We start from the raw sequence: 69,864 nt of genomic DNA, 5'->3' as shown, positions 1-69,864 counted from the left end.
TGCCACCTGGCTCGGTCTGGGCTGCCAGCCGGTGTAGCAGAGCCCCTTTCGTTATCCCCACCTCCCATTCCCACTGCCATGGCTGGCTCCTGGCTGGCTCCTGGCTGCTGTGAGTGCAGGGCAGGGTTTTAGGCAGAGGCCTCATGTCTGAGCTTGTGGCAGCGGCCTCTCAGAGGAGTCCCCCTGGCTCCATCCCATGCTCTACACTCTCAGTCCATTAGAGGACGTGAAGGGTCTGCAAAGCTGCCGTCTCCCTTCTTGCTCTCCGGGCTTAGGGGCAAGTCTAGAGCTGTAGGCTCAACCTACAGGGGGTTGGACGCAGGGAGGTGAGCATCCTGTCCTTCACTGTTTTCCCTGCAGGATGGGGACCTTGCTGGGGACACTGTGACCCTAGAAATGGGTGTGACCTGACTGATGGTCATAGGACAGTGGGTGGCAGGAAAGGCCACTCTGTGTCCTCCTGGCCTGGTGGGCCACAGGGCTGCTTGGGGCTTCTGAGGTGCACTCCCTACTGAAGGAGCTACCCACCTGTTGACTCCCCTGTGCAGGAGAGGTGTCCATTTAGGTAATCATCACCCCTGCCTGGTTCTTCCCTGAGTATCGGCCCTCCTTGGCCTCACAGGACCCTGAACTCCCCCTGTGGGCCAGCTAGTGTCTGGGATGCCTATCCAGTACTGTCCTTCAGTGGGTTCCCCACTGGTGCCTGTGGTGAAGTCTGGGATCATGGTGGTGTAAGGATGACCATGTACCCTCATCCCTGTGCTGTGCTAGGGGACCAAGTACAGCTTTTGCTGTGACTGGTCCAATTTCAGCAGGTGCCCCACCCCCGCCCCACCCCCCATCCTTTGCTCTAAGCCCCCAGGGCTAGCGTCTTCGGGTTGCACTGGTCAGAAGACCCCTGCACAGCCCTGAGACTTGGAGCCCTGAAGGCCACTTAGGTTGGCCAATGCCCTATGACCTACTCATGAAAACCTGGGGCTCCTACTCTTATTTGTGGGGTTTTTAGATCCTCACAACTGTCAGAGGGAGAAAGAAAGACAAAGAGAGTGTTGAAGGCACGGGGTCTGCGAGCTTACCTTGGGCATCCTTGTGTGGTTTTCTGTTCTGTGTATTTTTTTCTAGATTTTTCTATAGTGGTAGTGATGCTGATCTTTCTTGTACATATTTATCTAGGGCAGTTGAAGTAGCTCACTGTTCAGCCAAGTAGTGGAGGCCTCAGTGTTTTGACGCTGAGTATGGGCTATACGGGAAAAGGCTAGGAACATGGCTGGTGTATGCTGGTGAGTGGCAGGCGCGTGTGCAGTGGGCTTTGGGGAAAGTGGGTACTGGCACCTGAAGGGAGCTCTGTTGCTAGATGGGCCAGGTGACCGTAGGAGAGAGAAGACGCCGGGCAGGGCCCGTGTCTCTGGTGAGGTAATGTCAGTAGCCCTTTCTGGGTCGACTACCTTACTGCAAGTAGGAGCAGCTCCTTGAAGCACAGCTTCAGTGCCTTTGCAGCTACAGAAACTGAGGCCCAGACCGGGCAGGCTGAGGCCTCCCTGGAGCTCTGCTTTGCCTGCCTGGCCGTATTTCCTGCAGAGTCTCTGGATCCCTTCCTGTTGGAGGTTTGGAACAGACCTAGCCTGCCCGCTCACACCCAGGGCAGGGCCTCTGTATGATGGCATCTATAGGTTGAAGCAGGCAGCACAGCCCCCTAGAATTGGCGGTGGAGGAGGAGAGTCTCGCTGCTCAGGCTGACCTCTACCCTGACTGTGGCCTTGGCTCAGGGATCACTATACAGGGTCACCAGACCCTTCAGCTGGAGGAGATTACTATACACCGTCCAAGGTGAGAAGGGAGCAGGCCCACAGGAGCAGGGCGAAGTGTGAATCAAGAGGCAAGGCAGCCCACTGGGTGTTCTGTCAGGGGTCAGGGTTCAGAGGGCGTAACCCTCCATGCTCGTCTTTCAGAACTGTGCAGGGAGGGTAGGTGTTAATCTGCCAACTGCTCCCATCCCTCTCTTCTTGGGGGTCAGGGTCAGCATTTGATTAGCATCTCTGAGGCCATCGCAGTGCCTCAGCATGGACCCAGGGAGTCCATGGAGAGTTCCTGGAGACAGGCTTCAGGGCCCCTCCAGGCTTGTTTGCCCTGGGCCCAAAGGTAGTGTCCAGACATAGTATTGCTGAGGAGAAGAGGGGGAGGGGCACCTTTTCCTTTGCTGCTGCTTGCTGATGCTTCCCCTCCCCCCCAATCTATCAGACCTTGGCGTGATTCCAGGAATGGCATGTGATTGGCTCTTCCAAGTTTCCTCCAAATGGTGCTTGTTGCTCCTGCCCCAACCCATCTGGAATGAGTAACATAGGGTGTTAGCTGTAGAGTGGTCCTGTCATGGCATGAGCAGACTCCCCCAAGCCCCCCATCCTTGCTCAGCACCACTAGAAGCCACGCCCTGGGCTGCACTCCAGGTGAGCAGCTAGCAGAGCTAGCATGGCAGGGTACGGAGGGGTGGGGTAGAGGAAGCTCTGGGGCTCCTCAGGATGGGGCTGCCTGCTTCCAGAGCTAGCGATGTAAAGGCGGTATGGCGGTATGGCGTAGGAAGGGCCTCACGGGCTGCCCACAGACTCCTTTCCTTTTCCATCTGCTGAGGTGGTTGAAAGGAACCTCCAGAGCCCCACATGGCAGACGCTGGGACATAGGCTATGTCAATGGTAATTCAGAGGCCACCAGCCAAGACCTTTAGGTTTTTTTGTTTTCCCTTGGAGGGAGGAGCTTTGGGAGTCCCTCTGGGGGTCCTCTGGTACTCAAACCTGTCCTGACTGTTTGCTGACCTTGTAGATCCTGCTCACCAAGCCAGCTCCCAAAGCTCTAGGGGTGCCTGTGGTGGCTGCCGTGCTGGGTGTCTGGAGGAGTCTGCCTGCATGGCCAAGCCTGCTGGCTTGGCCAGCCTGCAAAGGGCACCAGGGTTCCAGAGCCATAGATCCCATCCTCTGTGAGCGGGGCCTGGACTCTCCTTAGCTACCCGAGGATGAATTCTAATGGGATAAGGTTTCCCCAGTGACCCATTAGCCATGCATTCTCTATGGTGTCCCGTTCCTGCTCCCTGTGAAGTGGTTTTGCAGTGAGGAAAGTTAGGTCTGCCTGTGCCCCTATGATTTCCTTGGTGGCTACCACCAGGTCCCCTTGAGGAGTGAGTGCCAGCTATCTGGACCTGCTATCTCCTTTTAGGACTAAGGTGAAGGTGGTGAGCCTGGAGAGCTTCTGCCCTGCTCTTTGTGAGAAACCAGGCATGTGGTTTTGTGTGAGTGTGCCTACAAGATTATATGTGTGCTTGTGAGAGTGGTATATATGTGTGTGTGTGTGTGTGTGTGTGTGCGCGTGCGTGCGGGTATATACATGCAATATATATGTTGAAACGTAATGTATATGAGCATATAACTATGTATATGAACACGTAACTATGTATATGAGCATGTAACTATGTATACAAGCATGTAACTATGTATATGCGTATGTAACTATGTATATGAGCATGTAACTATGTTGCACGTTGGTCTCTCTGCTTGGGAGAGCCTCTTGTGCCTAGCATCCTGTTCAGTTCCCTAGAACCCTGCACCTTCTGTCTCCTCCATCATCAAGGTCTCCCTGGGTTCCAGGCTAGTGCTGGGGCAGCTGGTTCTCCTCTGGACAGGTGACCAGGAGACATAGTTCCTACCTTCCTCAGGACATCTGCCCCAAAGCTTTTTGGTTCCCCTACTTTCTGTGCCATTTTTTGGAGGTGTAAGAGGAATGGCTGGGTGGGGACATGGCTCTGCTGGTTCAAGGCCTGACTTAACCTAAAGCTTTAAGGATGTCCTTTACTTGTCTTGATGCGGGGATGTGTACTTACCCGTGTGAACTTGATGAGATCCCAGCGCTCTATATACCAGGCAAACATAAGGCTGTATTTTTCCCCATTGTGGGGATCCCTAGGGTGCCTGAGCAAGGCCAGGGTTTGGAGAGAGTACCTGGTTGCATTTCTTGGGACACCGCAGGGTGCGGTCTCCATGGAAAGAGGTTCTGGGGGAACCCAGAGGGGTCTGTAGGGTAGCAGCCACAATCTTCTGGGGTAGCTTATACTTTGCTATCTTCCTGAGATGAGTTCTGCTCCACCTCCAGCTGCTGTGGGGCCACGTCGGTCGAGGAGAGCACCATGAGGTTGGCAGACTCTGTACCTGCAGAGAACTTCATGCAGCTGGGAGAAAACTGGCAGTTCTTACTCTCTAGGTCCCAGCCAGGTCTTTTCTGGCCTCAGGGTCCAGATCGAACCTCCTTTTCTGATCCTCATATCCCCAGCTCTCCTCTTACATGCTGGCCCCTCACTGCTCTCTTTCTTTCCTGGTGGCACTTCACTTCCATAGGGCAAGATATGAATGAGGCTTCTCAGATCTCCACCGTGCCTCCAGGTCCACATGTGACAGGGGCTGGTCGTGTCCTTGTGTGAGATTCTGTATCTCTTGGTATTTACAGCCTGGCTGTGCAGAGACCCTCAGGGAGCTGAGAGGAGTTGATTACCTCATTACCTCCCAAGATTTATCCCTGTGTTTGTTGGATGCTGGAATGAGAGACACCTGGACAGAAGTGCGTGCATGTGGAACCTATTGTGGTGCAGGGCCTGGGCCAAGCAGAGACTGTAGCATGCTCTCACTGGGCCGTAGACATAGCTGCATTGGGGCCTCAGAGGCCGGGTGGGTGGCACTGTGGACACGGTGGCTCTAGGTGCCCCATTATAGAGTGCTGCTGCCATCTGGGTTGGGGGTTTGGCAGTAGGAGAGACACCACCTCTAACTCAGGCTATCAGAAGGTGGCTGGTCTGGAAACCCGTCAGACTTTCAGACTGGGATGCCAGTCCTGGAGTTGAAAATGGAACATGGGTGAGGTTGGCTACCATAGCGTTTCAGTTGTTGGTGGGGCCTCAAGACTGTTGAATTCTCTAGCAAGAGACTTGGGTCCAATGTCAGTCATCTAACGCCCACCCCATTAAAAGTCTTCCCTCCTTTTGGGTGTCAGGCTCAGCTCCTCTCAGGTTTGCGACCTGGGGAAAGTTCATCCAACTCACTGGACCTCAGTTTCCCTTGTTGTCTGATGGGGTATTAGTTTGGACTCAAGTGGTGACCTTGAGTGGCTCCTGCTGTCTTCAGGGGTCTGCGACTTTGTTTAAAATTCAGCTAAGGCCTCCAGGCTCCCAGAGTCACTGCACGTACAGGGAAAGGTCTCTCCGGCTTCGGTACTGGATGCTCTGGGTATTCAAGCTGGGGGCCACAAGGGTTGTTCTTTCTAGATTGTGATCTTTTGAAGCTTCGCCCTTGGCAGATTGCAGGGTCTGGTTCCCATTTCTGGACAGGACATCTGAGGCATAGGGTAGGACAGAGAGCCTGGGGCCTGTAGCTGGGTGCTGGGGTATGGGCTGTGGGGGGGAGTGCAGCCTTGCTCCTTGGGGATGGCCTTCTCATGTCTTTGCCTGCCCCTCTGTTGGGCTGTCCTGGGGAGCACAGTCTTCCCTGTATGTTGAGCAGGCAAACAGGCCGAGATGGCCACCGTCCTTCCTGGGTGCTGTGCATGTTGAAACCCATCTCTGACGTGGTCAAGATGTTGAAATAAGTTCTTGTGAGTTTCCCAATATCCTGCCAGCCTGTCACAGGACTGGGTGTCAGGTGCCTGGTGCCAGGCCTGGCCTGGCCTGCATCTCCCTCATGGGGTGCCCAGGCCTCATTTTCCTCCTGAGAGGAAAGGCCACACTCCCCCCACCACTGCAGAGAACACCAGTCAAGGTCGTGATATCAGGGCAGGGTGACAATACTCCAGACTCAAGAAGTCCTAATAACAGCTCAGTTTTATGGAGGGGGAAACTGAGGAAAAGCAGAACTGTGGGATTTGATGCCAGGCCCTTGAGCCTGTGCCAGAACAGAGCAGCCTGTATGAGTGAGTGGATGGCAGAATGAGGTGGGGTGCTCCTGTGTGCTGGCTAGAGAGGTGAGGGCAAGAGGACAAGAGGCTGAGCACAGTGTGTACTCCTGAGGGAAGCCTGGACGGACTCTGTGGACTCCCTTCTGTGTTAATGGATGTCCTAGGTTGTGGGATGTAGGGAGCCTATGGCAGCACCCAGTGGTGTCCCTCCGTCCCTGTGGCCAGGGCCAGGCAGGCCGGAAAACCCATCGATCACCACTAGGTTGCAGGCCCTTGACCTGGAAAGTCTTCTCACCTCACAGGAGGTTCCTGTGCTATGTTTAGAGAGAAAATAGCTCAGGGAGGCCCTGTGGCCATCCTGGTGTACACACAGCCCTGTGACCAGATGACCGATGACCAGATGTCCAGGGGCTGGGGCATGAAGATGTGGTCATTAATTTGGGGACGGCTCACACACCCTTGGGGCAGATACTAGCTCTGCCCTGGTGGTCTGGCCCCAGACCTATGGCTTTTGTTGGATCTGGCCAGGGTTGAAGACTGACTGTACTCTGGCTCTGTGAGTGAAGGGGTAGGGTACAGGAAGGCTTGAGACCATCCTCCTAGCTGGCATAGTGTGACCCAGTGACGCCATCAGGGGTGTGTGTGTGTGTGTGTGTGTGTGTGTGTGTGTGTGTGTAGCCTTGGTTCTAGGAATCTCATGGTTGAACCATGTGGTGCCTGCCCTGTGTTCATCAGGAAGGAGGGACCCCGCAGATGAGGAAGCAGATGCTCTGAGAGGGCAAAGGGCCTAGGCATGGCAGTTGTATCACCAGGGTCAGAGTAGAGGCAAGTCTGAAGCTTGCTTCCTGGAAAGTGGAATTTTTGATGCTCAAGACTGGGAAGATATGTTCAGTTGGCAGACGTGAGAGCTGGGCAGAGCAGTGACCACAGAGGTCGCCTTAGTTGCAGGTTACGAGCTATTGTGTATGGGAATCTGTGCCTTGTGCTATGGTATTTCAGCTCAGCACACCTCCTCATGTCCTGTAGCTGTAAATACCAGACTTTTCTGGTCACCCTTCCAGTGAGAATATGACAGTCCAGAGAGGTGACATCACTTTCTGGCCCTTGGACTGAGGCCTTCTGTGTCCTGTTGCTGGGACTCCTAACATCTGTCTGCTGGCCCTAGGACTGTGTTGGGGTGACTTTTCATAGTGACATGCGTACAGGTTTGTCCTGACCACCCTGCCAGCTGTGCAGACGGCCTAGGGCAGCCTTGGGAATGTGGGAGCCTGCTGAACTGTAGCTAGAGGGAGAAGAGCCGTGCTTCTGTCAGGAAGCCCTCTCTGCTGTCTGCTTCCGGCCGCCACCCTACTAGATGGGTTGGGACTCTAGACAAGGTTGTCTCTCTAACTGGATGGAAGTCACTAACAGTGACTTGCCATTCTGTTTCTGGCATGGGCAGTTGGGGATGAAGATGTCCTCTTACCAAGTCCTCTCTGGTGTCCATCTGCGTATGGGGCGCATGCTCCTGGCGGTACCTACGTTCCTGAGGATCAGGACCCGATGACACACAGAGTTGAGTGAGAACTCTAGTTAGCTGTGTGGGTCCCGGTCAGACTTGCTGATGCTAGGGGCCCTGACGGTGGCCACCAGTTGGTTCTCAGCACTTGTGTGGTAGACTCAGCAAAGTCAGTTTTGCAGTGGCCACAAGTCCACTTCCCTCCCGTGGCTCCAGGCTGTCTGCTAGAGAGTGGCTCTGGCCCCCAGCGGGCCAGAGAGCACATGACTGGCAGGCTACCCTCCTGTGGGCGGGCAGGCCCTAGCGTTTCTGTCCTCCTGAGGATGAGCTTGAGGAAAGTCCTGTGCGTGGTGACGGAGTGTGCTTTGCTTCCTTTGGCCTCACATATTTAGCCGTAGGAGCAGGTCCAGAGGGGACAGCAGCTGCCGCTGAAGCTCTGCAGATGGGGGTATAGGAGAGAGACATGATAGTCAGGCCACTTCCTTAGCCTGCAGCTCTTTGCAGAAGAGGAAATAAGTCCCGGAGGGGTTGTTTGGTCAGCCTGTGTCAGTCCGGGCCTTGTTTGGAACTTAGAGTCTGCTCGCCTGGTTCCTAAGCTTCTGACGGGTCTGCAGCTGGCACTGACCAGTGTGCCTGGCTCCCTTATCCCGTCCTTCAGCAAATGTCTGTTTGGCAGCTTCTCTGGGCCAGGCCTGATGACCTGACCAGAGCTGTGGGTGAGCTGGCTGATCACTGCTCCTCCAGCAAATGTTTTTGAGGGGTGGGGCAGGGAAGGGCTTCTTGTAGGGGGCGCTGTGTTGTTAGAAGAAAGCCATCCAGGGCCAGTTTCAGGCCCAAGGAACAGCATATTCAAGGCTAGAGTAGGAGTCCAGTGGTACTAGCATGTCCCTGGGCTGTGTAGATTGGGTGTTGATTGATTGATTGATTGATGATTGATTGTGTGTAGGGTGTGTGTGTGTGTACATACAGAGGTGGATCTGCCCTCCTGTGTGGTGGTCATTGTTGACTGGCTCCTGGGGAAACCTCATTCCAGACCCACAGTCAGAGATCATGAATCTTGGAGAGGGCACTGTGTGCTGAGCTCTTTCTTGGCGCTTGGTTGGCATCCCCAAACACACACACACACACACACACACACACACACACACACACACACACACACACACACACACACACACACATACCATGGACCAAGAAGGCTGGCTCTAGGCAGATGTTGGCCCCAACACACACACACACACACACACACACACACACACACACACACACACACACACACACACCATGGACCAAGAAGGCTGGCTCTAGGCAGATGTTGGCCCAGAAGACGAGAAGACGGTACATCCCAGGGTCATCTCAGTGATGGGCCCAGCTTAAAGCTAGGGTTGAAACAGACTTGGGGCAGGTGGTGCTCAGATGCCCAGGGTGAGTCCTGGAGGTGGGATGCCATCCTGGGTCTGTGGGACCGGGGAGCTTTAGAGTGGCTAAGGACAGCTAGGGTCCCCGTGGTATAAGAGTATGTGTTAGATGTCTTTGTTCAGCTACCTTGAGACTGTCATAGAAGCCAGAGGGCAAACATGTGCCCTCTTCCCCCAGCCCCAGGGCAGAGCTACTTAGTGGCTTTGGCTCAGCCTGTGAGCAGTGGCTTGCCTGGTATGTTCAGGGCTAAAACGCTAGAGGAGCTCAGCATGGCTTCTAGCAGTGCTGGGTGCTTCAGTGGGAGGCAGCCCCTACCAGTATTGGCTGCGGAGTAAGAAGGGGTCCCAGGTCCCAAATGGGTGCCCTCTGATTTGGGGGGGGGGTCCTTATCTACATAGCTACCCAATGTGGGTGTCCTCTTGTGTGGACTTCTAGGAGCTCTGGATTCCTAGGAGGTCAGTGTGATTTGTATCCTCTTCGTTCATCCCCCTGGGGCCAGGGCCTGCCAGTGCCCCTGGCTTAGCTCTGCTGTGTCCCTACTGTCCAGAGGCCTTCCTCTGCCTGGGTCCCTTCCACAGCTGCCTGTCTCTCCCTCTGTCGCTCTTCCACCCCCAATAGTACCTCTCCCCTTTCCTGCATCCTCTACTCCCTCCCTCCCTCTTCACACCCACTCCGATCCCCTTGCCTTTTGTGCTCAGGTGGCCTTGGGCTCCTGACCAGCTAGCCTCTGGCCAGCAGACTGGCCTTGGGCAGTGTCTTCATCCCTCCTGCAAAAAGAAGTCAGGCTGGATGGAAGTTTGAGAGAATCGGAGAGGGAGGCCCAGGTTGTCAGCTGCTGTGCATGGAGCATGCTGGACAATCAGGAAGTATGGGCAACAGTCTTTTCCGGTTCCTATCTGCAGGTAGAAGGTGGGTGTTGGGCATGTCCACCCGTGGATACCAGGAGTTGGGGGTTCTTCCTGGCTCCTTGTAACTGAGTCTAGTGAGGAGTCTAGGCTCTGAAAAACTAGTCTGGTGCGGCTCAGGTGAACACAGGGTCTGGGGAAGGAAGCATCATTTACTTCTCTGGGCAGCTGGCCAAGTGGGTAGGCCAGGAGGAGGGCTGGGCAGTGTGTCATCAAACCTTCCTTTGTCCTGGCCCCATGCCCCCTCTGCAGGCATTCTCTCTGCTCTATGACTGACTCCTACCGAGGCTGGCCTCAAGGCTGCCACAGGGGTACAGAGACTCCAAATGGTTGCTCAGCCTCAGGAGGAGGCTCAGATGTTGGGACCTTCATGGGGACAGAGCTCCAGCTTCCTTGTTTCAGAGATAGGTAACCAGGGTGAGCCTTGACTTCATTAGTCCTTACCTTCTGCTTCAGAGAACTCTGGGCAGTATCGGGGGTGACTGTGTTGAACAGGCTAGGCTGGATGCCTTCCCCACATCTCACCGTACTGTCCCGCAGGTGGAGGTGACGATAGTCCTGTCATCCCTCCTGATAAGTGGCACTTATCAGAGTAGGCAGTACTAGGGCAGCACGTGTCTAGTGCACGGTTACAGCAAGAGGTGGAACCTGAGGGGTGTCCTGACTGGGTCTGAGTCCTTAATGTGTGCTAGGTTAAGTGAGTGTGCATGGGCTGCGAGGTGTTGAGCAAGCCTGGGGCTGATCTGTGCTCAGGAGCCTGGCGGGAGGAACCACCTGATTCCCGTGAGACGTGCACACCTTTCCCACACAGCTTGACGTTTTCACCAGTGAGGCTACCAGAGGCTCCTCTAAGTCCTTCATCAACCCCCACAGGAGCCCCTTCCCCACACTGATGTTAGGATCGTTGCTTGCAGTGGGTTTTTTAGTCCCATTGTGACTGGAAGGGAAACTGCTGAAGTTCAAGATGGAACTCCATTCTTGTTTCTCGTGTGAATGTGTTTCTGGTCCTGGCAGCTGCAGTTGGCCATGGGCTGTCAGGACCAATGCCATGATGACTGCTCTCTGAATACGTGACTTCTGGGTTATGTTTGTTCCCAATGTGTTTGCTGCTAACAGTGTTCCCTGGAGGTGACAGGTCACCCCCTTGGGCATGATGTTCCTGTGTCCATTGATGAAATCCCAGACAGCGGGTGCCACCAATTTTAGAGCTGGGACCAGGATCTTAGCTGCTGAACAGCAAATCTTTGTGACGTAGGCAACACACTGTTGGATTTTAGAGAGTGAGGGGATCCAGAAACTCTATCCACGTCTGACTCTCCACCTTTGCCCTCTGTGTTGCCATTGGCTGGACTGTCCTTCTACCCAGGAGCCTGTCCTGCCCTCCCAGATGGAACAGGTTATCAGTGAAGTGTCAGGGTGTTTCACAGACGAGCTTCACTTGGTCAGATTCCCCAGCAGAGAGCCTTCCCATATGGGAGGAAGGTCTGGTGCTGGTTTGAGTTGAGCTGGAGGTGGCCACCCAGGTAGGCTGAAGCTCTGGTGTACAGCTTGGCATTGGTGCAGGCTAGGCCTGTGTAAGCTGCTACCCTCCGGAGAGGTGGCAGCACGGGCCAGGGCGGGGCTGAGGGCGGGAAGCAGGCTTTCAATGACTTTGATGGGATTAGAAGCAAGCCCAGCATGAAGCCTGGTTCAGGGCCAGGCCAGGGAGGAGAGCTGTGAGGCCCTGAGCTCCTGGGGTGTCTGGCTGTCCCAGGGAGCACTTGAGGACCTGTCACCTCAGGGTGAGTGGCACATCCTTTCCCATGAGACCAGCATCTGGAAGTCCAGACAGCTGTGGTGTGATATGTGCAGGACCCTGCTCCAGGATTCTCCACCCACACTTCCTGTGTTCAGAAGTGGAACAGGGAGAAGTGGTCTGGCCCTTGTGGCCCTGTGGCCCTGTGGCCCTGTGGGTTTTAGGGACGTGAATGCTTGCTAGCTTTATTAAGAGCTAAATTCCAATGTGCCCAGAGCACAGGCCTTGTCCCCCATTTCCAGGGAATGGGTTCACCGTTCCTGTGGATCAGTCTTGTGACAAGAACCACTGGAGCAGCTCTTAGCATTCTAGTCGGCCGCCATGTCCAGGACGGCTGGGCACAGAGAGGGGGCATTGGCTCTGAGCAGCATTTGATAACCCTGCTTCCAGAGTCCTCCCAGCCTGGCTGTGGCCTTCTGGAGGGATCCTGGGCCTGTGACTTTGTTTTGTTTCCTCAAGTTAGATTGTCCTGCTCTACCCACGTCCTGGCCAGAGAGAGGCCCTGCTTTGTGTCCAGGTGAGGACAGTGTCTCGTTTGCCCTCATTTTTCTTCTCTGCATCTGTCCACTGCTTAGCAGATGCAACTCGGCCAGGTCACCTGCCTGCTGGCTTAGTTCTGTGGCTTCCATCCAGATTCCTCAGCCCAGCCCGGGGCCCTTCCACCTTGGCCACGCCTCTGCACAGCAGGACTGATGTCATGTTGTCCCTGGTTGGGCCTGCTTGTCTTTGCTTGGTTGTGTCCCGTCTGACTCCTTCCCTTTGATTTCCCACCCTAAGTTCATTCATAGACATTGAATGAGAGTTCCTCTCTCACCTCAGGAGTGTGTCCCATGTCCTGGAGATTCCCAGAGCTGCAGAAACCTGAGCCCGCCCCTGTAATTGTACCTCTGGCTCTGGGCAGAGAAGTACAGTTGCCTTACGTGGTACTGGAGGGTAGATCAGACTGTGAGCAGTGCCCAGTGTGAGAGGAGGCGGCTGCTCAGAGGGTGCTCAGGCCAGGGCTGAGGTACTGTGGGGTCTTGTGAGAGGGCGTGTTTCACTCTGCCGTCTGTGGGTCTATGTCTGGGCCCTGGGTTGGGAGCAGTGAGTTGGTCTGAGCCAGTGTCTGGTTCTGAGTTTCAGATGATGCTTGTATGACTCCTGGCAGTTCTAGGGCTCACTGTGTCCCTAGACTCCCTTATTCCTGGAGAAACACAGGACATCTTGGTTTCTCAATGGAAGGACACCAGGCCCTGGCTGGGCAAAAGTGGAACTCTGGCCCGGCCCTCCTTCCCTGTGGCCTATGCTAGACTTCAGGCCAGCCTTGACCTAGTGTGGAAATCAATATGAGCTTCCTCAGGCTTAAAACTTGCAGACTCTCACAGGGGGAGGGCCGGCATCCCCCTTGATCTAGGTTGGAGGTTTCCTTAGGCTCAGAGGCATGCAGAGCAGACGCCGTCTGACCTCAGGGCCAAGTCCTCTGGGGACAAGAAGGTAGGCGGTTCTCATAGGCTGTTCAGCCTCAGAGTCGGGACTACACCTCTGCTGGTCTGTCCACGGGTGTGTAGTGTCGTGTCGTGTGGTCGTCTGTTGTGTTGTCCCCCTTGCCCCCAGCCTACCGGAGCATGACCTTCAGGAATCCTTTTCTGAAGCCGCTCTCTGTCTGTGTGAGGGGATGGCCTGCTGGAGTTCAGGACAGCCTGGTTCCCATCTCCTATTTTGCCTCTCAGTGGACCAAGCTCGGCTTTGGCACTGCTGCTGCCTACCAGCAGCAAGCCTGGGCAGGTGAGTGCTCCATGAATACCTCCGGTGTGGGCCGGAGGTGGTATGCTGGCCCTGTGAGTCACTTGGATCCCAGAGTGGGGGTGGCAGGGTTGGCTGCAGCTGAGCGGCTCAGGCTGACAGGCCAAGGCTTGCCTGTAGCTACTTGATGGAGCCAGGTAGGGGCCTGCTTGAGACGTTGTTGGATAGGGCTGTGTGGTCACAGGAAGTAAGGAGCCTCCTTTGGGGCAGTGTCCATGAAGCCAGACCTTAGTGGCCACTGATGACTGGGCCCAGTTTGCCAAATGGTTTTCAATCTCAAGGCTAGCTGGGTCTTCTAAGAGGAGCAGGGAGGGCTTCTTGGACGAGGTACCCTTGGTGGGAAAACCCAGAGAAAATGACCATGCAGGATCAACTAGGCGGGACCAGATGGTCCCCGATGGCTAGCAGTCATGTGGCCTTCTGTATGTGGGGCTCACAGAGACATTGACTCTACTCCTTCCTTAGGTAGGCGCTGTCCAGGTAGAGGTAAGTCTACTGGGGAGCCAGGGAAAAAGTGTCTGATATCAGATGTTGTACTTGGTGAGTGCTCTGAAGGTCCTCCTCTCCTTTCTGCCCTGTGGCTCAGACTAGGCCTTATGATGGCCTTTAGTCACTGCTGAAGGCCCAGCCGTCAGTACCTCAGGAGGAGGGAGAGGGACAGTGACTACATTGTCATGGCTAAATTTAGCCTGGAGGAGCTAGGTCTGTCCCTCTTACCACTCTGCCAGCCCATTGTGCTCAGCCTGGCTGCCTGGGGTAGGGCGGAAGTTGAGGTCTGGGTGGCAGTGTTTGCTCTGACTAGGCACAGAGGCTCTGGCTGCCTTTGTCCAGACTAAGAGGAGTGAAGCCATAAGTCGGCCCCTGCTTCCCTGGACAGTGGGTTTGCTGAGGGGTAACAGGTGGGATCTTTAGGTCACACGTTTACCCCCCTTACGAGGGATCTGTTATGCCAGTCGATGTGTAGCAGCCTACCTAGGTGGCGATGGGTGTTCATTTCAGCCATTTAGTTCTCTTGGTGTGAATACCGCCATGGCTGACCCGAAGCCACCTATGCGATGTTATGTCACCGTGTTAAAAAGAACTGACCGCAGAAGAACTGGTCCTGCTGTTGTGCCTCCTCAGAGTGGCCACAGTATCCACAGGTCTTCCAGTACTGCACTGCTAAGCGTCAGAGGACCTATGGCTGGGCTCAGCCTGGGCACACCTGACAGATAAGACCCTGACTAAGGGGCCTGGTAGGGCTGTGCTTCCCTGGCTATGTCATGAATGTAGGCACTGGTCAGATCTCAGGCCATGTATGATCTACACAGACATGGCTGTGTTCATCGCAGAGGTGAGAACGCATCTTAGCAGCTATTCCTGTTAGAGGCTTCTCCAGCACTTGACACACTCAGGTGGGCTGTGGTAAGGCCTGTGTCTCACAAGAGGACCCTCAGTGATTGAGCAGTGGCCTGTGACTAGTCATCTGGACTCCGCATTCTCAGTGAGCTCCGTCAGCCCAGAAGACAGTAAATGGGGTTGTGTGTGGTTGAGATGTCTTCAGAGCTTAGCGTGGACCCACACTGAGGCTTTGAGAGGTGACCCTGCAGTTCTAGAGTCCCCTGCTGTGGGGCCAAGGTTGAGCCCTGGACAGGTAGAAAAGGTGATACTGAGCACGGCCATCATGGCTGCTAAGATGGCAAGATTCAGCTTTCTGAGGTTTGGTGGGTACAGAGGGCCGCCAGATGATCCTGTGAAGGGCCTACCCCCCTCATCCTACCCTCGCCTGGGGTACAGGCCCTCGCCAGGGGTCGTAACTGTTTGCCAGACACAGCCATGGTGGCATGGCTCACCTCTTGTGATAAAGCCTTGGTCAGGGCAGGATAGGGATCAGACAGTGGCTATGGTGGTCCCTCCAGCTGTGGGCTGTGGGCTGCTCTGGAGTCTGGAGCCTCCAAAGCAGATAGAATAAGCGGTCCTGGCTACCGTACAGGAGGCAGTAGCCTGGGATTGTCTGTCTGGGTGTTGTGTCATTATGAAAATAACACAAAACCCAAGCCAAATAAAAGCACAGAAATATGCTGTGTTCTCTCTGACTTAGAGCCAGGATCCCAGGAACCCTCTATTGGAAAGGGCAAACCCTGGGGATGTCTCTCGTGGTCTCCCGCCTCATCCTGAGGTGGTGTGCATGGGGCTCCTGATCCAGGTAGCTGGGTCTGGGAACAGGGCAAAGGGATATCTTAGTGGGGTTCTCACATGCTCAGTGGCCAGTTCTCACTTTCTGTCCCTGGCCAGCCCCTCCTCCAGCCCCAGATCCCATTGGAAGAGTTTTCAGATGGGTGCGTGTACCCGAGTGTCTTGTGAAAGACTTCTGGCATCCCTCCAGCCTTGACAACCTCTTGGTAGTCCCTGGTGGGGACAAGTGTATGTGCCACCCACGAGTCCTTGCTACTCAGAGCTGCCCCTGACAGCGGGACTGTACTGCGGGCCCCTTCACTTGAGCAGGACAAGCCCAGTGTGACAGAGCCTATGGAGTCTTAGACTTGTTTGAGGGGTCGGGTGGAAGATTGTGCTGTGTCCCCATGCTCAGCCCTCATCACTGGGCCTGGGTTTGGCCCTTGACTGGAAGGCCATAGAAAGTGCCCTATACCCTGAAGAATGGGCCATGAGTAGATAGAAGGTACTTGGGGGTACAAAAGCCTTTTTCCTGCCATGTTGTTGAAGCACCCTCATGCTACTTCTTCCACAGATGCGGCTGTTCAGACCTAGTCTTTCCAGCGGTTGGCCATGCTGCGTCTCAGGCCAGTTCCCAGCACTGGCATTCGCAGGCCTCCAGGCCTAGCCTTGCTTCTGCTCTGTAGGACTTTCCTAGGACTTGAATGCCTGGCTTGCTCTCGAGTATGCTGTTTGCTGGGGAGGGGAGGCATAGTGCAGTGTGAGGGTATAGCAAGGAGCAGGTCTCCTGCAGGGCCTGGGCCGGGACGAGGATGGGCACATTGTCAGACCATGAAGCATACCTGAGTGCCAGCTGGCACTGGGCTCTGCTGTCCCACCAGCGTGCAGATGGGGAGCAGGCCCAGCCAGATAACCTGACCTGCTTCTAGTCGGGTGTCTGGCTGGAGGTGGCGGTAGATTTGAACCTGGATCAGCGCATCTGGGCCCTGGTCAGGTGGGGGTCTGTTTGCACCGAGCACTGTCTGTTTTGGTTTGAGGAAATGAGGCTGGTTCCCAGTCTTCTTCCAAGAAGCCCGTGGTTTCGGCCATCGGGAGCTGCCTGTGGTCACAGGTGTCTGGCTGAGGGTGGAGGGCCGGGCGGGTCCTGGGAAAGGGGAACTGGGCTATAGGGCCAGTGCCAATGCCACTTGTTCCTGAGAGCCCAGCTGCCTCCAGAGGCTCACCGGGCTTGCTGCCTTTCCCTCCTAGGCTCCTGCTCACTGACCAAGCTGCATCGCCTGAGGCTCTGGGACCCCGAGCCGGCAGGCCGGGGACTGATGGGGCCCCCACTGTGGTGGGACCTCTCGCCTGCCCTCACCATGAGGCTGCGCCTTCTTGCCTCTCTCTCAGGAGGGGGCCTGGCCTGGCGGGCAGGGGACCACAGGTGGCTGGCAGGTGAGGGTAGGGTTTGCTGTGGTATAGGGGATCTTGCTGCACGGTGTAAGAGTTTTGGGGAGAGAGAAGGCCTGGGGACCACAGGGAAGAGAGTCTGGGTACAGACATTTTTATGGCATATATGTGCAGCCTGTCGTGGCTGGGCCAATCCAGGCTGCACAGCTCAGCCTGTGATGAACAGACTGCGGCCTGCCCCAAGAGAGTGCCCACATAACGGTGCCTCACCTGGGTATCGGGGCCAGGAAGGTTTTAGGGAAAAGGTCCAGGCTTTAGGCTGTTGCTAAGTCAGGGGGTTTGCTTAGGGCTCCAGGCAGGATCTGTCTGTCTGTCTCTCTCTCTGTCTGTCTCTCTCTCTCTCTCTCTCTCTCTCTCTCTCTCTCTCTCTCTTTCTCCTGGGTCCGGCTTATTCTCATTCTTACAGGTGAACAGTGTGGATGTGGAGGACGGGGCCTCTCTTCCTGGGCCTGGCATTAATATACCTTTGAGGGGGCACTGGAGCGCTGCCCTGCCTGCTGCTGTGAGACGTGGCTACCTGTGGCCACTTGAGGTGATGGAAATGGGAGTCTTCTGGTGCTCCGAGGGGCAGAGTGGCTGCCATAAGTCTCCATAGCTACTGTCTTGGCAGTGGGTCGGCTGGCTTTGGCTCTTTCCTCTTTCCAGTAGCAATGACATCCTTCGTGTAGTGTGCCCTGGACCGTGCTTTGTGTTTACGTGTCTTTATAGGTATCCTGGGGACACTCTTCTGCCCACGTTTGAGGGGAAACTGAGACTCAGAGAGGGGAAGTCACCTTCCCAAAGCCACTCGGAGGCTCAGATGTGGGCCCTAGAGTTCTCGCTGAACCTTGTGTTTCTGGGCCTTTGCAGAGTCTCCTTTGTGGTTTGTAATGTGTGGCCGAGACAGCTCAGCAACATGCTGGGGGCCACACGCAGGGACGAGCCCAGAGCGCTTGGATCCCTCTGTCAGCTGCCCTGGCCTGCTGGAAGTTTGAGTTCCAGTCAACTCTTTTCCCATTCCCTGCTGCCTTTGCTTTTAAAAGACTTCTTTGATTTTATGTGTATGCACGTTTTTGCCTGAGTGTATATTAACTATTCCACGTGCATTCCCAGGGCCTGCAGGGGCCAGAAGAGGCCAGTTCTTCTAGAACTGGATGTGTAGATGGTTATGTCACCATGTGGGTGCTGGGAACCAAACCTGGGTTACTGTGTGCACGGGAGTACCCACAGAGGCAAGAAGAAGGCATGGGATCCCCTGAAGCTGAAGTTCATGGCGTGTGAGCCACTCACGTGGCGTGGGTGAGTGCTGGGAACCGAACCCTGGTCCTCTACAGAGCAGTACGCATGTGAACTGCTGAGCTGTCTCAGCCCTCGTGAGTCTTTCTGGCATGTTCTTCCCTCTTCCCAGTAGTTTGTTTTCTAGGAAGGAGACCCCTGTGGCACATTAACATCCTGTATGCAGGGAAGTCGATAGGCTCTGAGCCCCAAGTATCTTAACTAGGCCTAGTATGTGCAATCACTCAGAGTCGAGCATTTCTCACTCATTTGTGTTGTTCTCGTGCTTCTGGGTAGGTGAGAGGGTCCAGCTTTTCCCCTCTAACACTGTTCTTTGTCACATTCACCAGAGGATGCTGAGGACTTATGAGGGGCGGGTGGACTGTGATCTCAGACAGAGTGGAGCTCCGGACCATGTGGATTTGGGGGATGAATGGGCTTGAAGCCTCGGAAGGCAGCTTCCAGGACCCTTTTCCTCCCTGCTAAGCGCCAAAGTAGGATTCCCTGTTCTGCCCAAGGTAGGGCCTTGGTGGTGCCGCCTGCCTGGCCTTCTGGCTCCTGGGCTTGACTTGACCTCTCTTCCCATCCCACAAACTAGGATTTCCTTATTGAGCTCAGTCCCCAGGACACTTGCTCATCCATTTGTCTTTTGCGTGGCCCCATCCTTGAGCGTGTCGTGCCAGTACCCTGGCTGGCTCCATTGAGGATGGTTCAGCCTGTTCCCCTCCCTTTCCCTCTGGGTACTCTCACTGCATGGTATCCATGCTTCAGTGGAAGTGCCTTTTCTTCTGGTAGCCCTTCCCTGTCACTGGCTTTGGCCTCAGTCACTGTGAGGGTTGCTTGGGTAGCACACTAGGAAGGAGGTTAGGCAAGGCTATCATAGAAGATGAGGCAAGCTCAGGACCCCTTTCTCAGAGAGGCCAAGGCTTTGGTGCTAAGGGTTTGTGGAGCATCATGGTTGGCTCTGGTGGCAGCAGAGTAGACCGTCACCTCCTGCCTAGTAACCAGTGGTGGAGATGGCAGTGGAGAAGGTGTGCTTAACCTGGCTAGGGCTGAGTCTCTGGCCGTTGCTGCCTCTCGCCTGTACAGAGGGATAGAAAGCTTATCCAAGCGCCATCTGGATGGAGGTTTTGGTGCCCAGAGTGTGCGGAGAGGCTGTCCTGCAGCTTGTCCTTTATTCTGTCCCCTGTCCCCGAGGCCCTTCTCTGCTGGTGGCTGACTGCACACCTCTCTCAGGTTTTGGTGCATGGGCTGCAGCACACATTGCTGCCCGTCTCCTGTCCATCCTGGGCTGCTGCAGCCCTGAGTTGCAGTGGGCAGGGTTGGAGTGGGAGGCTGCGAAGGTGATGACCAGTGGGACATCCTGTCCCCTGCTTGCTGTTGTCACCTAGGCAGCAGTCTCTCCCACTTGCTGGGGGTTGAGGAGGAGGTGTAGAGAGCCTGACCATACAGCCTGGGTGCAGAGATCGCTGGGGTGACATTCTTGACGGGGGTTCAGCCTTATGAGCATTATAGACCACGGCCAAGCCAGACAAGGGTTCTCGGAGGCTAAGGAGCTGTCTGGGGCTTAGCCTGGGGCTCCAGGCTATGAGTGGCATAAACCTCTTCACATTCCTCACGTGGTAGTGGGCAGTGGGAGGGATGGAAGGTTGAGTGCCGTGGAGACAGCCCTATCATCCTGTGGGTGATCATGGTGAGTGGGGGCTGGCGGTTTCCACGATCTGCAGTGCCGATTCTGTCCATGCGGAGTTAGGGATGGTGACGGTACCTGGGCTGTGGGTCGTGATTGGGAAGTCATTCCCACCCTCACAGATGAAATCCTGTCCCACTGGCAAGAGGCTCTGACAGCCAGGCCCTTGTATTTGTTGGGTGTTTGCGTTGTATGCTCCCGCAGTCACGAGGGCATGGGCAAGCCCCTGTCAAGGGGAAGATAATGTGCTGTCCTGGTATGATGAGGAGTCACGAGGCCATGGGTGAGCCCCTGCTGAGGGGAGGGTGCGTGCGCTGGGTCTGGGGCTTCTGGAGAGACTGTGGGGGTTGGGGAGAGCTTGGTTTCTGAGCCTTGCGCCCATCAGATGCTCCGCCTTCCAGACTCAGCCCTGTTTCTGTGTCATGAGGCTCTGGATGCTACCCAGTATACTATATCACACTTATGTATGGAAAATATCAGTGCTCAGTGGGCGTGGGAGGATTCGGGGATGTCCCCACAGGGACACTCTTTGTCTGGGAGTATCCCTCTGTCCTGACTGTTCCAGAGTCCCCAGCATCTGTGTCCCATGAAGCCACTTCACTCCGTGGTAGGTGGGTGGGACCTGGGTGGCTGTGGCCCAGATCCCCTCCAGGTGTGATTTGAGACCAGTCAGGAATGCAAAATGAAGGTGAGGACTGTGAGGGAGGGCAGGAAGCTCAGCCGGGGTTCCGTGGGTTCCACGACAGAGCTGCGGGCAGGTGGGTGGTGGGACCTCTGAGCCACCAAGAGCGATGTGGCTCAAATTGAAACAATCATTTCTCTTCCTGTTAGATAGAAACTGCCTTCGAGAGTCTATCGCCTCAGGGCCCCCTCGTCCCACCATTGGGGTTTTTCTTGAAGTCTCCCCTCCTCCTCTCCTGCCTACTTACTCTCCTCCAAAGTCTGGGCAGGCACCGTAGAGTGTTGGGGACAGACAGACAGCTCAAGGGGACAGCCTGGAAGGGAGGCTTCAAGTGTCCAGAAAGAAGCCCCGCCTGGCCTTAGAGAGGTAAGCATCCTTCCAGGTTTCCAGGATGGAATGTTGTCACCCCTGTCCCCAAGCCTGGGACATCATGACTGGGATTTTCAGGGCCCAAGCTTAGGGTTGTTTCTGTAGGGCTGAGCCGTGGTAGGGACAGGGTTTGCAGAAAGCTGAGCATAGGCTGGCTGGCAGTTCCTCCGGGTTCAGGAGGCCCCTGCTCTCCCCGAGTTGAGGCCTTGCTGCAGGACAGATAGGCAGGTTCTTCCTGTGGTGTTTCCGCTAGCCCTTGTTGGCACCATGCCAGCTTAGAGAGGACGCAGGACGGGGACCTGAGCTGCAGCCGCTGTCGCCAAATGTGTCTCTGTCACCTGCTCTGTGTGAGTGTGAAGTGATTCCTGTTATCAGTGTCTCGCCTGGTACAGAGTGGGGAGGGCTGGTACATAGCTGCTCCTCGGTGGCCCTGTCCCTCTGGTCACGCCCTCTGTGGCTTTTTTCCCATTCAGGCAGCCTGAGGACAAGTGGGTGTGACTCCTACCCTTTGCCTGCTCCTGCCTCTGGCAGTACCTCCCAGGCTATAGGGCAGGAGGCTTCGTGTGGATGTTGGGCAGCAAGCTGGGGGTAGACTGCCTTCCGTGCTCAGAGAATGGCTGGCCATGTGTGGGTCTCTTGCTTGGGGTTGGAAGCCAGTTCACAGGGCTTTCTATAGTCCTGGAGTTGAGTGTTACCTGTTCCCCTGCTCTCCTGACTTTGAGCAATGGCTGGGCGATGACTGTTGCCTCGTAACCATCCCTGCAGTAGACAAAGAAAGTGCTTTTCAGTACAGTTAGATGCTTCAGAGCTATCTGAGAGGACCCCAGACTCGAACTTGGGTCCTCTCAGACAGCTCTGAAGCACTTAGTTGTACTGAAAAGCACCCGTCTTTCTCTTCTGCAGGGATGGCTTTGTGGCCCGTGGGGACAAGCATCCATTAAGCCTTCTCCTCCCCTGGGTAAGGCAGAGAACCATACCCAGGCCAGGGAGTCTGGTGCCAGACAGAGCACTCTGGAATGATACTCTCCCCCCATAGCTTGCTGCAAGCCCTGTAGCACCCCACTGCAGGCCTCCAAGGACAAGCCTACCTAAAGGACTTTACTAGAGTCCACCTCCACAGGTGCTCATTTACCTTTGCCAAAGAAAGAACCTTGCTCCCGACAGACAGAGACACCTTGAACTCACAGGAGGCAGTAAGAGCAAAGGGCCTGAAATTAGGCGTATCTGTATGGCATGCTCAGGTGAGAGCCAGGCAGGGGGTGTCAGCAGCCGCTGGCCCCTGATGAGTCTGAGGCTTTGAGCAGCTGGGAGACTTCTCTCTGCTGCCCCCTAGTTGTATGGAGGCAAAGGAAAGGTGCCCTACGGGGAGTCCTGCTGGAACCACCCAGCTCCCGGCCAGAGTGTGCCCTCTCTGTAGATGCCCTCTATGGATGGCATGCAGGCGCATCGCTAACCATTGAAGAGTTTGGGAATGGGGATGGCCTGGTGATTTAGGCAGGACTGCCCTGGGTCATGAGCACCTCAGCAATCAGATGTCCCAGATAGTGACCACCGTGGTTGGTCCAGAGGGTAAGGGGTGAGGTGAAGGCCTTGTGCAACAGCCTGTGTGAACTGCAAGCTTCAGGAAGAGTTGACATGGTGGGTAGCCACCTGTCAGCACCTTGGCTCTCACGCCTGAATATACTGGTATCTTTACTTCTCAACTCTTAACTGAATGCTGCCTGGCAAGGCCATAGGCTGGGCATGGGGACCTCCTCCTTGCCTCCGTTGTCCTGGCTATGCCTCCCGCTTCTTTTATTGTGGATTGGTTCTAGCCATACCTGTCACCACCAGGCCCAATGCACCAGTCACGGCTGTGTGGGAGGTAGCTGCTAGACTAGGTACTATTTCCTGTTTCTCCTGGTGCCCCTCCCTGGACAGCCCCAAACTCACTGAGTATGATCAAGAGGACACAAAGTACCGCCTCTTCGCCACCTGCAGAACTCATCAGCCTCTTTGGGCTCCAGCCTCCATTTGCACAGTGGAGTAGAGCAAAGTGTTCTTCAGGTGACGGTGGTGACGTCGCTGCTGCTGCTGCTGCTGGTGCTGCTGGTGCTGCTGCTGCTGCTGCAGAGAGTGGCGGCGGTGTAGTGGTGATGATACTGATGATGATGGTGGTGGTGGTGATGATGATGGCGGTATCGATAGTTATGATGATGGTGGTGATGACAGTGATGCTGCTATTGATAGTGGTGGTGGTTGTGATATTGATGGTGATGATGCTGTTGATGGTGAGGGTGTTGTGGTAGGGGTGGTGATGCTGATGGTGGTGACCGTGTTGATGATGTTGAAGATGATGGTGGTGATGCCAGCGTGGATTATGATGGTTGCAATATTGATGCTGATGGTGATAGTGTTGATTATATTAATGGTGATAATGATGGGGATGGTGATTTTGATGGCGCCCAGGTAGCTATTGTTGGTGCTTCTTGAGGCCTTCACAGCCATCCTCCTGTCTTGAGATTTAGAGTGGATATTGTTTCCCATTCTTACACCCTTGGTGATCCCATCGCTGTGGTACCATGGCAGTGGTACACTAGGAGTTAAGAGTTTGGCCAGGACAGTGGGACTTTGGGTTCGTACACCCTGATTGAGGTTCAGAGAAGGTCAAGGATGGTCCTTGTAGAGGCTCTTGCTGGGTCCCCTGCAGGTCTGGCTTGTAGACCCTTTGCCTTTGTGTCTGTCCCTGCTGACGAGCTACACAGCCAGTCCTCTGCACTTGCTATAATCCTCCCTCAGGGATCAGAGGGCTTGAGTGATACCCCTGAGCCCCTCACCTTCACCTCAGACCCCCTCATCACCCTGTGTTTCCCAGGCTCCAATTCGGAGCCAGTTCACTGGGGAAACTGCAGTTTCCACCATCAAGGCCTCCTGGCCTAGGAAGGTAGGTGGTGGTGGTAGGTGAGGTCAAGGAGTGTGACAGCTCCTAAAACAGGGTGCCTTTATGGCTAGTGACCGTAAAGGTGGGTTTGACATTCAGAGTCTGTGAGGCCGCCTGGGTCAGATGAACTCAGGGGTTGGGGTGCAGCCTGTAGGAGCTATATAGTCAACTCTGCAAACTGGTCTAGCTCCCTGGACCTTACTGTCAGGGAATCTCTTTTTGAGCTCAGCCTCCTCTGTGCCCCACCCCACCCCACCCACTCCATCCTTACCTCTTTGCTTAGTGGCCTGGTGCTTAGCTGCAGGGGCAAATGTTGATCTCTTGGGATGACCATGGCAGACCCTCCCACTGGGCCTCTGGGGTGTCTCTGCCATGCTAAAGAAGGTTGGTTGAATGGGGCAGGGCCAGAAGTTAGCTTTGGACCGGTCAGCTCTTCTCTGTGAGGTCTGTAGGGATAAAGCCCAGATGGGTGCCTGGGATTGGTGCCGTAGTTCATTTCCTGTGGTTACCCATGGGTGGTGGGGGTGAAGGAAATACACTTCTGTTCACTGTACCTTTGTCTTCCTCTCCCTGCTGCTTCTCTCAGGGTTTTGTGGGCTGGGGCCATCGCAGGCTCAGAAACAGGGTCTATTGCATTCTGGCCCCTGTGTGCTGGCAGACTTTCTGGGTCTGGGTCTGTGAGATTACTTACGGGCTCACTTCTGACCAGTTCAGTTCTCTCTGCTTGAGGGGCCCCTGCGGTGGGCTGCCTCCCAGCAGTACTAATTGGGTTGGAATCAGTCTCACTTTCTCTGACCACCGAGGAGGTTGGAGCTGACCTGAGGCTTCCTGATAGGAGGCTGAGACATTGGCTGGGGCTTTTGAGGGAAGGGCTGGGTGATCCCAGAGCAGGTCCCTGGAGTGGTTAGCTGACACTGGGAGAGGAGCTGGGCTCTCAGCTGGAGGTGACCACTGGGGAGTCCCTCCTCAGAGAGTAGGAGTCAGGCTTGTAGTAGAGTTGGGCACGCAGGGCTACTGAGGACTGTTCTCTGGGCTGACACAAATGCCTCATCCCATTTTACAGAGAAGGAAACTGAGATTAAGCAACGTTGAGGGGTCCCTGTAGCCCGCCTTCCTCTTCCCTCTTGCTCTGACCACCCTTAGCTTCCCTCAAGTCCTGGCGCCATGGTCCCTGCCATAGTCCCATTGCTACTCTCCAGGGCTACCACTTCTCCCTCCCAGGGCTTCAGGGGAAGCAGTACTTCCGGAAGGTGGAGGCCGGAGGTGGGCAGCCCAGGAAGCTCTGAGGACCCGTGAGCTACCCACTGCAAAGTTTCAGTTCCGGGGGGTGTCCCCAGGCGAGGATCAGGGCACTGTGCCTAGAACATGACAGCCATCCTGGTGCTGGCTCACTGTATGGGCCTTGTCTGGATGCTGGGCACCCTCCTCAGGTCCCTCCCTGTGCTCTCCTTTGGACCCATCTGTCCTTCCTGCCAGACTCTAGATGGAACAGCCACATGGTCCACTTCTGTTCACCGGGACACGGACAGATCCTGCCGTGCCAAAGGGCTGTGCATGATTGAGCCCCTCTCCAGGAGCTGGGGTTCCCTGGCTACCTTGGAGGGGCTGTAAGGCTATCCCCACCCCAGCTGCAGTAGGCTGCCATTTCGGGCACCCTTCCTGCCGCGCAGAGGCTGGAAGGGGGTTTGTGGGAGTTCCCTGGGCCTCTTCCTGTGGGTCCTGCTGCTGGCAGGCGTTCTGCAGACACCGTGGCATGGTGGGGGTGATGCTCCTCACTTGCCATGACCTCACAGGTGCCTGGTATCTTGGAGTCACCAGAGGTGTCGCCAGTATTTCAGCATTCAGTATGTCAGTCGTATTAGTGTCACCTACCCTCTGAGGTCTGGGGATGGCTCTGGGTGCTGGGCTGGGGACAGTCCATCTCTGCTCTGTGTTGGCTTGCTGTTTAAACCTCCAAGCAGTCACAGAGTGGTCAGTTTTGTACGGAAGGAGTACTCTCCGCCCCCTTCTCTGCGCACCCTTCCTGGACTGCAGTGCCAGCTGCCCATGATGATGGGTATCTTTCTTGTGAAGAAGGACTTTCTACTCTTTGTCCTTGAGGCATATGTAAACCCCTGGCTACACTCCCCGCGCCTGGGTCCCTGGCTGTGTTGGTGGTAGTCCTGCAGAGGTATCTTGGATTGTAGGGTTATATGTGGGATCCTTCTGCCTCATAATCTGAGGTCTGGGGTTATGTGACTCAGTTGCCCCCAGTCATGGCCTTTCTGACACTTCTTGGGCAGGGAATATTCGAGTCCTGTGATTCCCAGGTCTGAAGCCGTAGGCCCCACCCACCAAGCCCCGATGCCAGAGGGGTGTGCAGGTTTTCCTTAAGCAGTGGAGGTGGCTGGTGCTAACCCCCTTGCAGGTCCAAAGTGAGGCCGTAGAAAACTGTGCTTCACAGGGGCCATGGCCTATCAGGGTGTTGGCAGCCAGACAAAGCAGGCATGCACACAGCACACATGTGCATACACACATGTGGCATATGTGCACATGGCTCTCATGCATACAAGATGAGCCAGGAGGCTTTCCTTGCAAGGATGCAAAGGCATTTCTTGCTCATTCCCTTCCTGATTAGAAAGTTTCTCCCTCCAGAAGGTTCCAGAAAACACACCCAGTCCATTGTCACCCAGGCTCTGGGAAGGTGTCTGCAGTGGACATTCTTTGTAAACAGGAAAGCCTGGGGTGGAGGCCTGGGGCTGTGGGGACCTACTAAGGTAGGCATTGCTCTGGTGGCAGCCTTTGCGACCCCTCCTGCTCCCCAACCCCCACTCCCCCCCCACCCCCACTGGAGCCCCGGGACGTACAGTCAGTAGATGCTTGGCTGTGTACCACCAGGCTGCAGGCAGGGTGGAGGGCTGGGGGAGGGGTGCCTAGGGAACCTTCCCACAGGGACGGCCACATTCCCAGACTGGAGGTTTGGCTCTTGGTCCTGCTGTCTCCCTTTCTTCCTGAAGTCTCTGCCTGTGCCACCTTGGCCTCTTTCCCCCTCCATTGGTTTGGCTCCCCTCCTTAGCAGTTTCCAACTCGAGCCAGGTACGGGCGGTGAAGGGCCAGAGGAGCTTTGGGGTACAGCCGGTAGGTAGCTGGCAGCCTTACAGTCTGCCTCCCTCCGATCTCTCCTGCCGAAGTTTTCTCCAGAGGAGCAGCTCCGGCTTGTGGCTTTTTACACAGACCCAGTTGTGGCTTGAACATCCCATCCCAGGTGTCCCCTGTGTCTGCAAGAATTCCTCCTCGGCTCCCTGGGCAGGAGCACGCTTCACGCAGTGGACATGGCCAGTTTTCCCTGGTGTTTGGGGACAGCTAGCTAATGAGTGCCACCCTTAGTGCGACAAGCTGCCCTTGTCCCTGTGCCGCTCCTGTTGTCCAAGTCCTCCTATGAACAGGGGGTGCAAAGAGCCTGAGGAATCTGAGGGGTTTCTCTTTTGGTCGTGCTTCATCTGATTCTCAAAGACCAGGAAGAGTAGACCCTCTCTGGTCCCAGCCCAGCTCCTTCCTGGGTACGGCAGCATTACCCTGCCTGCAGAAGGTGATCAAGGTCAGCGAAATACGTCTCTCAGCCGGGCCTGCAGGATCAGTGAGGGCTTAGACTGGTGCTACGCAGGGGTCTCACAGTGGTATACCTCAGATGGCAGGGCTCAGGGGAGGCGTAACTGGTGGGTCAGCCCAGTGGCCTCCAGGTATCCCAGTGGTGTGGAAACGGCTGTTGTTGCCTGGCCTGGGGCAACTGCAGATGTAGTAAGTTTGCCGTCAGGCAGTTCTTATCCATGAACCTTCACAGATCCTTCCTCTGTCACAGGTAGGAGGCGGAGACTTTTCTGACGGCGTCACAAGAACTCAGTTGACGTCAAAGGCACAAAGACATTCCAGGCTCATATAAGCAATTGGATTTTGTGCTTCTTCCTTTTAGACACACCCTCCATTCCCCGTGGACCTTCTCAGATCCACGTGGAGTTTAATGGAGCTGGTTTGTAGTTCACACCCTGGCCTGTATGTCCTCACCACCGCTTGGTTCTGGTGTTAAATTTTTTTCTCATGTATTGGGTGTTTTAGCTGCATGTATGTGAGTGTACTCTGTGCATAGAGTCGCTAAGGAGGCCAGAAGGAGGTATCAGATCCCCTGGAACTGGAGTTATGGACAAATGCTAGCCCCCACGTGGGTGCTGGGAACCAGACCCTGATCCCGTGGAAAGGCAGCAGTGCTCTTAACCACAGGGCCGTCTCCCCTGCCCTTTGCTTTTGAGACAGGGTTGTAAATCCGGCTGGTTTTGAACTCACAGAGATCTCCCTGCCTCTGCCTCTCTAGTCCTGGATTAAAGGTGTATACTACGTCACCCAGCTAGTTGTGGATTTCTTAAATTGGCTTTCTTTTCTTTCTTATTTATTTTTATGTATGTATGTATGTATGTATGTATGTATGTATGTATGTATGTATGTATGTTCAACAAACTGGTTTGTTCCCAGTGTTGTGAATGGCAAGGGTTTCTGGCAGGTGAGGTGAAGCTCATTTGCTGATGGACTTGATCCCTTCTGTCCGTCAGGGCAGTCGTAGAAGACAGGTTGGCCTCACTATAGCAGACCTGGTCACAGTGGGACCTCCTTACTACGTCCTCCTCTTTAGAGGAAAAGGGGAGAACTGGTAGGAGTCTTGGGGGTTGGAATTGGTTAGGTTTCTCTTGAAAGACTGGTCCTGGTGGCAGGGCCCCTGTGTCCTTACTGGTTTGGAATTGGCACGGGGCAGCTACTGGGATCACCCTGTCCTGTGCTGGCCACCAGGTTCAGAATGGGCTTACAAGCTTTGGCCAGGGTCAAGTCTGCTCTGAGTCATAGCCACAGCGCCTGTGTTGTCTTAAGGCCCCTGTGGTGTCCTCCAGCATTCGTTGTGGGCTTCGTCCTGCTCCGATCACATTGCGGGATGAGTTAGGCTCAGAGTGGCAAAGTCTTCCCAGGGTGCCCACACCCAGGGTGGGTTAGTCACTCATTTCATGTGCCTGGAGTTTTTCTTGACTTACCAGGAGCCTGGTGGCAGGAGAGGCCAAGGCCATGAGAGATGAGAGGGGAAGGAGGAGGCAGGGGAAGCGGGGATTCTCAGATGGGCTCCAGTGCATGGAGGGAGAAGAGCCAGAGCCTGCAGTCTGGGCTGCCCTGCTGTGGTACCCAGAAGTCCAGGTCATGGGGTCCACAGGGAAGGCTCACAGACATTTGAGCCCAGCTTGCTGTGCTCGCCCTGACTCTGCACAGGCAGCTGTGAGAACCCCAGAGAGGTGAAGATGGATAGCACCGGCCCTTCTGGGGCCCTCAAAGATGGTCTGGCTTTTAAAGAAAGGCAGAGGTGTCCTGGCACCCTTCTGGGGCCCTCAAAGATGGTCTGGCTTTTAGAGAATGGTAGAGGTGTCCTGGCACCCTAGTTTTGCCCGTGTCTTGAGTGAGTAGGAGAGTGGGCAATTCCCAGGTCCTAGAGGATGCTCTGACCTTCCTTCCTGCCCATTCTTGTCTTGCAGACTTCTCTACCCAGGTGAACTCTTCATCCCTGAGCTCTCCAACAGGTCGAGGCTCCATGGCTGCCCCCTCGCTGCACCCCTCCCTGGGTCCAGGACTCGGCTCTCCTCTGGGCTCCCCTGGGCAGCTGCACTCACCTATCAGCACCCTGAGTTCTCCCATCAATGGCATGGGCCCACCCTTCTCGGTCATCAGCTCCCCGATGGGCCCGCACTCCATGTCGGTACCCACCACACCCACACTGGGCTTCGGGACTGGCAGCCCCCAGGTGAGTGCTGAGCTGAACTTTGGGGACACGGGACACAAGTGGGGCAGTCATCTGTAGACTATGAAGCAGTGGGTCAGAACTGAGATGTCTACTTTTTCTTCATGGGAGTGGGCTACAGAGCAAAGGCCTCATGCTGGTAGAGGTAGGGATGAGCCTCGCTCTGGCTCCTATAGCTCTGCCAGTTGAAATTTCCTGTAGCTGGTCTTCAACTCAGCCTGGAGCCTGCCCCCATGACTGTGGAACTCTCGGGTATCTGCTTCCTCAGGCTTGGGGACATCTTTCAGGGTCCCCTGGGGCTCATAGGTTCCTCGTCCCCGGACACTGGACTCAGTATCCCTAAGCCTTCAGGGAAAGCACATCCTGGCCCTGGATGCCCATCCCTGGGTTCCACAGAGGCCCTGGTGGCAGCCGATGTGTGGGCTCTGGCTCTCTGTGGCTCTGTGCATGGTGGCTATCTGCAAGATATGACTTCCTTTCCTGTGGCCCTGGTCCTGCTCTGGGCACGCTAGGGGTCTCACTCAGCCTCTTCCTCCCAAGGCCCTGAATACCTGCTATAGTGCCTCTCCCTGCTTCTATTTACTTGAGGGTCTTGGTGAATTTCTACCTGCATTTTTTGTCCTTAGTGTACATGAAGCTCTGTATCTGGAGAGCCAGCTCCTTGGGGTTCCTCTCTCCCTTTCTGAAACAAGTCAGGGATCCCCTCTCGGCTCTGAGCTTCTTAGGTTGGGTTCTTCCTCTCCTCCCCCAATAGCTTTGCTGTCCCACCTCCCATTGGCATGTCTGGGACCCCTCACTAGAACTAAAGGGCCAACAGCCCCTATGTGTCCCTTAGATTTCCAAAGCCTTTTGCCCTGAGCCACGCTGTCTCCTGTGTTGGAGTATGTGGAGAGGCCGGCCACTCACACCTCACCAGGTAGCCTGTTGAGGCTGGTCTGAGCTTCCTAAGCTTCTCCCCCAGACAACCTGGCTGCTTTTTCTAGGTTGATTCCATCTAAGCCTCTTTGCCCTAGTCAGTCTGTCTCTCTCCCTCCCTCCCTCTCCCTCTCCCTCTCCCTCTCCCTCTCCCTCTCCTCTCCTCTCCCCTCCCTCTCCTCTCCCTCTCCCTCTCCCTCTCCCTCTCCCTCTCCCTCTCCTCCCTCTCCCTCTCCCTCTCCCTCCCTTCCCCTCCCTCTCCCTCCCCTCCTCCCCTCCCCCCCCTCCCCTGCACATAGAAGAGCTAGGCTCCTGTTTATGAGCAGTCTGTTACACTGTCCCTGACCTTGCTTCTCAGAAGCAGACAGAAGGCCTGAGGTGCTGCTGTCCATGACCACCTGTGTGCAGGCATGAAGCAGGCCTGACCACCTCCCCGCCTTGGCCACGTTACTTTTGTCATACCTTCTCTATACCTTTGCTAGGAAGCCATGAGTGGGGAGGGTAGATGAAGAACTGATCTCTGAAGTTCCCTGGCCTCAGGTTGGCCCCTCTTGGCTCTCAGCTCTGTGAGGCTCCTCGCCAGCTCCTCTACCAGGCCATGGCCACCCAGTGCCCAAGCCATCCGTGTGTCTCATTTGTTTTGGGGGCTCTACTAGGACAGGGCCCAGGGGGGTGTTCCCCACCATGTCCCAAACCTGACTGAATGGCCGTGCTGGCCTCTCTGGGTAATTTACAACTGGGAAGCATTTCTGACCGCCCAGATGAGGAGCGAGTGAGCGAGGCATGGAGGCCTCTTGCACTGTGGGTGCCACAGTGACTTTGAAAGCTTGGCGAGCATGCAGAGGCAGAGGGGGGGGGGGAGGGAGGGAGGAGTGAGCGAGCAGGTCTGCTCTGGATACCTCATCCGAGTGGAGCTAGGTGAGGGCTGGCCTGGGCTTAGGGGGACAGGATGAGGTAGGAGGGGAAGAGGGGATGCCTGAGAGGTAGGTGGGGACCCAGGTGCGGTACTGCTAAGGCAGAACTGAAATAAATGCCAAAGATATGAAAGGGGAAATGGGATGGCTCCACCCAGGGAGGCTTCGAGCTTCAGCACAGGGCTGCCCAGTCCTGGGCCTCTTGAAACATGAGTTGGGAGCACAGGAGCCCCAGTAGGATGGGAATGTTGAGGAAGGGGAGAATAGAAACTGACCCCTCAGCTCAGACCCGGGAAGGGCAAAAACAAGCGTCCCCCAAGCCATGGGATTCCCAATTGCCCACTAGTGGAGCTCCGGGGAGCCTCATGCGTGTCTCAGGGCCTGCAGGGTTAGGCTTCCCACACAGTGACTGGAGTGGGGTGTGTGTGTGTGTGTGTGTGTGTGTGTGTGCACGTGTGTGTATGCAGTCTTGCCAGCAAAAGCCGGCTGTGTCTCCCTGCTGCCCCAGGATTCCCACATAGGGCCTTCAACCAGTGAACACATGGACTGTTCTCTTCTGCCATGAGATGTCCTGCCTGCCACCAAAGCCTTTCATGTCCTGACAACTCCCTCTCACACACTCAGGGTTCTCTATGTGGGCCTCCAGGCTTCCCAGGCAGCCCACCCAAAGCTAGCCAGAGTGAGGCATTCTTGCCTAACCTCACCAAACCTCACCAAACCTCACCGCCTGGCCGGCTGGGGCTGCAAAATCATTCTGGATTCCAGGCCCCCTCTGTTCTTTTTCTGTCCCGTGAGAAAGGGGTGGGGGGATGGGGCAGGAGGAAGGAGGCGAGGTTCCCCTTGCAGGGGCAGCAGGGGCTACACAAGGGCAGTGCAGACTGCACAGCTGGCTTTCTGCCTTGGTCAGGGGTTTTCAGAAGTGGGGGGACTACCCAGCTGGGCTCTGACGCCCTGGCAGATAGGCAGGCAGAGGGAAGCGCCTCTGGGCCCTGTGCTTACTGCAGAGCTAGGCTGGAGGCTGCGGAACCAAAACTGCTGTGTCATTGCGACGCTGCAGCTGTTGCCTGGGTGACGGGGTGAGTTTCCCACGCTTGCCCCTGGCGGCCAGCGGGCAGGGAGAGGCAAGGGGTGTGCCGAGGCCATGATAGCCACATGGCCCTACGGCTTGAGGTCCCGGGTATCCGCCTGCTTTCCTCTTATGTCCTGCCCCCGGATACCACTGTCGTGCATATGTGTGACTCTGGAGGAGCCCAGCCTCATTGCAGCCTGGGCCTCTTGTCCTCACCTGGGTGGTGGTGGAGTGCAGAGTGCCTGGGCTCTCAGGTGTCCAGGGCCCATGGCAAGTGTTAAGTGACAGCTTAACATGGTGGGTGGTGGAGAGTAAGTGAGCCTCTTGTATGCTGCTGAGAGGCCTGAGATCCCCGAGATGTGAGGTCTCTCGTACCCTGCAGTGGCCTTGATCTGCTGAGGGGGGGTCCTCTGAGGGCTGGACATAGAGGTGGTCCTGCTGGCCCTTAGCCGTTCTGCCTGAGTAAGGCTCTGTAGAGGGAAGTCTTCCCTTGTAGGAGACCCAGCTCTCCTTAGCGCTCATCACCAGCCTGCCAGGACTAACCTTCCCCAATGATTCTCTTGCAGCTCAACTCACCCATGAACCCCGTGAGCAGCAGTGAGGATATCAAACCCCCTCTAGGCCTCAATGGCGTCCTCAAGGTTCCTGCCCACCCCTCAGGAAATATGTCATCCTTCACCAAGCACATCTGCGCTATCTGTGGGGACCGCTCCTCAGGTAGGACGGCCTGGTGGTCAGGGGCGTGATAACATGGGCAGAGATCACTGGGCTAGGCACAGGGAAGCGAGAGCCCAGGGTAGCCCCCTGTGCCTGACAGAATAAGGGATGGGTTGGGAGCTCTAGGGGGTCTCGCTTTGTCTTCAAGTGAGGTGGATACCAGGAGGGGAAGGGTGGTCTAGAGCCATGCCAAGGGAAGGCGCATGCATGGATGGATGGCTGTGGTGCAGTGTCAGCTGGCCTCCTCTCTGGGCCAAGCCTGAGAGCTGAGAACAGTACCCATCCTCTTCCAAAGAACGATAGCTCAGGCACAGAGAGCACAAGCCCTATTGGTGACGCTGGTCCTCAAGGCTGGTGAGCTTAGCCCTAGTCTATAGAGAGAGGTGAACCTGTTTGTTCTCCGATGAGCAGGGAGGGCCAGGCAGGGTCCAGCCTGAACCCAGACAGGGATTCTAAAATCTGGACGCAGAGCCCTGGCCTGCAGCATGGCACACGGGCAAGGGCCTTGTCATTAAGTTCACCCGTCCTCTACCCCAACCCTGCAGGCAAACACTATGGGGTCTACAGCTGTGAGGGCTGCAAGGGCTTCTTCAAGAGGACAGTACGCAAAGACCTGACCTACACCTGCCGTGACAACAAGGACTGCCTGATCGACAAGAGACAGCGGAACCGGTGTCAGTACTGCCGCTACCAGAAGTGCCTGGCCATGGGCATGAAGCGGGAAGGTAGGCTTTCAACACCCTCCTGCCCAGCCTCAGACCAGGGACCTCTGTTGTCCTCTCCCTCGGCGTTCTTCTTGTGGAGGGATTTGACTACAGAGTCCAGTCCTGCATTTTGCAGTTTGCCAGATTCTGGTATAGCCTGGCCCGTTTCTTTGTGAGTCTCCTGCTCAGCAGAGCCCCTGGCCTGCTGTCTGGATAGCTTGTCTTCCTGCTAACCCTTCCCCCAACCAGACTTTCACCGAATGCTTGCTGTGTGGCTAGGTCTTGGGAGTTGAGAATAGACAAGATAGACCAGGTCTGCCCCACTGGCAGCGTGGCCAGCAGGACAAGGACTGAGCAAATACTCTACTCCTGAGGTATGATAGGTGTAAGCCAGCATGTGTACTTCACTCCTGAGGTGTGGCAGGTGTGAGCCAGCATGTGTCAGGGAGAGATGAGGCGCGGAGACCAAGCACTGAGCCCGAGCAGAGCAGAAGAGGCTGGAGGCAGAAGTAGGGGCGAGGAAGGGGGGAAGAGAGGCTCGGTGTCTACCTGGTCTCCGACTGCCCATGGAGGGGATGGGAAGGGAGGCCCGTGAGATGAGGCCCATTTGGGTTGGAGTGGGGGAAGGGGCCCCTCGAGACCACCAAAGCATCTCCCAGAGCCTGTCGAATGTGAGGGTCGTCTTCCCTTCTTCTCAAGGCCACTTCCGGTCTCATCCCTGGCAGGGTTACCTGTCAGCCTTCAGGTCCTCTGAGGAGCAGGATTCTGGGTCTGTTTTATCAGCAAGATGTATATGGACAAGGTAGAGAGGCTAGGTGCCATGACAGTTCAGACGACTCCCCCAGAGGTCCCAGATGTCAAGCTGTATAGCTAGACCTCCCAAGCTACACTGTGTCCTCCTGACCCTACATGTCGGACAGTAATTCTCTGGTTTGGTTTGGTCTGTCTGTCTGTCTGTCTGTCTGTCTGTCTGTCTGTCTGTCTGGGTGTGTATATGTCTGTCTGCCTGCCTGCCTCCTGCCTGCTGTCTGTCTGTCTGGGTGCCTGGGTGAGGTTTCTTCATCAGTTTTAGGCTCAGGCCTCACAAGGCTGGGCATTCTCTGAGGCAGGGTCTACTCTGTCTCCAGCACTGTCCCTCCAGCTTCCTCTGTCTGGGTTGTGCACAGGGACCAATTCCTACTGTGTGTCCTACCCCTTCCCACCAGCACTTCAAAGGCCCCTGTCCAGGACTGAGCTGAGTAGGACCAGTGCTGAGGTCTGCTTTTCTCTTCACAGTGACCCCTTCTTTTGGTACATTCTGACCCTCTTGTTCATGAGGAACCCTGTGCTCCTGTGGGATTCTTCCATGCTGTGAGGTCAGGGGTACAGGGGTGCCAGCAGTCTGGTCCTCATTCCCAGTGCCGGTGGTAGGGCAGCTCATAAAGAATTGTATGCTGTGGAGCTGGAAGTGTTGCGAATGTCGCAGTCAGGGCATCCTGACTGGGCACACGATCAGAGTGTAGAGTTCTTTTACATCTGACCTTGACTTTGCTAAGAGGTTTCCGAGGCCTTTAGGGCCCAAGTCTTAACACTGTTGCCTATCTGAGCTAGACCCCAGCTTCTGGCTTCCCCCCTATTTTTTCTGTAGTGAGAAGGTAGAGGTGGGGAGTGTTCTGCCATGAGAGGGAGTACGCTGTCTGTCCTGGGGGTCATGCCCTCGAGGGAGCACTAACTGGGAGTAGTCAGAGTATCGCATCCTCTGGAGGACAGGTGCTTGAGTGGGCAGACCTGGGGTGGGCTGTGGACCCGAAAGTGACCACCAGATAAACAGGTAGGTCCCTGGCTTTGGTCACATGAGCTTGGGAGCCTGTACCTGACCCAGACTTGGATGGTGGACATGCTCTGTGTAGAGATATGTCCAGGCTGACACCTGAGCATGGACGGATTAGGTACTGTGTGTCAGCGGAAAGGAGTCATGTCCGTGAGAGCCAAGGCTACCAGCAGACCTGGCATGTGGTGGGCACTGGAGTTCCGGCCCCAGAGAGGGACTCTCTAGCTCACATGACCCCTTCTTCCATTGCTCCCATGGTTGCCCTTGGGTGCTGGTGTTCAGACTCCAGCTGCCTGGACCTCGAGAGGTATGGTCATTGTATGTGATGTCCCCTAGTCCCAGTGTCACAGGAAGGGAGGCTGGAGCTGCCTAGGTCCCACTGTGTACTTCCTCTGGGTGTGGCACGGAGCAGCCCCTGTTCAGTCCTTGCACATAAAATGCTTGTCCCCCATGCCTGTGCCTAATGCTAATGTCCTGCACAGAATTGGAAGTGGGGTGCAGAAAAGAGGACTCCACTGCAGCCTGCTCTGTTCCTTGGGCCACCCTGTGTTTGTGACACCTGAGAGACGCTTTACCCATTCCTCTGGAGAGATGCACCCGATCCCACCCCATGCCTCTTTGTTCCAGCTGGATTTATGAGTGTTTAGTTTAAGCCCTGTGAAGTCCTGTCTTGCCCTAGACACAGAAGCCATGCACCTTGGCCCCTTGGGCTGCACAGCTATCTGTGTGGCAGCTATAAGATGTCTGGAGGCCCTCAGGCCTGGTGGGCACTGGGGGAAGGGACTTTTTCTTACCTACCTGAGATCTGTCATATTTCCCAGTGTCTGTAGCCATAGTCCATGGCCCCCCTCTTGAGATGGTTGGCCTTAGAGCATCCTGGGAACCTACCATGTGGGGATCTCTTGAGAGGATTCCCAAGGGCTTGTCCCCACTTCTGCCTGCATTTAGGTATTGGACACTGTCCCCGTCCCACCCTGGGATCTGGACCAGTCCCCAGAATGAATTCGTATTCGATTCCTTCTGCTCTCCTGGGCTAACCACTGGGAGGAGAGTTCTGTGAGCAGTGGGTGGGGCTGTTGGCTGTATGAGTTGGATGGTCTGACAGCCTTTGGAGAAGCTGTGGGGCCAATTGCCAACCCAGGGCCTTTGGCCCAGAGAATTCAGGACGTGCACCATTGGCTCCCATGCTAGCTCAGCCCCCAAGTACCCAGCCCCGGCGGGTAGCAGTCATTAAGTTGTGGAGCCTGAATCTAGTGATCTCTGTCTTCCAGGCTTGGTCACACATAACCCTGGAAACTGAGGTGGTGTAGAGGTGCTGTGAGGAGGGAGCTGACCACAAGAAGGCTATGTCTCCCTGTGGGGTGGCCCTGGCCTGGGAAAGGCACCCTGTCTTCAGGCTGATGAAGGATACTGCGGGCTGATAGCATCTATGTTGGGCAATAGCAGGGGCCTGCATGTGCAAGCAGCCACGGGGACTTGTTTGGCAGCATTCCCCAGCTGGGGGTAGGCAGTGCCCTTCTCAGGCTGGGCCTGGGCCTGGGCCTGTTGGCTGGGGCAGGTGGTGGTAGGGCTGGGGGGCCTGCAGGTGTGATGCTCTGCAGGCTGGAGAGGCTGTACACTGCACACTGCACACCCCATCCTCAGCTCCCTTCCCCCGAGACCTCTCAGCATTTCCTTCCTGACTCTCTTAGCTTCCTGCACCCTGTCCTCTGGCTCTGGAGCACTTGGGTGCGGAAATGGCAGTTTCTTGTGTGTGTGTGTGTGTGTGTGTGTGTGTGTGTGTGTGTGTGTGTGTGTGTGGTGTGTGTGTGTGTGCATGTGTGTGTGCACGTGCTTGTGCGCACAGACAAGGGTGAGCCCACCGTTTCTGCTGTAGGGAAATGGCCCTGGCTTAGTTGTTTCTCTAGGTCTATGACTTTACCTCTCTGAGCCTAGTGTCTCCATCTGAACATGGGGCTTCAGTAAGGTCCCCGAAGGCTTGTTGGTGGGACAGAGCAGAAGAGCTCAAGCTGGTAGTAGGGTTGGAGCGTGGCGGCCACAGTGTATTTTTGTGCTGTATCTGTGTTTGTCCATGCGTGCATGTCTGTCCGTGTCTTAACTCTTCTTGCAACTTGCCCCAGACTTGTCCTTGAGAGAGGGAATATCATACCCTCAGCGTGGGACCTTGGGAAGAAGTCACTCGCTCTGGCCCAACCCTGCCTGGGTACGAAGAAGGGGAAGAGGCTAGTGTATGTTGGTTGAACCTGGTCCTGCCTATTTTACAGACCAGCTCTGGGCTTTTAAGGAGCAGAGGAAAGCTACAGTTTCTGGCAGAGTCCCAAACATGGGAAGCACTAGGATCTGGGATACCCATTTACCTCAACATCCTGTTCAGGTCCCTCAGTTGTGCTTGGGCCCAGTGGCTGAGCAATCCCCACACACTCCACTTTTGACTGTGTCCTAACTGGGGATCCCGGTGTGTCGGAGGAGGCTCATCTGCTCAGCCTGCATTGGATCTTGGGAGGGCTGAGCCACGGCTTCAGGCACCACCACAGGCTGAGGGAACCTCAGTGTCTGAGGCAGCCGCCTCCCCCGCAAGGCCTGTGCGGGCTTGGAAGGATAACGAGGCTCTGTATTTACAGACGCCTCCCGCCCGAGGCTTCCCGGCGCCAGTGGAGCATAAGTCAAACATGAGTGTGTCTAAAAGGTGATTGAGCTGGCAAAACATAAATCCCCCACTCCCTCTGCCCCCTCCACTGCCTATAAATAAAACGATAATATTTATAACGATGCCGCCCTGAGCTGCTGGGGCCTTCGGAGGCTTCAAAGTGCTTCACAAAACATTTGCTAATTAATTCTCAGCTGCCCCCGCACGGGAGGCAGGTCGCCCGTGGCCAAGCTCTCAGGGATAACTGGCTGCTGTGAGGGCCTGCACTCTGGGCTGCCTCCTTCTGGGCTTCCCCCGTCCCAGGGCTGTCTCTGAGAGTAAGGAAGTCCCTCACTGGAGAGTGAAACTGGGCCAGCAGGGTGGGGCCCAGCCTGCTCAGGTGCTTCCTTCAGGGTTCCCTGGAGGGCAGGCTCCACACTGACATTTTACAGGAAGTGGGGTACAGAGATGCTAGAGGAGTTGCCCAAAGTGCCACAGCTGCTCGAGGCGGGCCTCTCACTCCAGAGCCTGCAGTTTGCCGTGGCACTTGTCTCTCTGAGTCTGGTTTTCCCGTCTGGGAAGGTGAGGCCGTTGAATTGACAGTGTCCTAGTCCAAGGCTGAAGAGTTTTGTCACCTGGCTTTGAGATGGGGTGGGGGTGGACGGTTGCCTGGCTCTGGCTACAATTGGTCTCTTCAGTTGCCGCTCAGTGGGGCTGCTTAGCATTAGCAGGCTGAGGAGTCTCTAGGCCCTGTGCTAGACCCCTCAGTGACTTGTGGAGTGACCCTAACCCAGATGCGCTGGCAAGCCACATGAAGGACCCATAGGAGCCCAGCTGGGGAGGGATAGAACCGGGCAGATTTTTGCAGCCCTCCCCCCGTAGACTGGGCACCATCTGCCCATGGCATTCAACTCTGCACCAGCCCCAACCTGCTGTCAGATTTTCCAAAAGAGCCAAGCTTGCAAAACACCAGCCTCTGCCCAGTTCCTCAGCCCAGCTGATGCTGTGCAGGCATCAGACCAGCCTTCCATCCATGGCGTGTTCACAGGTAGAAAGTCTCTGCTACAATCAGGCCATTGAGTTTTGGGGGAGCTTAGCCCCAGCATGGGAGAGCCTCAACTGGATGGCGTTGGTGGGCCCAGCAAGGACCAGTAGCCAGGGGCACTGAGAACCGTCACAGAGCTTCAGAAGAAAGGGAACCACTGGGCTGAGCATTGCAGTGAGCCTGGGAGGAGTGAGGGGAGATGGGCACAGAGAGAAGGCTGCTCCCTGGGAGGTGGCCGCCAGCAGCTCCAGGTGGTTGAGGAGGCCAGATGCAGTGTGCGAACCCCTTCCTCCTCAGCCCTCCTGTGGGCCTTGTGTTTTACTCTGTAAGCCATTCGTGGGCCAGGAGGTAGGTCTGCCTGTAGAGGAGGAGGCTGGTGCTGCCCTGCTCTTGAGACCCTGGGGCTGCTGAACTGTGTCCTGCCACCTACGGAACTCAAGGGTTAGGAGAGCTCTGACCAAGGTCCTGAGAGAGCAGCACCAGGCAGATCCCTTGGGCCACACTCTTTGGAAAGGCGCCCTTCTGGACACTGGTCTGGAGAGGAGACCACCCAGGGCTCCACCTAGCCTGCTGCAGGAACCCAGAGGGAGGGGCCTGTTGGTGTCAGAGTGTGGGCAGGACAGAGTAGAATAGGTCCACGGGAGCTGTCAGAGGGAGGCAGGAGGATAGAGCATGCTCAGCTGCTCCAGCCTGAGGCTCCTCACTGGACCTGCTGGCTGGACAGCTGTGGGAGGAGCCAGCCTGCCCCGCCCACCGGCCTTTCCCTTCCATGCTGCCCCTTACCATCCCCCAGGGCCAGGCTGCTCACAGCTATCTGGGGACTGTTGTCTGGGGTGTGAATCAGGGTGGGCAGTCCCAAGGCCCGTGACATCCTGGAGGAATGGGGCCAAGCTATGGGCCGCGTGAGGGTGGGGTGCTTCTTGGCCGAGGCAAGCACAGAGAGCCTGGGCCGTGCGTGTCTGACTGTGGCTGTCCCTGGCTCTGCCTTAATCACCTCAGTGGTCACCTGTGTATCACAGTCACCACCCCTGCTCCTGATCAGAACATGCCCTGTACTCTTCTGGACATTTTTGTAAGTCGTTTCTTCCATTGAACTTTACTCCCTCCGTTAGATCCATTCCTGCTTCTTCCAGGAAGTCTTCTTGGGTTTCCCCACATCCTCAGACCACCAATGTCTTGAAAACCCATGTTAGCATTCCTGTGACCCATCAGCTCCAGGACAGGCCATCTGCCTTGAGCTCAGGTGGGCTCTGGTGTGTTTCCATTATTAGCTGGGCGTGTTCAGGGCATACAGCCACCCAGTGGCAAGGTGCAGGCGGGTATTAGGCTGGGCTCAGGCAAGGTGCAGGCGGGTCTTAGGCTGGGCTCAGGCAAGGTGCAGGCGGGTATTAGGCTGGGCTCAGGCAAGGTGCAGGCGGGTATTAGGCTGGGCTCAGGCAAGGTGCAGGCGGGTCTTAGGCTGGGCTCAGCCCGTGTCTCCCTCAGCTGGCCTTGGAGGGGACTCCAGGACACTGCCTTGGAGCTAGCCCTGCCTGTCCCTGAGCATGTTGTGGATGTCCTAGGAACTGTGGGGACTGGCCAGCCCGGGTGACTGTCTCCTGTTTACAGCCGTGCAGGAGGAGCGGCAGCGAGGCAAGGACCGGAACGAGAACGAGGTGGAGTCCACCAGCAGTGCCAACGAGGACATGCCTGTAGAGAAGATTCTGGAAGCTGAGCTCGCTGTTGAGCCCAAGACTGAGACATACGTGGAGGCAAACATGGGGCTGAACCCCAGCTCAGTGAGTGTCAAGATGCTCACCTGCCTCAGTTTCCCCTTGTGCTTACCCTCCTGCTTGAACAGCCAGTGAACCTGAGCTCTTTGGCTGCTGTGGCCTTTGTCCCCACCAGTGGGACCTCTGTCCCGCTGGTGACACTGTGACTGGGGGGGGATATACCAACCTTCCTGCTGGCCTTGCCTGTCTGCCTCATCCAGATACTCAGCAGGGTCCAGCCCAGGACCAACTGCCATTGTGGGTCTTGGCTTACATGCACAGTGGGGCTTGAGCTCAGTGCAGGGGAGTCCTGCAGAGAAGCTATGAGCAGCTGAACCCGGGCAGAGCAGCAGGCGCTGGGCTCCAGGCTGGCTCTCACCAGAGTACGGTCACAGGGAGACAGACGTTCTGGACCCTCCCTCTCCCACCCACTGCTATGAGGAGGTGGAGAAGCCAACAGGGAGGTGCTCATGACTATGCAGCTGCTGTGACCACTGTTGAAGCAGAAGTGTCTCTTGGCCCTTCAGCTAGTCATCCTCCAACTGGCCACCTATAGGAATGGCCTAGACAACCACTTTCCCATCTTCCTGTACCACCTGCTACCTGTAGCTGCTGTAGCCTCCAGACAAAACCGGAAGGGCCACGGTGTCCACTGCTGGCCCTTTTCCTGACTGCAGGGTCTTAGTTTCAGATCTTTCTGGCTTCCATGCCTGTTCCTGGACTTTCACCTGAACTCTTCCCCCAGCCCTCCCTCCCCTGCCCCTGCTGTCACTTCATTGTGACATTGGCCAGTGTGGGCTTGTTTGGGTGGGATACCCCATTTGCCCGAGGCCCCAGTCACAAGGCTGCGGCTGTGTCCCAGATTGCGATGTTTCTTGTGCAAAGCCAAGAACGGGGCCTTGCACAAACCCACAGGCCTCATGTTGTCTCAAGCACATGGCCCAGCTATGTCTGCCCTGGATGTGCTTTTTCTTGATATCCTGACCTCATCTGGATTTCCGTGTGGGCCTCAGATCTGTGACTAGAGTCTTGCCATTGGACACCCAGTCCAGATAGACCTCAAGGAAGGCCCGGTCCGCTTCTCCCTCTGAAGCAGACTTATGCTGGTGTTCTCTTGAGTCTTAGTGCCCTCGTCTCAGCCTGTGGCTCTGGTTGTTTTCCTTCAACTCCAGGTGTAGGGCAGGGGGGTAGTGAGCTATCCCAGGAGTCAGTGGGGTGTCTGAGCTATGTGGGGTCAGCACCTTTGGCCTGTCCCAGGGGCCCAGATATGTCTCTTCCTCTCTGTAGTCTGTGAGTGGAGATCTCCCCTTGTATACTTGTTGAGGACCTGTGACACAGTCTCTATCCCATCCCTGTTACCCAGAATTCTTGTGTCTAATCCCAGAGCTGCTGTACTAGGGGCAATGCTGGTAGCCTTCCTTGGCGGACCCAATCCTGGCTCTGTTACCACACCTACCAATGGAGACCACAAAAAGCCTTGCCCACTCGAACCTGCCCAGCGCTCTGGTTGGAGTCTGCTCCCTAAGCCCTCTTACCAGTCCTGCAAGGGAGAGGAGAGCAGCATCAGGACTGTGGAATAGGACCTGAGGGTGGTTGGCTGGGGTGTGAAGGGGGACTAGGGTTTTCCTTTATCAAGTAAGGCCATTGTTGGGAATGGCCTCAGTTGTGGCCTTTGCTGCTTTTCCACGAGGGTTCAGGTTTTCAGAGCTACACAGTGGGAGGTCAGTGTCCTGTCAGTGTCCTGTGACTGGCCTTGATCCGCTCCATACATGGACCTGGTGGTCTTCGCTCATAGGCAAGCTAAAGAGGCTGGATAGGCAGCCCCTAGCCACACAGATGGGCCGCTGGCTCCTCGGGCCCTGCCTGGGTGGGCTTGTGACCACGCCTCGCTGGGAAGCAGTAGCTCATTAAATGTCTGCAGTGGAGTCTGCTGAGAGGAGTGAAGCTCACAGTGGGATGGGACAGGGCAGAGCCAGAGTATGCTCAGCCCCTCCCTTCCAGACGGCCCTGCAGTGAGAGCCTGCAGGCCTCGGGCCTCACACCTGTATAGCCCCGCCTCCTTCCTTCTCTGGTCCTCTGCTCTAGCCTGGTGCCCAGTCCTGGCAGATGGCATGTGTGCACGTGGCCGCAGAGGCCACAGTCAGCTGTGGCATAGTTTTTGAGCTCTTTTGCCCAACCATAGTAGCATTGTGGCAGTGGATTCAGAGGGTGGCCAGGGAGAAAGCTGTTTCAGGCAAGGCAGAGATCGCAGAGCTTGGGCGTGAGGCTTGTTGTCCGTGCGTTCTCACAGCTGGCCTGGGGCCCTCACTGTCTCCTCTCTTTGGGCTGCTCCCTGGTAGATGGCAAGTGAGGAAGACATCCATGGAACCACCCCCTGTGGCTGAGAGACAGAGCCAGGCTGCAGACAGCCTTCATGCTAAACAGAGTCAGTACCTAGTACCTGCTGTGCTGGGGCTCTGCTGGCCTCTGTGGCTGGGGTATGGCACCCATTCCCTTGGACTCTGTCCTGAGGACCATGTGCTGACATCACCTGTCCTTGCTGCCCCGGGCTTCCCCTGCAGCCAGTCCTGCCAGGCCAGTGGTGCGAAGCTGACTTGTCAGTGCCTTTCACCGAGCGCTTCATGGCCCTTCACCCGGGGCTGGGTGTTTAGACGGAACGTCACTGCTGAGCAGATGGTTTCTGTCAGCTGAAGCCCGTTAAAGCCGGCCATTCTCTCCTTATCCGATGCTCAGCCACTTCTGTTTGTAAAGCCCCAGAGTCCTGTATCCTATTCTCGGGTACTCTTAACCCATCACACCCTGAGATCAGAGGGCCCTGGCTCCCCTGCCAGGCTCTGGGATGGGCTTCCCAGCCTACTGTGAGGCCCACCTGAGCGCCTCACCTATGGCAAGGACTGGTTGCTCCTCTTCTGGGCAGAACTTTCTGGAAGGCTTCTAGTGACATCACCTCTACCTGCGACTTGGAATCTGGACCAAGCACGGACCAGCCCTAAGCTTGTACTTGCATGTTTGATAGGACTTCTCTCTTCGGTGGGCTACTGTTACCTTCAGAGATGGGGTCTGGCTCTACCTCAGCCCCCTCACCTGCCTGTTAAATGCCTTCTATCATCTTCCCTCAGGGTCTTCCTCTCAGGGTGGGGAAGACCTGATGGGCGGTGGCACACATTGCCAGTGGCCTCCATGGTACAGATTCTGTCTTCCTCAGCCATTGAGCTGTGTGACCATAACCTGTGTGGGTGGGACCCAGTCAGGCCGTTGGCAGTGCTGACTCTCCCCTTCCTGCCTTTCCCGAATTTGGAGGTTCCCCAGCTCCCTGCCTTGGGACTCCTGCCAGCTTCAGGTCAGCCGTGTCCTCTAATCTGCTTTTTTTGATACATCCCTCTGACTTCGAGGCTCCTGCTTCTTCTGATGACCCCGCCGTGATACTAGTCCAGCTCCAGTCAGCCAGGGCCATTCCCCCATCCCTGGTACTGTGGGTGGATCTCTTCTTCAGAGTCCTTTCACTGTGCCAGGTCCCAGATGCCAGAGTTTGGGATGCAGATTCTGGAACTCCACTCCGTGGGTTTTTTTTTTTTTTTTTTTTTTTTTTTTTTTTTTTTTTTTGGTGTGTGGGCTGAGGTTGTTCTGCTGGGGTTATCAGAGGTGTGAGGCTTGATCGATGTCCTTCCTCCACTCTAGCCAAATGACCCTGTCACCAACATCTGCCAAGCAGCAGACAAGCAGCTCTTCACTCTTGTGGAGTGGGCCAAGAGGATCCCACACTTTTCTGAGCTGCCTCTGGACGACCAGGTCATCCTCCTCCGGGCAGGTGAGTAGCCCGGGCAAGTGAGGCTAGAGCGGTAGAGTGGGAGGCCGCCGGTGGTGTGGTGAGCTCCGGCCCACTCCTGTTGTCTTTCCCCTTCCAGCTAAGAAAGTCAGTAGAGGCTCTCCTCAGGCTGCCCGCCGGGTCTGTGCGACCTCTGCAGCTGTGTCACCTTCCAGCTTCAGGTCTTTTTCGGAGCAGAGGTCTTGATACAAGTGTCTGGACCGTGAGAGTATGTCTCTGTCATACTCAGCCGAGGGGAGCATTGGGGAGGAGTGTAGCCTTGGAATGTGGGGTGGGGTTAGGTCTGCAGGCCGCCCCGATCCTTATTTATTAACTGGGCACCGGGGCACGCTGACTGTTGCCCAGATTGCACCAAGTCACCAGTAGGGGTGCTAAGACTGGGAGCCGTACTTCTCCACCTGTGGAGAGAGAGGCACCTGCAGCTCTTGCTCACCGCAGAGCTGTGGTGACGGTGGACACTGCCTCGCTCTGGTGAGACAGCTCATGCCGTCTTGAGGGGCCTGAGCGCCCTGATTTGCTTTGGTTTCCTGCTTGCACCAAGGGCTCTCAGCCTCAGCCCACCCCGGAAGATAAACTGAGCAGAGACGGAACCCTGTGTATCATGGAGTGTACTTAGTTGGGGCGTGGCCTTCCTGCTTTCCCTTTGAGAAGATCTCTCGGTGGGCATGGGTTGCCGAGACGAACAAGATGGATCCTGCCACGTTGGCCTCTGCCTAGGTGGGCTTGTGCCCCATTGGGATGTGGCATGTGACCCACTTTGTGAACACAGGGCTTCTCTGAGGCTATGGGACGCATTCTGTCTGGGAGAAACACCACTGTCTGGGTCTTTACCGCAGTGACCGTGGGCGCAGCAAAGTCCCCCTAGCCTTCTAGCCTTGGACCAACTGTTTAGGCGTTTTAGAAGTCCTTGCCACCAAAGCACGCCAACCCACGTGGAAGGAACACCCGGCCCTGGGGCGCGGCCTCAGACGACCTGCTCAGCGTAGGGTTCAGGTGCCTAGATATGAGGCGAGGCAGAATTGGCCACTCGTACCCTTGTGGGGTCCCCAAGATCACATTCCTGGGGGTGATCTCCCCCGTGGCAAGAAGCATGTCCTGCTCCACCTCTCGAGTGCTGACTGCTTCCGTTTACTCTTATAAAATGTGTCAGCGTGCTTGCAGTCATGGTATGGGACCGGCAAGGCCTGGGATTTCAGAACACGGAGTTTCTGGACTCCCATGTGCCACCTCGTCAAGGAGCCCCTGGCTGTTTGTGCAGAGCCCTCTTCTCTTCCTCTTCAGGGCCCCCTTTTAGTGCTTCCGTAATAGCTCCAGTTGGTCGGTGCTCGAGCCTGGGATATGTGGCACTGCGCCTGTGACTCCAGGGCATTGTGCATGGTCCAGACTGGCAGCAGTCCTCCCTAGCTGTCACAGGGGAAGTCCTTGGGAGGTCTCTCAGCCACTCTGAGGCACACGAAAGAAGCTTCGGTGCCCTGCATTTGTACGAGAGAGTCCTTGGGGTGGAACTTTCCAGGCGGGAATACTGGTAAACTGTGTACTTGGCAGAAGGAAGAGGTGGTGTTCACGCTCAGGTGCCCAGGAACCTTTCTCTAGGGCCACTTGCTGGGCTCCCACTTAGGAACCCTGACTTGAGTGTGGAAAGAGATGAGTCTGGAACACGCTGCTTCCGGAGCTCTGGTGTGGGTGAGGGGAAGGGACAGTGATGGGGGTCATAGAAACAGCAGAGTGACCATGTGCCTCCCCTCCCCAGGCTGGAACGAGCTGCTGATTGCCTCCTTCTCCCACCGCTCCATAGCTGTGAAAGACGGCATCCTCCTGGCCACCGGCCTGCACGCACACAGGAACAGCGCCACAGTGCTGGGGTGGGCGCCATCTTTGACAGGTGGGCTGGGTGGCACCTTCTTTGATAGGTGGGCAGGGTAGGTACCATCTTGGTAGGTAGGCAGGACGGATGCCATTTTCAGCGGGTGGGAAAAGCGGGTGTCATTTCCAACACGGGAGTGTGTAGCATCATCTTTGATGGTCTGTGGGTTGGTAGGCTAAGTATGGATTGTGGTCAGCAGGTAGGTGAGGTGGGTGTCCTTTTCAATATTTGGGCCATCTCAAATGGGTATATAGGGCAGGGACTATCTTAGACAGTTGGGGACAGACCCCTTAGTCTCTTCCTGCTCTGTTGGACATAGCCTGTGTGTAGGAAAGACATTAATGTGAAAAAGGCAGGCCCGACATATGGAGATGGCTGTCTGTGGAGTCCGGTGTCAGGGGGGTTGAGGCCACAGGCAGCCTCTTCCTTTGTGAGCTGAGTATCCCCAAGTATAACAAAGACAGGTTACGGCACTGGTATGGTTCTATAGTGTGAACATTGGGCACACCTCAGCCATAAGCACCGTCATCATCCCAGACCTGTGCCCTGATGTATCACTGAATAACTGGTGTTTCTGATCTGCTGCTACTCACGCCCCCAGTGGACCTGGGTCTGGAAGGCACCTCTGCACATGCCTGAGCTGCTTTTAACACACATGCTCAAAGGAGCAGGCTCCCTGGAGTGCAGACACATGCAAAGGCCGCCCGGCCCCAGCCAGTTACGCTTCTGCAATGCCTGCCTTACTTACGCCCACCAGCTGAGGGACTGCGACTGCCTCTCCTCTGTCTGGATGCCCAGCCTTGGTGTACAAGCTAAGGGCCCATGCCAAACCTCAGTGTCCTGGGGACCTGGATGTCAGTTGCTGCCAGCTGAGGTTGGGGGTTTAGGGATGGTGCAGGGGCGTAGGGCAGTGAATGGGAATGAGCAGGCCTATAGGAGGAAGTGGGGAGAGGTGAGTCCCTGAGCTCCTGACGTCAGAGGTGAGCAGAGCCACCCACCAGTACTCTGGGACAGTGAGGACAGTACACAGACTGAGCTCTTCCCAGGAAAAGGCCAGGTGGAGCACACAGGCAGGTCGTCTAAGTACAGAAAGGTTTGTTGCTGTGTGGGGGACAAACGCTAACCTCAGCTCACTGCCAGGCTCTCTGCTGCAAGCCTCTGACAAGCTAACATATGGGGCCACTCCACAGGGGAAGGCATTGGGGCTTAGCCTTCCGGGGTCCGATTTTGGGAGGTAGAGCCAGATGCCAGCTTGCAGTGAAGTGACGTACTGGGGGCGTTAATGCTTCTGTCTTCTGGGGACGCCAAGTGCTGGTTGGAGAGGTTCTAGCTTACCCTCATTGTCAAAGGGTGAAGTCTGACCCTTGGTGGCAGGGCTCCTCCTTGCTGCTGAGGTCAGAGAGACTCTGGTTCAAGTGGCTGACACCGGAGTGGAGCCTAGGATTCTTCCAGACTCCGCACATGTCGAGTGGGCTAAGGACATGTGAAGGCCCTTTGGAGGCATCTTGCTGAGGAAAGGTGATATCCACTTATGGAAAATGACTTCTACCAAGAGGCTTTGTCCCAGGGAAAACTCTAACCTGGAGCTAAAGGGAACAGCTATGAGTGCAGGGCAACCTGGGCTGGCCACACAGCAGGAGATCTTGTCTCAGCTCTCCTTGGCTCGTCAACCTTAGGGTTCCTCCTCTGGGCTCAGATTCCCAAACAGCGCTGGGGTAGTGGAGGACACCATCCTCCATAGAACTGAGCTCATGGCGATGCTTCCTTCCTGTGGACGTGGCCAGGCCCAGTACATCCAGCTATTCCCGGTCTACCCTGGGCTTCATGAATCCAGTGGACCCTCCTTGGTGGGGCCCTGGTAAGGACGTGTCTAACTGGCACTCGCTTTCCCTGCAGGGTGCTAACAGAGCTGGTGTCTAAGATGCGTGACATGCAGATGGACAAGACGGAGCTGGGCTGCCTGCGCGCCATTGTCCTCTTCAACCCTGGTACGGCCCTGCCATCTCCTCTGTGGGCCCTTCGGGGCCCAGCGTCCCCATCACAGAAGACACCAATCTCCTGCCTCCACTTGTCTGGAGACTTAATGGAGAGGCTCAAGTGGCACTCTATGAGACCGGAGTGTGCACTTGACATCAGTGCTCTCCAGCTGAGCCTCGCGGGCTCTGCTGTCCACAGTGGTCTTCCATTAGAGTGAGCTCCCAGGATGGAGTTGGTGGTCAGTCCATCTTGTTAGGTGTCCCAAGGGTGGCTGACATGTCTCAAGCCTTGGTTTCAAGGGCGTTTGGGGGGTCAGGGTGGACAGCAAAGCCCCTTGGTTGGCTCTGGAGCTTCAGTGTGCGGGGCCTCCAAGCTGCTGCTGCCACAAGGCTGAGGCAGTGTCTTCTGTGTGGGACGCTGCACGCGAGGCTGGAGTGTGAGCAGTGGCCCAGGCCCGTGCTCACAGCACCGGGTGGGCGGCAGATGCCACTGGTGGCCAGTTCACATGGGGATGGGAACGCATCAGCAGAGAGTGTGGGATTCTTGCTGGGAAGAAGTTCAGGGATTCAAGGGGTGGCCCATGGACTTGTGGGTGCTCTGGCCAGGCCCTAGGAAGCGCTGAGCCTGGGCACTTGCTGCAGCAGGCATTCATGGGCTTCCGTATTTGAAAGTCCATCCCTGTCTGCCTAGGAAGGGGTTGAATGTGGGTTGGGAGCTTGGCTGATGGGGCTCACCAGCCCTGCCCATAGTGAGTAGAAGATATGGGGGGACAGGGACATAGGCTTGCACCCCAGATAGCTCACCAGGCTGTAATTCCTGAGCCAACCTCATAGTTTCCCAGGTTAGGTCTGAATAGGAGGTATGGCGAACCAGGGAGGCTTGGGCCTGGGGCCTCAAGGGGTAGGGAGGGGTAGTCCTGTCAGGGACTGGGTCAGTTGAAGGTGTCTTATGTAGTCTAAGGAGCCCCCAGCTACCCCCAGCATTCTTACTGGCACAGTGGGCCCTGATAGTGTTGATGACTGTGGTTGTGGCTTTCCTGCAGCCTGTATTGCGGCCAGTGTCTAGGCTCTAAGGAGGAGCCTCCCGGACTCATGGTGTGGGGAGATCCTCAGGGAAGGGCTTCCTGTCACTGAGGCCGGGGCCCAAGGGCAGTAAAAGCACTGGTCACGGCCACCTGGAGAAAGGTGGGGAAACTAAGTCCTCTAATGACAAGGTCACTTGACTTCCAAGTGGCCGAGTGGAGCACCCGTCCTCCTGGTCTGGGTCTGCAGGGCAGCCATATCTACTTGTGTAGCATATGCCCTCTCTGCTGGGCTTGCATGTTTGTGGGAGGTGGTCTGGGGGCTCTGACCTGAGGCTGTTTTCCTCTGCAGACTCTAAGGGGCTCTCAAACCCTGCTGAGGTGGAGGCGCTGAGGGAGAAGGTGTATGCGTCACTAGAAGCGTACTGCAAACACAAGTACCCTGAGCAGCCGGGCAGGTGAGCTCCACTCCGTCCCCGACAGCCCCCTGCCTCAGGCTCAGCCACGCCTCTCCAAAGCCCTTTGTATGCCACAAAACAATGCTGTCCTCCTCAAGACCACCCTGGGATGCTTTTTAGGCTTTGAGCAGGAGCGAGGCAGCCCTTGGACTCATGAGCTCTGAGGACAACTCACTTTCCCCTGTAGCCCGTTGAGAGAGTCGATCCGTTTCCTAGCGCACAGTAGGTCCTTGCTATTCGTGACTTCTCTTCTTCACTTGTTCAGTGACCCAGAAATGCCAGCACAGTGTAGGTGCTTTTCAGTTGTTCAGAGTAGGTGTCTGAGGCTGGAGAACCCATCATGTCTGCTGGCCTAAGACTGTCATCTAGTCATGTCCAGGTCCGAGGTGCTGGGTGCACAGCCTAGTGTTAGGCACATAGTAGGTGTTCAGGAGGAACGGTGCATTCCAAGGATTCAGTTCTGCCTCTCCCCTCGCAGGCTCTCAGTGTGCAGACTAGGTGTGAGAGGGGGGGTGTGAGACGGGCGGTCGGGCACACTAACCCGTCCGTTGCCTGGCACACACATGGTTAACTGTCCACACTGCTGTTTAGCCCTCATCTGGTTTGGTTTAAAGTGAAACTTCCCGGAGGAGGACAGGAGGGTGGCAGCAGCTTGTTTTTCCTGGCTTCCTGCCTTAGCCCATCTCGCCAGCTCAGCAGAAAACAGCCTGTTCTCTGGCGCCTCTCCAGCCGCCAAGCTTCGCCTGTGCCTTTAAACTGAGGACTGCGGGGCAGCCAGCCACAAGGCTTCCTCTCTGGAAATGAAAGACATTGTTAATAATTAATGAGGCCCAGAGCCCCCTCCACTATATAGGGAGGCCCCGAGCAGAGGTCACATGTGGGACCCCAGGTCCTGTCCCCGCACCACACTGTCCTCTCTTGTCTGTCCATCTCCCGTGAGTTCCTAGACTCCTTCCCCATGCCTGTCTGTCTTTTGCCCAGGAAACGCTCCAGGGGTAGAGGAACCCCAAGGCCTCTCCAGTCCTCCCCAGGGAGGTGCTCCTGCTGGAGCACGGAATTCCCCAGTCACTGCTGTCTCTCCCTTCAGCAGGGGGTCTCCACCCTGTGGCTTGTCAGTCACCCATGCTATTACTAAGGCTGCCCACAGATCTTTCTGATGCGTCTTCCAGGACACGCCCCACTGCCCCTATAGGCACAGCTGCTCTCGCAGAGGCCTCTCCGATGCACAGAGAGACACTCATGCCCTTGCCTGCTGAAATCTCTGTTGAGGATCTCCTTGCCCATGGAGCAAGCCCACACTTGTAACTGCTCTCCCAAACCCTGTTGGGCCTGTCCTGGCCAACAGTAGTCTTACCATTGGCTCTTCCTTTCATTTCAGGGCCTTATGAATGTACCTACCTCACCTTACCGCACCCCTACCTCACCCCTGCTGCACCCCTGCTACATCCCTGCCACACCCCTGCCCCTTGTCCTCTTTTGTCTCCAAGGAGCCTCCTTTTTCTAGTTCCCCACTTCTTCCAGAAGGATCAACGTAGGCAGCTTCCTCTGCAGACCAGACTCAGGTCCCAGGCACTGGGCTCGGCTGGTCTCCAGGGAAGCTACGAGTCACCGAGTCACCGAGTAGAGCAGGGAGCACTCCCCACCTCCTGACCTGTCCTCACTCTCTACTATCCTGCAGGTTTGCCAAGCTGCTGCTCCGGCTGCCTGCACTGCGATCCATTGGGCTCAAGTGCCTGGAGCACCTGTTCTTCTTCAAGCTCATCGGGGACACACCCATCGACACTTTCCTCATGGAGATGCTGGAGGCCCCACATCAAACCACCTAGGCCCCGTCACCCATGTGCCGGTCCCTTGCCCCGCCTGGACACAGCTGCTCGGCTCCAGCCCTGTCCCTGCCCTTTCTGATGGCCTGTGTGGATCTTTGGGGTGCAGTGTCCCCATGGTCCCAAAAGATGCATCACCGTCCTCGCCATCATCATTAATGCTTGCCTTTGGCCCAGGGCCGTGGCAGAGCTGGCGTGACACCTACCCAGCCCCCTGCCCTACACCAGGCTCTAAGGCTGGTCACCCTGAGGGTCTTGGGGTACTTCGTGGGGTCTTCAGCACCTGGAGCTGCAGGAGCTGGGAGAAGGGCTTGTTCTGGTTGCTGGTTGCTGTCGCTGGTTCTCGACATGCCCGCGTGGCACCTCTGTTTGGAGTGCCCCATTTTTGCTCGTGCAGAGTCCTGGTACCCAGCTAAGGGTGGGAAAGGGAGCAGGTGGGGCAGGTCATATCCTCCTGGGTCATAGCTAACCTTTAAGCCTGTTTCCAAAGATACCCTGGGATATCACCCCGAGCAGGATTCTGGGACCACCTCAAGGCCGCGTGGGCTGGAGGTCCTCTGTCGTGTTCCCTAGTTCCTTCTTATGTCATCGTTCTCCCATCCTGTCTCACCAACCAGGGTTAGCCAACTGTAGTAGCCTGCCTTTTCCCTATCACAGATCTTCCTTTCTGGTCTGCAAGGTGGCACCATGGGTCCTCCTGGAGGGCTGCCCTGGCTTATGTAGAATGGGGTTTCCACCTCAGTGGTCCTGTGGGACACTGGACATCCTGAGGCTCAGGGAGGAGAGGAGGGCTGTTGTCTGGTTTCTGGAGAGGGGGGCCTGAGGGGCTTGGAGATGAACCGGGCAGACATGGCAGGTCTGTCAGGTGCGGCTGACTCAGCAGGCTCTGTGTGGGACTCTAGCATGGGCCCTTCCTTGGACTGGCCGCTTCTGTTAGGATCCCGACAGGGACTTCCTGGGACTGCCGCGGTATGGTGGTGTCTGTGGACATTGTCCAGAACCTTACCCAGGGGCTGTATGTGTCAGACCTGCTTAGACTTCAGCCCTGTCTCGTGTGGCTCTGAGTGTGCCTCTCCGGCTGTCCGGCCGGGTTTGCACTGTGGGGCCTCCTTGGGTGCCAGTCTTCATGATCTAGTCTCAGAATGCAGGGCCCCGGTTTGTCAGGCACTGGTGCCTTAGTGATTATGGCCATACTGCGTCCCCACAGCTGGTCTCCCATTGGTGTGTGGGTGGGAGGAAGGCCCTCAAGAAACAGGCCATGTAGGGGATTGGACCTCGAGGTGGTGGGTGGGAGGAGCCAGCTTCCTGGTGGGGACGAACACATTGATTTCTCGCCTTTTTAAAATCCCAAAACCATAGCCAGCAGAGGCACCTATAAAAGTTTCCAGAAACACCTTCCCTGCACCCTTCTCTCCACGGAGTGGCATGGGAGATGTCCGTGGGAGACATCACAGTTCCCGGGGTCAGCCAACTACTCCTCTCCTAGGCTTTCCTAGAAAATCTGTAGCCTTTGGGGCTGGTAGCACTAGGCAGAGGAGCCGATTCCCCAGTCCACACCCAGCACCGTGCCTTCTGCAGACCTCCTCTCCCACTGTTCGTGTCAGCCCCGTTCTACACTGTGCCCTGTTTCTGAGCCACTGAGCATCCTCAGTGGCTCCAGCAGAGAAAGTTCTGGGGCTGAGCCACGTCTGGGCTTGGCTGGCTGTCAGGCACTGGGGCCTTGGCCGCAAGCCCCACTAGCCCACATAGCCTTATCCGCCACTGCTTGTCACTATAGATTCCCTGGTGAGCTTCCTGCTCCTTTAGCCTCATTGCCACTGTCATCAGGTGCAGTGCTGTTTGTTTGCAGTGGTGGTGTGGGCATGGTGTCACTAAGGAGAAAATTGGGGCTTCGTTTAACCAGACCTTCAGTCCTGTTACCAATCTGGCTCAATTAAGGTGATTGTCATTATTATTGTTATTATTATGGTGGAGCAATCTTTAATTTTCTAAAGATAGCACTAGCATCAGCTCATTAGCCACCCCGCGCCCATCCCCACCTCAGCCTGGTTGGATAACAGCTGCCACCGATGGTCACGTGACTTCACCCTGCAGCTCCTGGGCCATATCCCTCATCTGGGTGACCACCCTGCTCGGAGGTTCAGTTGGGGCTCCCGTGGCTGAGAAGGAAGATGGCCGGCAGGGCCTGTGGCAGCTGCTGGCCCATTGTCACCCCGAGACCACAGTCACTGGGGGAATTTGGCCCCACACCCTCAGTTTTCCAAACTGCAGCATCCCCAGGGATACTGGGCGACTTGGTGACAGCGCCAAGAGACACCCAAGTCCCCTCCCCTGGCATCCCAGGATACCTGGCCAAAGCAGGCAGCCAATGGCTAGTCATTGCCGTCCCCATCGTAGAACTGGGGCATGTGACCTGGTCCCCGTGCACACAGGTGTGTGGCGTGAGCACGGGTGTGCTGTGGAGACTGCAGAGGCGACGGGAGATTCGGCCCAGTTACTGATGTTTGTGTTCCTTTTAATCAAGACTTTCCCTTTTTCCTATACATTTGCTTCTTGTGAGCAAGGACCCGAGGTCCCCCTCTGTCGGGAGTCGGGCTCTGGTGACTCTGGAGGCAGGGGCTGCATCTATTTTCAGATGCTTCGGGCTGGAGTGCCCTGATGTCTAGCCATGCCTTAGCTGGGCTGTGCGGCCACCGTGGGGAGGATGCCGCGTCCGCAGGGAGGAAAGATAGAGGAATGTTTAACGCACCGGGAAGGGTAAATGAATCTATTTTTGTACAAATGTAATTTTATCCCTCATGTAAACTGGATAGCGTGGCGGGGGACCTGTTTTGTTTCTGCTTTGAGTGTCAAGAAGCGTTGGGACACCCCGACGCCCAGGCGGCAGAGGAGGCCCTCACCAGGAGGCTGAAGGCTCGCTGGCTTGAAAACAGCACAGACAGACACTTCCTTTGGTGGGAGGGAGGGCCACCGGGCAGGGTTTCCTTCCCCTTCTTGGTGATTTGAACAACCTCGCTCTGCCCTCGGTGCCTGCCTGCCTGCCGGCCTTGCTGCAGCTCGTCTGACTGTGAACTGACTTCCCCGCGTAACTGCTCTCTGGGACATTGTGGTGCAGACGCCGGGGGCTGATGAACAGCAGTCTCAGGATTGTAGAAAAGAAACAAAAACGTGAGAGGAGAGAGAAATATGAGCGTTTCAAAATATATCTCCATTCGGTTCTCATCTGTCCTGTGTTGGGGAGTCCTGTCTGGGGGAGCTGCAGACTTATGGGGCAGTGGGAGTGGGAGGTCCTGTGGTCAGCTCCGGTCCGTCCCCTGCTTCCTCCGGGGAGGGTGTTTTCCGTGCCTGCTCTGCTATGACGCTCTCCCCTGAGGTCTCTTTGAGATCCGTACAAAGCCGTTCCCCAATCTATGTGTGGCTACCTGCCCGGCCCCGGCTTTCCCGCACCCACCTTCTACTTCTCTGCTTGCTAGGATGGGCAGGAGGTTCACACGGAGGGGCCCAGCTACGTGATGTCATTTAACCACCCGATTAATTACAGGTTAACAATGCCCCATCTGTGCCCTCTCCCGTGATAAATGCCCTTTGTCTCCGTGCTGTCTGCAGATTGGGCTGCATCTAACCTCAAGTTGGGTGACACTGCCCTGTCATCTCCTGCCCCTCTCCGCTGATGGGTTCACTCCTGGGAGACACTGGGTACCAGTCTGAGGCTGGGAGCAGCGGGACCTGAGAGGCCTTGTGATGTTGAACAACTGTTTGTAGCTGTGGCCAGCAGCCTGCAGAGCCAGGCTTCTGGAGAACCCTGCCTAGGAGCGCCCTAACGTGCACTTCCATACATGTAACTGCAAGACCCAGTGCATTCCCCTCTTGGCTTCAGAGGTGCCTGTTGGGACATAGAACCTTCATACTGCCATTCACACACACACACACACACACACACACACACACACACACACACACACACACACACACACACACACCCAAACCCTAAAACGAAAAACTGGTGTTCCTGAAATAGCCTTCCCCAGGCCCCTCGTTAGTGAGACTTTGCAAGATGCAGTGTGTCCGCTTCACTAAGAGGAGTTTCTCCTGAGCCAGCTAGGGCCAGTGCCATGCCCCAGGTTCAATATAGGCCTTTGGCCGTTCAGAGGTAGGGAACCTGGAGGGTCTGAATCGCTCAGCTGCCTACCTGGTGCCTCTGGGTGGGTCCAGCCCTTCTACCAGTCCACTCTGGTCCTCTGTGGTTACAGTTTTTGTGCCCGAGGGTCACCTCTGAGGAGTGGTAACTTGTCTAGGCTTCTGTATCCCCTCTGTACATTAGAAGTTAGGTTGATCCTCTGTTGGCCCCAGCCTTTCTACAGAAGTCTGAAAGGACAAGAGAGCCCATGAGAGGATTCAGGTCAGGGCAGAGAGCAAGGTGACGTCCAGCTGGAAAACAACCGCACGAATGACAGTTCTCAGGGCCCTGAGGGTGCTGGATTTAAGTGGCCCACAGGTAATGGGATGAGAAGGGACTGAGGCAGGCAAATCCAGGTGGGGCAAGGCTGGTCCTGGCTCACGTCTCCCTGGGGTGGTGCACGGGACCAACCACCTCCAGGGACACAGTACTACAGAATTCTTCACCAACTGAGCAGACCCAGGCTGCCTGCCGGCATCACTTGGCAACCTGGTCTAAGGCCTCCTTGCTGCCTCTGGTTGTCATGGCAATGCCTGCTCAGGGCAGTCCCTCTGGACCAGAGATGCTGGGCTTGATAAGTTTATCAGCAGCAGAATCAGGCAGCAGCAGGCTGAGGCAGCCTCTAGGCCTGTGTAACCTGAGAGGCCAGGGTGGGGGTAGGGCCTCAGGTCTGGGGACACTTGGTGTTGCCTGGAATATCACCAAGCCCCCCATTTTCTTTCTCAGGTCTTATGCCCAGTACCAGGAGCCAAGGGGCCTGCCCATCAGCAGGCAGTAGTGGTAAAAGGACTGTGTGTGGTGGTGGTAGTAGTGGGCGCATTTCGGAGCAAATGGGGCCCTGTCTCCAGGTCTGAGGGCAGCAGTCCCATGCAAGTGCTAATAATGTGTGTCAGGATCGTGGGCAGGTAGGGGTCAGAACATTGAGGGAGGTAAGGGATTCACAGAAGGGAGAGCATTCTGGCTGACTCCAAGCAGCGGATGGTCAGCTGATGCAGAGGTCCAGAGAAATGCCAGGAGAAGTTCTGAGGGGTCCAAGACGAAGGCCCAGCTTACTAGTCCTTCCAGAGCCCTGGGGGCAAAGAAGCTGCCTGGAGGACTGTGCCAGTATGGATTAGAAGGCTGTAGAGGATCTCCTGGGTGGCCCAGGATTGACCTCAGCATAATCATTCCCAAATGTGAGGCGGCACTGCCCCCTGCTGGAGATATTTGGACAAGGTGGATTCCCTCCAGAACCTTCTGGTCCCTTCTAAGACCTGTGCCCTGCAATGTACTGTATTAAACTGTATTAACCCCATGATTAAAATACTCTGGGCGCTGGCCAGTCCTAAGGCACAGATCACCATGCTGACAAGTGCAGGGTTATAACATCTAGGAACCTGGGGGATGTGCAAGGCTAGACTCATATCACCAGTGCTTGATTGGCAGCAGGGGCAAACCTCGGGTCTGTTTCCCCATCTCTGATAAGGACAGGATCCCCACACCCAGGGCCCTGGTAACCAGAGTCCTAATCACTTGGGGGATGGTCTTCAGGGGCCACTTGTTCTTCCACTGGTGTGGAGAGGCTCTAACGCAGGTCCCGAGGTAGGCAGCTTGAATTCAGATAGCAGCCTTGAGAGCCACTTTGGAGAAGACTGGGGCTTGAGGGCCCAGGTCCCAGGAAAAGGCACCACTTCCCTTGCCTACTGAAGAAGGGTCAGGATGACAGGCACCATGGCACCCTCAAAGGGAACAGTGAGTCTTGGAGATCCAAGGACAGGTCAGAGCTGCCTAAGGTCAAGTAGGGAAAAGCTTGGGACTGTGAGGAAACTCAATAGCTCGTCCTCCCTCTCTTCCCCTCCCTCTTCCTCCCCCTTCTTCTCCTTCCCTCTCTTCCCTTCTCTCCTATTATCTTCCATTCCCCTTTTCCTTCCCTCCCTCCATCCCTTCCTCTATTTCTATCTCTCCCCTTGTTTCCCTCCCCTCTCCCTCCCCTTGTTGCCCTCCCCTCTCCCTCCATCCCTTCTTCCCTCTATTTCTAGTCCCTCCCCTTGTTGGCCTCCCCTCCCCCTCCCGTCTGTCCCTCCTTTTACCTTTCATTCCCCCTTCCCTTCCTGTCTCCTTTTCTCTTCCTTCTTTCATCCACTTTATGCAGTCCTCCTGCCACCCCACCCACCTTTCTGTTTATCTAACCGCTCACCCATCGTTCTTCTACGCTTCCAAATGTTCACTCAACCATCCGCACATCTGTCCATTCGTCTTTCCATCTACCCATCTACTGGCCCTCTGGACGTTTCCTAGGCGTAGGTCTCATCCTGAGGGGGCCTTACCTGTCCCTCCAGGACGGGAAGGCGTCATAGACCAGAATCCCTAAGACTCTAGGTTGCTTTTCTCCTGGCCCTGTCACCATCAAGTGGTGTGACTGACGCTGTGAGACCCACACCGAGAAACCAGCTCCAACGTCCCAGGTCCTGAAAGATGAGGGAGCTCTGTCCTCAGCAGCAGCTGCTGGGGCATCACCTTCCGTCTGTCTTCCTGCCGTCAGCAGCTGTTGGTGTGTGGGCCAGCTTGTTTAGGGGCAGTGGTACCCCATGCCCTGGTGTGAGGATCAGGAAGCAAGGCCTGGGGCTCAAATCCAGCTCATGGAACAGACAATGTTATTTCCCAGCTTTGGACTCCCACCTGTGGGTGCTGTCAGAGCTGCCACAGTTACTGTGTCCTGTGGGCTCAGGAGGGCAACACACAAAGATCCTTTGCCGAAGAGTAGGGTAACGACCTCCCAAGGGGAGTTAGCCAAGAGCTGGAGCTAGAGATTGTCCAGGGGAAGGGTCACTACTCTGGGTCAGCTGGTAGGCCTCTGCTCCCAGGCCAATGCTCTGGATGAGAGCAGGCCCAGGCCTGCTGCGAGGACCTCAGAGCTGTGGGGATGGAGCTACACACTGAGGGCCTGCAGCCCTAGGCTGGGTCTGCTTAGAGTCAAAGGGAGATGGGTGGGAGGCCTTGGAATGGGCAAGGAACACAGCTATAGGAGCCACCTTCCTGTTGCTGCAGCCTGGTGTGTGTGTGTGTGTGTGTGTGTGTGTGTGTGTGTGTGTGTGTGTGTGTGTGTGATACTCTAGATTCCCAAGATGCACTTGAGGATTCAGAGAGAGAGAGGAGAGGCTGCTGCCGACAGAGTCTTCCAATAGCCCCACTAGATGCAGGCCTGAGGGCAGCCGTTGGCAAACAGGTTTCGAAAGGCTGAAGATGGCCCAACAGTCACCATCCATGGGATGCACCCTACCGTTTGAAAACTTGCATCTACCCCAAACCTTGCCAGAGGACACTGATAACACCTTTCCCCCAATAACTCCAAGCTAGAAGTGACCCAAGATGCCCCCCCTTTGATGACCATCCCTCTGTCCCTGTACCATGCCATGCTGCTTAGCAATAAATGTGTGGGGTTAGGGGGCACTCTGGGCACACATGCAAACATCCTAAGTGCTTCACAGGATGGGAAGATCAAGGAGACCCCCTTCTTTGAGTGTGCTTGGGGCTGAGAGGAAGGCGGAGTTGGTGAAAGCCAGCAAAATTACTCTGGGCTATCCAGGGTCCATGCGCGCTTGTTGGCACCTCAGAGCCTTCCGGCATCATGAGACAACATACTGCACACAGGAGGTCAGTGGCTCCCAGGGTGCAGGTGGAGGGACAACATGGCTAGCCTGTGTCATAGGAACAGAGCCTTTCTGAAAGGCAAGAGCGCTGCCTGGGGCTTGGCAGCAGGGGTTGATGAACCAGCGAGGTCAAGGGGGCGGTGCCAGAATAACGCAGTAATTGGATTGTAGCTAGATGTTTGAAATCTGCGAGGCTGTGCTCATGTAAACAAATGATTGAATAAATAAACAAAGAGCGGGGAAGAGGAAGGGAAATTCCAAACAAACTTCGCCGCCCTCAGCAGATATGGAGTGGAAGCTTCCGTTTGCGCCTGAGTGTGGGGCCTGCGTGGTGACTTCCCCAGAGGAGCCTGGTGTGTAAGGAAGAGAAGTGACACTGTCACCGGGGACCACACTGCGATAGCACATCCACCACCATCGCCCGGATGGAAGTTAGCCCTTCTCACTTGACCAGTACTGGGGAAACAAGCAGGAAAGATTAATTACCAATCACTCTTGGACATTTGTGATCACGGTCCAGGTTTTGTGCTGTTTCTGGGCTCATCACTGGGGGAGGGGCAGGTGAGGCAGAACATGCCGGGTAGCAGAGCCATATCTCACGGCACAGGGAGCAGAGAGGGAGAGAGGGAGGGTCCAGGGCAAGCCATGTCCTTCAATCCAGGTCCCCTGAGAACCACAGCCAGCCATCAGCTCCCTGCCCATCTAGTGGGCTAATCCAATCACAGTTATTGGCCTCAGTCTCCACTCACCCCTTCGTATGTCACTAGTGGAGGAGGACCACACCTTTAACCCGGGGGCCTTTGGGGGATATGCTCGCTGTAGAAAAGCAAACATTCCACTCAAAGGCTCATGTAAGTCCAAAGCCCATCACTAAGAGTCCGGGAAGCCTGAAGAGGTCCAAGTACAAGCTGGACGCGGTGGCAAACTGTAACTCCTTCACTCAGGAGGCCAAAGCAAGCGATAGCATCACAGCACAATCTCGAGGCCTGGCTGAGCTAGATGTACCAAGACCCTTTCTTAAAGAAAAAAAAAATCAGCCCAAGGCTCCCTCAGCGTAGCCCCGGTAGAACCAGGAAGGTGAAATATACTTCCAGCACCAGAGGCATAGCAGGAATGGACCACAAGGAACGCATCAGAAAACCCCACATGGGGCACTCCAGACACCTTGAGGCCATCGAAAGAGATGTCCTGAGAAACCCAAGGAGACACGGTATTTACTCATGAGTCACTCACACGATCAAACTATCAGTACTGCCTCAATTAAGGGATGTGATAAAGATAGGAGAGACTGAGGCAGGAGGAGGAGGGATGGGAGGATGAAGGGAGGGGGAGGGAGAGAGAGAGAGAGAGAGAGAGAGAGAGAGGGGAGAGAGAGAGGGGGGTGGTGGGGGGAGGGAGGGAGACACACTATAAATGTGCAGAGTTTCTGTTGACAGCAAGTATTAGGCAAACCTAAAACCATTCTGAGGTTTAAACATGTATTATGGGATGGGATCATTATACAACACCTACTGCAGACCCTGTTGGAACCACCAGGAGCTAGAGGATATGCTAGGCTGGGCATTTTTTAAAATGTTTTTTATTAGCATATATTAATTCTATATAATAATAGCTTACAGCCAAGTGTGATGGTGCACACATTTTAAAAAAGATTTATTTATTTTATATAAGTACAATGTAGCTGTTTTCAGACACACCAGAAGAGGGCATCATTGCAAGATCTCATTGCAGATGGTTGTGAGCCACCATGTGGTTCCTGGGATTTGAACTCAGGACCTCTGGAAGAGCAGTCCGTGCTCTTAACCGCTGAGCCATCTCTCCAGCCCATGGCACACACTTTTAATCCTAGCACTCGGGAGGCAGAGGCAGGCAGGTCTCTGTGGGCCTGAAGCCAGCCTGTCTACATGGTGATGTCTAGAGAAATTGCTGCCTGTGTGTTTCTTTAGAAACAGTCTGTCGACAGAAGGCCTGTGAGATACCCTAGCTATAATAAATAAGGACGTGGCCTTTCTAAAAACGCCTGTGGCTTTGTCCCTATCCAAGAAGAAGACAGGGAGGACGTGACTAGTGGTGTGGTGAGAGCGGAGAGCATTTTCTGGGTTAGCTCATACCTCGTCCTCTTCATCTCTGCTCCCCACTTCTAAACGACCCCCTTGCTCAGATGTGCTGGGACACCAGCTCCTTTATTAAGTGACTGCTTGCTTGCAGGTGACCACCGGGCGTCCCATCACATGACAACTCAGTGCTTTCTCTGTGTGTGATTAGCATACTCAGAGCCTATCACAAACCTAAGGATGTCCAGAACCAAAGTGCTGTGGCAAGGGGCTAGAGGCGTCCACAGTGTGAGACTCACTGGATTTCAGAGCAGAGCAGCACAAGAAGGAGGTGGAGAGCAAGATGGCTCTCTGGGGCTAAGGGGTCCTGGGACGAGCGGGTGGCCACTTCTTAGAGGCTTAGGGATCACGCTGTCATGGAGAACTGACTCTCCAGGACCCCGGGGGTGGGGGCCAGGCGGGGGGGTGGGGGCATCGGGAAAGTCCAGGAATCTGATGGTAAATGCAAATCAGGTGAGCTTTGACTTTTTTTTTTTTTTTCCTGGAGCTGAGGACCGAACCCAGGGCCTTGCGCTTGCTAGGCAAGTGCTCTACCACTGAGCTAAATCCCCAACCCCTCAGGTGAGCTTTGAATTCCACTCATGTGACATTCCGAACAGTAAAGAAAGACGCTGAACAATAAGCATGGGAAAATGCACTGTGGGGCAGCGGCCACCATGTTCGGAAGGAAGATCTGAGACCCTGCCTAGGCACGGGAGAAGAATTGTTCTTCTGCTACAGAAGAACGATCACTAGCTGTCTGAAGGACTGAATGCAGGCAGGAGCATAGCTGTCACCAGTGCCTAACTAAGCATTCCAGGCTTCAGGTCTGACTCTGCCACCTCCCTGGCTCTGGTGGCCACTTCCTGTTGATTGGATCAGGGATCAGCCCCGCTGGAGAGCTCTAGAAACGCCACTACTCCTTATCTGCCCTTTCGCTGGCACAGACAGGCCCTTCCGCCTGCAGAAGTTTAACGGTCTGTCAAGCTGAGGTGCGAGCTGTCTTCCACTTCCAGCTGGAAGGAAGACTGCTTTAAATGGAAGAGGGGCTTCACAAACTCTTTATATCCTGCGGCCAGATTGTTTTCCCTTGATGTCACTAGAGGCAGAATGCTCCCTAGACTCACCACAACCCTATTTTGTTCAGTTTCTGTCCCAGGAGAGTCTTTTGTGAATTGGGTATCTGTCGCACACTTGTGAACCAAGAAGAGGACACTCACGTATCATCTGCAGTACCCATACCCACCACCAGAGGGAAGCATCACCTCACTGAGTGCAGGTCATTCTCTCTCTCTCTCTCTCTCTCTCTCTCTCTCTCACACACACACACACACACACACACACACACACACACACACACACACACACACACCCTTCCAGGTCTCCTAGTCACCATTTCCTAGACCCTCCTGCTTTCAAGGCCCAGCTGAGTTCACCTATGCTGCCCCAGACTCAGGAGGCCAGGGTCCTGCCTGGGAGTGGCCTTAGAGGCTAGCAGAGGCCCTGCTTGCTCCTTAGTGGTGTGCAGGGCTGAAGGGTGGGAGAGGCAGGGCGCTGAGCAGGACGGCTTCAGGGACCTCCTATCCCTGTGTCCTCGAGCACTAGTCCTCCAGCTTGGTTGGACATGTGCTCGCAAACACTGATAGCCCCTTGCTGTCCCAGGCCCCCAGAGGGGACAATCAGATGACTAGGTTGAGTGTAGACCCAGAGAAGGGGACTTATGGGTCTGTGGCTTGACTAGGTGTCTGTGCTGGGCCAGGGTAGAGCTATGCAGCAGTTAGCCAGGGCCTCAAGCAATGGGAGACATTTTTTTCTTCAAGTACTGCTTCTCCATATATTCATCTGTTTACGTATCCATGCACACCTCCATCTGCCTACCCACCCACTCATGCATCCACTACTCATCTGCCCATCCACGCATCTACTCAACCGTCCATCTGTCCATCCCTTCATTCATCCCATCCATCTGTCTGTCCATCCATTTGTCCGCCTGCCCATCCATCCATCCATCCATCCATCCATCCGTCCATCCATCCATCTGCCCTTCCATCCATCTGTCCACCCATCCATCTGTCCATCCATCTGTCCACCCATCCATCCATTCTTCTGTCCGTCCATCTGTCTGTCTGTCTGTCCATCTATCCATCTGCTCATTCACGCATTTACTCGACCATCCATCTGTCCATCCATCCATCTGTCTGTCCGTCTGTCCATCCATCTGCCCATCAACTCATCTATTCAACCATCCATCCATCTATCCATGCATCTGTATCTATCCATCTACCACCCATATATTGGTCCCTCCACTTATCCTCTATCCCCCTGTCACCCAGTCCCTCTGTCTACCCACCCATCAGCTGTCTCACCAACCTGCACGTCTGTCCATCTAGCTATCCACCTAACCATATTCCATTAACCCACCACCCATTCACATACCCACCTATCCTCCACCCATCTACCTATCTACCCAGCCAGCCACTGACCCATCCCCCATCTGCTTATCCACCCATCTGTTTATCCACTCAGAAAATGCCACTGGAGGCATGTGGCCGGGTCATGTGCGTGATTGTAGGCAAATGCAGGGTTTTTGTTCAGCTGAAAACTCACATAAACTAAATATGCAACTGAAAATTGAAAACTTCCTGCTAGCCACATTAAAACCAGGTGAAATGAATTTCATGTTTTATTTAAGTCAGTATGTGAAACAGTTTCCATTTCCACATGAATTCAGTATGAGCCATAAATAAGACATTTTTTTTACTTGAATTTCAGTACCCAGTCCTCAAGCCCTGGTGTATACTTTACCGTTGCACATCTCCATTGAGTCCTGCCACAGCTCAAACTCTCCAGACCCACTCTGTCGTCTGATTATGGTCTGGAGTTCTTCCAGGCTGCATCCTGGTGGCAGGTAAGGCTGAGTGGGCCACTATAGTGAAGTGACCATACCAGCGGGCAAGGGGACGGGTAAGTCTTCCCAGCTGACAATCAAGCTTGGCACTGCAGGATGAATAGGAGTTCCTCAAGGACAACACAGGGCAAAGAAAACCTTCAGTGTCATTCCTGGTTACAGCTCATCACCGACAGCCAGAAGGAGTCAGGTGTGTTCAGTGTTCAGCGGCCTTCCCACCAGGTGCCGCCACAGCCAAGAATCATGCCCCTACTGTGTGATGTGGAACCGGGAACCCTGTTTAAGCACCTCTCCTGGCTACTGCTGGGAGACCCCATGGCCTGTCTTTGCCTCTGCCAGTGCCCGCCATCTGGGTAGAGCAGAAACTCACTCTTTCTCCTGCAGGTGGTGCCCTGCAGAGCCAGTTGTCCACTGTGGTTGGAGCAGGTCCAACCCTCCCTTTCTGCACTTTGGAGGGAGCTGTGGCTCCTCTAACTACTGTTTCCTAAGAATTTCTGAGGTTGTCCAGGCTGTTCCCAACCACCATGTTATGCTTGGGAAGCTTCCAGAAGCTTCTCCCCTGTGGTTCAGACACAGAGGGAATTCCTGGAACCCATTTGTAAGCAAGCTTCTGCTCTGACAATCTTCCTCAGGTCTAACTGAAATACCTCTTGCTGCTGACTCAATGCACTCTTCTTGTGGGTCTGGCTCCTTAGTAGGAAGCAGAAAGATGTCTGTAGCTAACACAGCCCTCCTCCATAGTAGGGCTCTCTCAGCTGGGAGGAACACTACCTGACTCCTTGCAGGGCTGAGATGCCCCACCGTCAACTGCCTTGGGGTCCCAGGAGGGAACAAGTGGGACCCCACAGATATGGTAGCCAACACTAATATTCAAGTCCAAAGTCCTTCTTAAGTGAAGCAAAGAAATTGCGGTTCTTCTCAAGAGGGGCCACACCTCTTACAGCCATGCCAGCCTTGGATCCTGCAAGCTGCTTCCTGCTCCAGAAGCATCTTGGGGGTAGGAGGAATGTGCAGTGGAGGCCAGTTGGATCTAGGTTCTGTCACAGGTGGTCTTGGGCCCTGGATATGTCATGGCCTCTGTCATGACAACCCCCATTCCTCCTATAGCACCGTAAATTTCCTCCAGGATTTAACCATCTGTCTCTCCTGCTGCCCCTACAGGGGTTCATGGGAGATGAGGTGATGGCCTCCCTGCCCACCTCACCCTGGGGACACTATCTAGTCAAGGGTTAACTTGGCAGGCTTGGTTTGGCCACACCCTACACAGTTCCCAAAGGCATGGCCCCGACCCAGCTTTTGGTAGGTGACCTCTGACCTCAACCCACTTGGAGAGTCTGGCCTGACAGTGTCTGAGTTTGCCTGGCGGTCTCGGGTCACCTCAGTGGTCTTTGCTGACAGTGTGATTTATGGTGGGGCCTTGAGCCATGCTAGGTCACTTGATCTCAGCAGAGCTGAGACCGCAGTTTTCTATACAGTGTTCAGGCACAGTTAGCGTAGCCCACGCCCAATAAGGACCCCCTCCTCAGCATGGCGGCTGTATAGGCTGACCTGGCTCACTCACAAACATTCAGGAGACAGTGCGGGGGGCAGCACGTCTCCTCTGGATGGGAACCTGTGCCAGTGTAGGCTTGGTCTCTCCTGGGCTCTGTCCTCTCTGCTAGTGCTTGCATGCATCCTGTCCCTAAGAAAGCCCCAAGCATTATGGGAACTGCCAGGTGCTCCAAGGCCCTCAGCATATCCCTGGGTCTGAGGTGATCTCAGAAACCCGAAGCTTTAGGGCTAGCATTTCAGTGATGGGTTGGGAGGGCAGGAGACAGGGAGGTGTCACGGGTCATTCTGTCATAGCCTGGGGTTCATCGGCCTTGCATTATAGCTTACTGACCCCTTTCATAGCTTGCTGACCCCTGGCTGGCTTCAACTCTGTCTCTCTACTCTGCCTACTTGGGTCAGCACTCCAGGGCACGATGGACTGGGTAGGGCCAACATCTTTTAAGATAGCATTGGGGATTATTGTTTTGTGGGTCAGTTAGAGGCTGGCCATTGCTCCCACAAAGGCTTCATTGGTATCCAGGAATGGCAGGACATACTGTGTGACACTGTGGACTGCTCTCCCAGAGTGCCTGTGGCCTAGTAGTTCGAGGCCCATTCCTGAGCCTGGGAGATAGTTCTTCTGTAAGGAAGGCCTAACCCAGCATGCTCCTGTGTGACCCTTGCTTGCCTTGGAGGCTCCGATGATTGTTCCCCAAAACTGAGGAGTCCACCCCATCTCTTCTGCTCTACCTGGTCAGGGGCTGCGCTTGTCGGCAGGTGCTCTCATCCGGGTGAGGTGATCCCAGCTGCCAGCTCAGATGAAGACCAATCTTAATGGAAGCTCTAGGCACCACCTCCATAGCATGGAGACCCCAGCTACACGTGTAGTTGGCATGATGCTAAGTCAGTCTAAACACCGGCCTGGTCTTGACCACAGTGCCTTGGTCTCTGCTCAGCCGCAGCCTGGCTAAGACTTCCCCATATAAGGCAGAGGTAGTGTGAATCCCCTGGCCCCTCAGCCATGTCCCCAGGACCCAGGGCACGGGGTGGAGAAGACATGGACTTTAAAGGGTGTCTGATGTGCCTGATTCTTTGAATGTGGCCACTCCCCCGCCCGCCAGGCCTGCAGACGTGGCTGCCCCCACACTGCCACGTCGCCACTTCCACCCTAGCCGGCAGGAAGCTGTTCGCTCTCGCTCCCTTTTTGTAAATTTTTGGAGGGTTGTTGTTGCAGGGAACATCTGGATGGGGCCCAAGGAACATAATAAAAAGGAGAGAGGCCTGGGGGAGGAGCGGGGGCTGGAGGTCGGAAAAACCATCTGACTTCGCTTTGCGGAGACAGCTGCAATTATGCTGCCGAGGCTTTTGCAGCCGCTTCAGACCACGCCGCTGACGTCAGTGGGAAAATATGAAGCTCGCGCCATGGTTTGGTGACACAGAACATGAAATACCTCCCGAGCTCTCTCCTAGCCCTGCTTGGAGTGGGATGGATGATGGGTTTCCCCGGAAATGCAGAGTCCAGGGTCTCTCTGTAGGGCTGTCCTGGGTTCTCTCATCCAGGCCTTCCATGTGACGGAGGCTGGGCAAGAGCTTCGCCCCATTCTTACGTTGCTAGTTCCATGGACCGAAGCACCCTGGACTTTTCTCCAGCAAGCCCTGTCATCCCTCCATCGCCCCCACGGCCTGACAAGGGCTATGGCCTTCAGGGTGTTCTTCTTTTGGTGTCCTCTGGTTCCAGCAACTCTTCGGTGCTTCCTGTGGTTTTATAGGGCTGTGTCATGCCTCTCATGGTGTCCTCAGATCTTGGCTGCCGTGTACCATGGGGAGGAGGAATGGTGTTCACACGACACTGTCCTTCTGTCCCTCCTGACCCAGAGCAATTCTGAGCTAGATGCCGTGTCCGTTTGGTCTTTGTGTATGAGGAGGTACCACAAGGACACTGGCACATGCAATCATAGGCCCAGCCCTCCAGGAGGGATCCCCAGCCTCCCCTGTAGGCCTGCTCACTTTCTGCCATTGCAGTCAGGCTCCGCCGGGTGGAAAGGCTGCTTGTGAGGATGCGTGGGACACAGGTCCTGTCATCTTTGTGCATGGTTACAGACATAGGTCTGACAAACAGCCTCATACTGGTTTTAAGAATGTGGCATAGCATTGTCTGATGAAGATGCCCACTGCACAGGGCAACAGTGTGAGCGTCTGTGGAGGGCTATGCTTGGGGACGCAGCCCTGCAGGGTTCAGGCCCTATAGCTCCTATAGCTGGGTTGAACAAACCTGTGGATTTTTAGGGTCCTGTGAGCCATTTCACAGCTTGATGGTGCACTTTATAGGTGGGAAAGCTCGGGTCATACTGTTTGTCACTGGACCTAAGTTGGCTGGGCCCTACTGACTTCTGTCTGTGCCAGGATGAGAGGCCTAGGTCCTATTGGTTACGTAGCTGACCTTAGGGCCCTGCTTGGAGCAGCCCTCACTGTGACAGGAGCCAGGGCCCAAGCAATCTGACAAGAAGCCATCTGGCAGCAGGGACCCCTGAGTCACAGCCCCTGGGAGGCCTGAAGGCATTTTTCCCCCGTGGAAATAGCTGCTAAGCTCTTGACCCTTCCCACTGCCTTTGGGGGCCCTGAGGCTGACTTATGCTGTTGTTCTCCACTAGTGGGGCTGACCAACTTTGTGGGACTTTCAGTCAGCCTGTGTTGAATCCTGAGCACCACTTAGTGGCAGGCATCTGGACTTGGGTCTAGTCGTGCCAGCAAAGGCTTGTCCTTGGAGCCTCTGTTCTGGTCCCGGTCTGACAGAGCCTCCTGGGCAGGCAGCATGGCGGCCATCTTAGACAGGCCTACAAGAGGATTAACCTGATTGAAGTTGTCTCCTGTGACCTGCTCGAGGACGGGGGAGGGCTGGTAGGCCTTAGGGAGTTGTGTTTGTTCTCCTGAGGCTGGGAAGTGATGTCTGCTGAGTGATGCTACTGCTGGACACAGGGAGCAACCGCTCTGAAAAAGTTCCCAAGGAAGTCTTGCCCATTGTCGCGGGAGACACCTATCTGTCTTGTGTTCCCATTAGATCTATGCTGGGGACCCTGAGTGGTCAGTAAGAGCCTCCACGGTATGCAGGAAGACCTTTGTGTCTGTCAGAGCGAACTGCGATGCACTTCGGGTGATGCTGAAGTTGTAGCAGGGGCTTTCGAGGGTCGGGAATCAGCACGAGAGCTGAGACGCACTCTCACCCACCCCACTTGCGACTCTTAAGGCTTGCAGGGGATGATGGACTAAGAGGCTGCCCCGGGCTTCAGGTGCCCACGGAAGCCATGACCACAGGAGAGGAAAACTTTAAAGGGGATTGGCCTCTGCAGCTACCACCAAGGAGAACC

General features: G+C 55.6%; 1 protein-coding gene across 1 annotated transcript; it reads left to right on the top strand.

Moving 5' to 3' along the window:
* Positions 1–29,379: 29,379 nt before the first annotated feature.
* Positions 29,380–55,386, top strand: Rxra (retinoid X receptor alpha). Its single transcript, XM_032902981.1, is given in 10 exon segments — positions 29,380–29,645; positions 33,107–33,257; positions 33,803–33,982; positions 41,051–41,220; positions 44,872–45,001; positions 46,770–46,865; positions 46,868–46,901; positions 48,780–48,871; positions 50,234–50,339; positions 52,018–55,386. Coding segments are annotated over 10 exon segments (1,317 nt in total). The 5' UTR covers positions 29,380–29,435; the 3' UTR covers positions 52,166–55,386.
* The last annotated feature ends 14,478 nt before the right edge of the window (positions 55,387–69,864 follow it).

The sequence above is a fragment of the Rattus rattus genome, chromosome 5, assembly GCF_011064425.1.
Source record: "Rattus rattus isolate New Zealand chromosome 5, Rrattus_CSIRO_v1, whole genome shotgun sequence".
In the NCBI taxonomy this organism is placed as follows: domain Eukaryota; kingdom Metazoa; phylum Chordata; class Mammalia; order Rodentia; family Muridae; genus Rattus; species Rattus rattus.
The sequence above is the reverse complement of the archived record's forward strand: the minus strand, read 5'-3'. Positions and strand labels throughout refer to the sequence as shown.